The 71,676-nt window shown below is 49.0% G+C and overlaps 1 protein-coding gene across 1 annotated transcript; it reads right to left on the bottom strand.

The window, feature by feature from the left end:
• Positions 1-7,479: 7,479 nt before the first annotated feature.
• Positions 7,480-58,268, bottom strand: C20H14orf132 (chromosome 20 C14orf132 homolog). Its single transcript, XM_045163756.1, has 3 exons — positions 58,185-58,268; positions 54,677-55,204; positions 7,480-8,074 (listed from the first exon to the last, which is right to left on the bottom strand). The coding sequence occupies exons 1-3, from the start codon at positions 58,266-58,268 to the stop codon at positions 7,850-7,852; spliced, it is 837 nt and encodes a 278-aa protein (XP_045019691.1). The 3' UTR covers positions 7,480-7,849.
• Positions 58,269-71,676: the final 13,408 nt, after the last annotated feature.

Here is a 71,676-nt window from a genome sequence, read left to right on the forward strand (position 1 = left end):
TCGGCATGAAGAATTGGCATCTGGACGGTGGCTAGTTCCAAGAATAAGGTTTAAAACTTTAAATAGTAGAAACTTTAAACAGTAGAAAGAGTGTTAGTATGGTTTCAACTGGGGGACACAGGGTGAGAAAAGATCAGAAACAAGCGAGGATGTAGATTTGTCTGAGTCTGTTAGCCAGCTCCCCCATCTCCACCCCCTCTAAGATTTTCCCCGAGAAGCATCTCTCAGATAGACTGACGAGGGGTCGGGTGCCTCAGGGTCCGGAGACTCACAGTTACTGGCTGAGGGGGGACACGGGACAAGTTCAGCCACACTGTCACATCCACTTTGTAGAGTGCCCCAGCCAGGGTGACTCCCCATGAAAGCCCAAGACAATGGAAAGCAAGAGGACGTGGATTTTCGAACAACTTGCTAGATTCCAGTTCACTGTCTTCCAACTGGAATTTTTTTTTTTTAACTTGAGGCAGCAACTCTGATCACTTCTGTAGCTCAGAAGACCTTTGATTTATTCAATGACTCACAGTCGGGGAAAGAGGTGCTTTGGAAGATTCCCGTAGCTGGGAACTAGAGAAGGCGTGGTGCAGTGCTGGCCTTCCCAACCTCAGCATGATCAGCACTTGGGGGGATGGACACTTCCTTGTCCCGGGGCTGGTCAGCGGCACCCCTGGCTTCCACCCACTAGGTGCTATCAGAGCACACCCCCCCCCCCCATGTCATGAAAATCAAAACTGTCTCCAGACATTGCCAACGGTCCTTTGGGAGATGAAACTGCTCCCAGATGAGAACCACAGTCCTAGTGGTTGAGAAACTTCATAGATAGAAGCCTTGGGCTCCAGACCCCACTCTCCTGGTCACCAGGGTGGCCTGGCAATGTTCCCAAGCCTCTGGGAGACTCTATTTCCTTTAGAAAGTGTGAAAGTGTAGAAGCTCCCTTTCTGCCAGCTTACAGAGCCCGGCTCAGAACCATCTGGATTGCTGGGACAATACTTTAAGCTACACTGATGTTGTTCAGTTGCTCAGTCGTGTCTTGACTCTTGGTGACACCACCAACGGTGGCCTGCCAGGCTCCCCTGCCCTTCAGTCTCCCGGAGTTTACTCAACTTCCTTCCATTGAGTCAGTGATGCTATCTAACCACCCCATCCTCTGCCGCTCTTTAACCTATACACGTGGTGATTCTGTGGTTCATAATGACATTGGGGGAAAGAGAGCTGATGAAACTGACACTGAGGCCCCTGGTGGCCGCTCACCACATGGAGGGGGCTCGGTGGCAGGGAGGGCTCTGGATCCCCCCAGTAGTCACAGATTCCCTGTGGATGTGCCTCATACGTCTGTCAGGACTTCTTCCCAAGGCGGCAGGGGTCTCAAACCTCCTCCTGGGAAGGCGGGGGGCCCAGGAGTAGATGAAAGGCTTCATCAGACAGCTGGCTGGAGAGGTCTGGGCAGGCATGAGTGTGCACAGTGGTCAAAAAGCAGGTGCCCGCACATCCTGGGAACTGGGCAGCCCGACCAACCTCTCCAAGGGCTTTCTTTGCCTTTATTCTCTATCTTGACAAAAAATATACGACTTTTACCACGACTCAGAACAAGCCATGCGGACTTATATTCCAAAATTTACATAGTCACTTTTAGGTACTCTTAACCATTCATTCTGGAGAAGGCAATGGCACCCCACTCCAGTACTCTTGCCTGGAAAATCCCATGAATGGAGGAGCCTGGTAGGCTGCAGTCCATGGGGTGGCTAAGAGTCGGACACGACTGAGCGACTGACTTCACTTTCACTTTTCACTTTCATGCATTGGAGAAGGAAATGGCAACCCACTCCAGTGTTCTTGCCTGGAGAATCCCAGGGATTGCGGAGCCTGGTAGGCTGCCGTCTGTGGGGTCACACAGAGTTGGACATGACTGAAGCGACTTAGCAGCAGCAGCAGCAACCATTCATTCCATTGCAGTCCCAAGAGCTGCTGTCTTCTCACCCTGGGAGGAACGTTCCTCCCTCTAGTCACTATGGTCTGCATTGTTTTGCCCCTGCCCACCTCCATCCTCCCATTCAAAAAAAGGGCAAGAAAATGCTCAAGGTCTGATCTCCAGAAGCAACTTGCTGGGGACACCCAGCCACCGCTGAATAATTCTGATTTCCTGGGTTTCTTGGAGGGGCTTCTTTTTCCACTTGGAGATTTTTGACTCCAGCCCCATGCACTCCCAGTGCTCTGTCCCCTGGCTCTCCTCCACCCTCTCACTGCTGACCAAGACCAGGGCCCCGTGGAGCAGGCGGGGCAGGATGGGCGCACACGGGACAGCCAGGCTCCCGCTGCTCCCTCAGGCCAGGGGTGCAGCTCCCAGGGCGTCTCCATCAGGACAGCCCAGCACATCCAGGACTTGCTCTGTGTGTGGGGTGTGTGTGTGTGTGTGTGTGTGTGTTAGCTGCTGTCATGTCCGACTCTTTTCAACCCCATGGACCATGGCACACCAAGCTCCTCCGTCTATGGGATCTTCCATATTTATTTTTTTGGGCAGACCCAGATACAGAATCTCCCAGTCAACGGGTATGGCTGTTTCAGAGCTTCTAGTGCTCAGGGACAGAATTCTCAGAAGGGTGACTAATTCCCCAGCCCTGCTTTACTGCCCAGAAAGATGCCACATGTTTGCACTCCAGGGATCAGAGCTTTTCCTTCCATTTGTAAAGGCTTTTGCTCCTGAGACTCTGGGAGGGGATTGGGGGGAAGTGAGGAGATGTTAGGGAGGTGGGTTGCTCCAAGGCAGGGCTTGGCCCTGGATATGGTCCAGAAGATCGATGTCCAGGCCATCCAGACCCTTCCAGACACGTTTACAGGCTGATATGCTTTAAGTGCCAGAGCTGGCTTTGGCAGCTATTGCTATTGTTTAGACTGTAGCCCACCAGGCTCCTCTGTCCATGGGATTTCTCAGGCAAGAACACTGGAGTGGGGTGCCATTTCCTTCTCCAGGGGATCTTCCTGACCCAGGGATCAAACCCGGGTCTCCTGCATTGCAGGCAGACTCTTTACCATCTGAGCCATGATGGAAGCCCCAGAGGACAGTTAAAGGGGCAAAGGGGCCAGATGACAGCTGGCTGAGAACACGATGGATGCCCATCCCAAGGCTGGGGGCAGGCAATCTGGGTTCCCTCAGTGATCCCGGGCGAATGCACGAGACCCGCAGCCTGGCATCCATCCAGGGGCCTGTGAGCTCTCCATTAACTTACAGCCTGGCCCCAGCTGACCTCCCGAAAGTCCTGATTAAACACTCTCTAAGGCCTCCAGCTGCTGCGAGGTTCTGAGACTGACAAATACCTGTGCACGGCTGTCTGCCCCTTTCTAGGACTTCTACTGAAATCCATGCTCTAGGACCAGCAGAGCCCAGCCTCAGAGGCCTATCGAGGTTGCTCCATCCCAGAGGGCTCATCACAGAGGGTGTGGATGCAGGGAGACGTGAGGTAACCAGCAAGCCTACAGTCTGATCACAGCTCCTCAGCCACACAGCCTGGCCTCAGCTTCCTCTACAAAAAAAAATGACAATGATCCCCGTGCACCTCTCTGCACCCTCACCCCTGCCGAGGGATGATTGGAGAAGTAAATGAGATATGGCTCACAGCACAAGGAAGGTGTGTAGGCTGACAGCAGGAAAAATAATCACGGTTAATGGTATCACTATTAATAAGGAGAGAAGGTCAGTTTCCTGCAGGAGGAGAGGACCGTTTGTCTGGAAGGAGTCGGGCTGCAGTGCAGACAGCGGCCAAGTCTCTCCAGTCTCCAGGGACAGCTTCCAAGGGATGCTAGTGGGCCGGCAGGCAGCCAGGCCTTCCATTTAGAACAAGCTGGAAAGTGGCCTGTGTCTCTCGAGCCCAGCGGTACTTACTAGCCAGTTCTCCCCTTGGATCCCGGGGGACTCCCTAAAGGAGAAACGAGCTTCTTTCTCTGGGAGATAGATGGGTAGATGGGGCCAAGGGAGCCTCATTTGCCTCTTGACCTTGGACCCAGGGAAAGGGCAGCGATGACAGAGCGGGAGCCTGCAGAGCGATCGTCTCCCCCAGGGCCTACGAATCCCCTGGGGACACGCCCGGCTCCAGTGTCCTCTGGCTTGGCTGCTCCTCAAAAGCTCCACGGACCGCAACTCCTGCCCTCCTAAATCAAGTGTTGCTGTGTGCGGTGAGATGCAAGCACACGCAGGTGTGGGATGTGGGATGCTCACAGCTTGCCGAGGGGAAGTGGAGGGGCACGGGGAGAAGCGAGTACAGAGAACATTACAGAAAAGGTAGGACGCTTCCTCCGAGGAGCAGCCACTGAAGAGGCAAGTCCCTCCTTCCTCACCATGGGCCTGTCAAGCCAGGGTGGGCTCAGGAGCCAGCCTCACCCGAGAGAAGCCAGAACGGGAGCCCCAGAACAGAGTCCAAGGGAGAAGCATCCATCCCCCTTGCTCAGGAGAGTCTTGGCGCTCAGCAGAAGGCCTGAGCCCGGGGTTGGGGCCCAACCTGCAGCGCCGACCGTCCCAGGATTGTCCTTATCAATTCTGGCTGTGTGAGCCCCTCCTCATGTGGGCCCCCCTGTGGGGCTCTGAGTCAGGGCCCTTCTGTGTGTGTCCTGAGAACGCTGGTCTCTGGGCGCTTCTCTGGCCAAGGAAAGAGACTTGGGTTCAACTTAAAGAGGCGGGCAGACAATAGGGACCCCCTTCCCAAGGAGGCTGAGCATGTCCCAGCCCAGGATGGTCAGACACTTCCACCTGCAGAGGTCAGAGCCGGCGAGGCCATACCACAGCGAGGGGGGGAAATGGCCTCTAGAGACTCAGGGCCTGGTTTAAAGGTGCCTGGAGATGCCACACAGCTACTAAAGGCTGCACAGCGTTCCAGAAAGAGCCTGGCTTTGGGACCAGATAGTACCGGTTCATCTTGACCGTCACTTTGCTGCTGTGGCCTCAGGCAAGTTATTCCACTCCTCTGAGCTTCTGGCCCCTTATCTGTATATCGGAACAATGATGTAGAGTAATGCCTACATGCTCAGTCACTTCAGTCATGTCTGACTCTTTGCAACCCCAGGGACTGTAGCCCGCCAGGCTCCTCTGTCCATGGGATTCTCCAGGCAAGAATACTGGAGTGGGTTGCCATGCCGTCTTGCAGGATGTCTTCCTGACCCAGGAATCGAATCCTCATCTCTTAGGTGTCCTGCATTGGCAGGTGGGTTCTTTACCACTAGCGCCACCAAAGGTAATGGTGAAGATTACATCTGTGCCTGTTAACAGGGCACAAGGCTTGGACAGACTCAAGCAATACGGCCTTTACTTAACATCAAAGACAGGACCCCTTCTGTGGCCAGAGGGAGAAGACAGCGCACTCTGGCTGGAAATTAACAGGCATGTCAATCCCCGATGTTATCTGAGTAAAGTTGGAAAAAAATAAACAAAATCATAGGAGATGGAGTGGGCTGACCCTGGGTAAGACACTGTGATCTGTATGGATGTCAAGTTTGCACAAGAAGGTCCCCGAAACTCCTGATCATCTCTGGCCCTGACATTAAGAAGAGAGAGAGACTTGAAAGTTGAATTTAACTAACATTCTCGTCAGGGGAAAGAAAACCTTCATAGGGGAGACTCCCATGCCCAGAAACACCCAGTGAATGTGGGGCCCCCCAGGGCTGCCCTGGAAGGTTGGAGGCCTCTTTAGAGCTAAAAGTCAACCTTTCCGCTCTTCCCCTCTCCTCCCCGAGTTACCAACATAGAACCTTCTCTCCCAGGGCCATCCCCACAGGCCATTTGAGTACAGGGAGCTGCTACCTACCTCGGACAGGGCTGCAGGCTTCCAGGGAACGTGGGTTCAGAAGGCAAAGAATGGGGGTGTTTGGACGGGAGTGAGCCCCATGAAGACAGCTTGTCTCCCCAACCCTGGCTCTGGACTTCACTCCTTGGGTTTGCTCATGAAGACACGTGTCTATTTTATGAAGACCTTGCTCACGGGGCAGGCAGGGCCCAGGCCTTGACAAAGAGAAGGTTACTGGAGAAGCATCTGAGATGCTGTGCTCGAAATGGCCACCACCGAGCCCTGCCTCTAAGCTGGTCCTACCTGCAGACGGCGAGGACCGCTCCGCTCAGCGGTTCCACAGAGTCCAGGGAGGCGGTACAACATCCCTTCTCCCAATCCCCAAAGGCCACGCTAATGCTCAGCGCTCATGACCGCCACTTGAGCTGAAGGTCAAGTGAAGGTCAAAGCCATCTGGAGGTCAGGCTGGTAACCTCATTAATGCAGCAGCTCGGGGCCAACCTCCCAGAGACAAGTGGCTGCCTCCGGACATTTAAGATGTCCCTTCGCCTGTCATCAAGAACATTCCTTTTCTCCTGACACCACAGCGACGAATTCAGCCTTCTTTTTTTTTTAATAATTGTCCCCAAATACGCATGAGGGCTTCTTTACCAGTCTTTGAAGTTTCTCAGCCACCTAGAGGGAGTTTATGCCATCTATTTCCTTTTGTACAACTGCAGGCAGGAAGCAAGGAAAAAGCCACTCTGGGCTTGTGGGCAAGCCAGCCTGTGTCCTAGCTCCCCCTACTCTTGGGGGGACAGGGAGGGCTGTCTTGGGGAAGGGGGGCGCTTTTCCATGAACTTTCCTAAGGATGGAAGAAAAGCGAGTCCTTTGCTGTGTGAATCTCCTCTAGCACATAGGTGCACTCAAAAGGCCAACAGGCCTGTGGTCTTAATAAGAGGGCTCCCAGGCTAGCCAGAATTCCCCAGCCACTGATTTTTAAGCATATCAGGAAACTGACTCAGGCAGATCACAAGAGTCCATGGTAGCCTAGTGGAGTTTAAAGTGTGGGTGCCTTAACGCCCTGCCCACCCTGCACACAGCTTCAGAACCATCTGAATAGTCTCTCCCCACCCAGGGCAGCTGAGAAGGCAGGAATGTACTCAAGAAAGGGCTGAGGTGGGGCAGAGACAGCCTTGAATCACAGTCAGGAAATGTCTCTCCTGCTCTGACCCCTGCCGTTCCATACTCTGGGACCACAGGCAAGTCACGCCCCTCTCTCTCCCACCCACCAATTCACGAGATGCACAGACCTCATCTCTAGAGTTCCGTAACTTCTGAGAGAAGAAAGAGCCTCTTGAGTGGGTAGCCAGCATCCACCTGGCAAGTCTAATTTTTAAAGGCGCCTTTTCTTCTCTTTACAAAGGTAAGAAAGTCCATCCAGCAGATAAAAATCACCATCACTACCACCCCTGAGATCCACGTCACCAGGAATTCCCCCATTCTTGGGTTTCATAAGGGGTCAGGTGACTGGCATCAAAGAGGCCATTTCCAAGTTAAAGGAGGAATGTTCTATGACATTTCCAGGGACCACCACGGATATTCCAAGGGGCCGAGTGAGAAACCAGATTGGGGTGGAAACACTCGGGTCCTGAAGGCCTCCCTTGCCCCAGCACCCCACAACCCGGGTGTGATATTAATAGGTTTGCTTAAAAACGAGACACGTGAGTGATGATTTAGTGCCAGCAAGGGATCATCCAATCATGTCTGTATTTTAAACCAAACTTGACTGCTCCCTCCGGTCTCATGTTGGGGGAATGCAGTTTCAAGAATTTTCCAACCTGTTCCCCGAAGGTTTTGCCTTGTCGTGCCTCCAGGGGCCGGATGCCCAGGCTTCCACATTTTCTGGATCAGCAGAACCACAGCAGGGGGTTTTTGAAATCGGGGCTGCTTGGGGTAAATTCCGGATGCATGGTCGCTCCGCTTGAGAGGCTGTGCTCCCGGTCAGAACTCATGGTTCTAGAACATGGGTGCGGTCACAGGCCAGTGGGGACCGCGCCCGCGGTGCGCCCAGCGCAGGCGGGCCGGCCCGGAGCTCCCGTGGCTCAGAAGGTGAAGGCGTACACCACCCCCACCACCACGATGTTCCCCAGTGTCGCTATGATGGCGATCCAGAGCAGCACAGCGTCGTTGGAGGACCTGGGCGGCTCCTCCGGCTGCCCTTGGCCGTTGGAAGCCGCGTGCACGTTGGTGGAGGAGTTAAAGAGGGAGTACTCGGTGCTGAAGTCCTCATTGGGCGAGTCCATGAAGGCTCCTCCCATCATGGGTAGCTGGGAAGAAGGAGAGAGAGAGAATTAACCAGGGCCTGGGGCTGGAGGGCCGCCCGCAGAGGGGAGGGTGGCTGGTCCGGCAGCCCCGCGTGAAGATACAGCCCTAAACCGGGATTTGCGTCTGGCCTTTAAATAAACGACAGCGCGTCTTTTCAGCTAGAAAAAGGAGCGCTCACAGCAACCTTTTGAGGCAGACGTTCATGACAACCTTGCAGGTGACAATCCTGCAAGCTGGCAATTCACTAGGACGTACAGACCCTCCCTCTCTAAACACCAGCCCCCAGCCCCCCGACAGCACACATCCGCACATGTCTTTATTCTTCTCCTAACTGTAAAAATAATATGGGCTCAGCACAGAACATTAAGAAAATACAAAAGGAGAGGAAAAAAGAGAATCGCAATTTTACCACTTTGGGATAAACAATATTGTGAAATTTTCCTTTCCAATTTGTGTGTGTGTGTGTGTGTGTGTGTGTGTGTGTATGAGAGAGAAAACATTTAAACATGTTGTTTTATACTCCTGTATTAAAAAGCCTATCAAAATGCGATTTTACAGTTGTATAATATTCTATCCTAAATACAAGCCATAATTTAATCATTTCCCCAGAACTGGAGATTTAGGAATTTGGATGTTTTCCTATTATATATGGCAAACCTAGACAGTGTGTTAAAAAGAAAAGATATCGCTTTGCTGACAAAGGTCGGGATAGTCAAGGCTATGATCTTTCCAGTAATCATGTAAGGACGTGAGAGTTGGACAATAAGGAAGGCAGAGCGCCAAAGAATTGATGCTTTTGAACTGTGGTGTTGGAGAAGACTCTTGAGTCCCTTGGATAGCAAGGAGATCTAACCAGTCAATCTTAAAGGAAATAAACCCTGAATACTCTTTGGAAGGACTGATGTTGAAGCTAAAGCTCTAATACTTGGGCCATCTGATCCAAACAGCTGATCATTGGAAAAGACCCTGATGCTGGGAAAGACTGAAGGCAGGAGGAGACGGGGGTGACAGAGGGTGAGATGGTTGGACGGCATCACTGATTCAATGGACATGAACTTGGGCAAACTCCGGGAAATGGTAAAGGACAGGGAGGCCTGGCGTGCTGCAGTCCATGGGGTCACGAAGAGTTGGACACGACTTGGTGACTGAACAGCAACAACAACATCCTTGTTCATACACTTGGGCATCCACACAGGCTTGCATGTGCATATTTATTTTTTGGAGCAGACCCAGATACAGACATTTCCCAGTCAATGACTGTTTCAGAGCTTCTAGTACTCAGGGACAGAATTCTCAGAAGGGTGACTAATTCCCCTCAGAAGGATGACTAAAGTAAAGGATGCTTTACTGCCCAGAAAGATGCCACATGTTTGCACTCTAGGGATCAGAGCTTCTCCTTCCATTTGTAAAGGCTTTTGCTCCTGAGACTCGGTGACAGGGTGGCAGGGGAGGGGGGGTGTTGTGGAGGTGGGTTGCTCAAGGGGAAGGCTTGGCCCTGGATATGGTCCAGAAGATCAATGTCCAGGCCATCCACACCCTTCCAGACACATTTACAGGCTGATACGCCTTAAGTCCCAGAGTTGGCTTTGGCAACTACTGTCATTGTTTAGACTTCAGTCTACCAGACTCCTCTGTCCATAGGATTTCTCAGGCAAGAATACTGGAGTGGGATGCCATTTCCTTCTCCAGGGGATATTCCCGACCCAGGGATCGAACCTGAGCCAGCCACATTGGCAGGTGGGTTCTATATCACTGAGCCACCAGGGAAACCCCTTGGCAACTTTTAGGCCCATAATAAACTTTTTTTAATGGCACATGAATGAATGAGCACTAGACAGTTAAGCCTTCCTTGGATAACATTTACCGAGCAACTACTACTGCCCATACAGAGACCCAGCTATTGTCAGGGAATGTGCTGGAGATCTTAAAACACTCTCATTTAATCATTTAGTTCTCCAACTGCAGGGTACCATGGTATCCCTATTTCACAGATGGGTAAGTAAAGGTCAAGACCACTGCACTCATCTGTGCTGGGGTCAAGTCTGAGACCAGTCAGACACACTGGTCTGGGGCCAGGGTGCTTCCTGTTATATCCACAGCCTTCCCTATTCCTGGATCAGACTCAGTACTGGGTCCCGGCACAGTCACTGCCCCCTGGGACCACGCTCCAGCGGGGATGTGTGTACTGCCCGGGGGGATGATGGGAGCAGAGCAGGGACTGCCTCATTCAGCCATTCGTCTGACTTGTACTGCTGCTGCCGCTGCTGCTAAGTCGCTTCAGTCGTGTCTGACTCTGTGTGACCCCATAGACGGCAGCCCACCAGGCTCCGCTGTCCCTGGGATTCTCCAGGCAAGAACACTGGAATGGGTTGCCATTTCCTAGGGACTATTAATTAGGGGCCACAGTTCTAGACTCTACAGCAGTAAGCCAGATCAGGGAGGCCCCTGCTTCTGGGGGTCCACGTTCCGGGCTGGGGATGAGAGCACGAAAGGAGAAGGAGCAAAAAAGAGGGGCAGGAGGGAGGGATGGAATAAAAAAGAAAGAATATCTGAGAGGAACCCGAACCATTAGCGAATTCACACAGAGAGGCTACTTGCAGGCAGTTCCGTGTGCGGCCTGCTCCAAATCTCAGTGGCCTCTTTTTAAAGGATGCCCCATGACTGGGGCAACGGGTGCTTTTGAGCATCTGCGTGGGCTGCAAAGAGCAGCCTTTGACTGGCTCACGCTCAGAGGAGCTCGGCATTTCATCCACAGCACAGCTTGGTCCTTTATTTAGGTGGGGACCAGACAGGTGTCAATCTGGGCCTGGAAAATCCCATGGACAGAGGAGCCTGGTAGGCTGTAGTTCATTGGGTCGCTAAGAGTCGGACACGACTGAGCGACTTCACTTTCACTTTTCACTTTGATGCATTGGAGAAGGAAATGGCAACCCACTCCAGTGTTCTTGCCTGGAGAATCCTGGGGACGGGGGAGCCTGGTGGGCTGCTGTCTATGGGGTCGCACAGAGTCGGACACGACTGAAGCGACTTAGCAGCAGCAGCAGCAGCAGACAGGTGTCAATCTGGGAGCTGTAGTGATGAACACAGGCCACCAGGGGGCGACCAGGAGAGGCCTCCTGCTGATCCTTTAAAGGGGCGGGCGGCAGGGTGGCGCTGCAGGTCACAGGGGTGAGTTCACTTTGTGAGAATTTATCTGGGGCTGCATTTACACTCAGGTCCTCCTTTCTTAGACCTTGCAGTTCTATTTCTAGAACTTTATCCTAGGGAAACAATTATACCAGAGATACACAAAGATGTTGTCTAAATATTACACAAAATGTTCAGTGGAGGGAATTAAATAAATTCTGGTGTATCTATCCAGCAGATTACACAGTCTTAATGATACAGACCTATATGCAGGTCAAGTAAAATACAGATAACACAATAACATTATACATGGTATTAACAGTATGATATTTTTGTAAAAATATTTATACATGTATGTGTGTGTGTGTGCATTAGTTGCTCAGTCATGTCCAACTTTTTGCAACACCATAGACTGTAGCCCACCAGGGTCCTCTGTCCATGGGGATTCTCTAGGCAAGAATACTGGAATGGGCTGCCATTCCCTTCTCCAGGGGATGTTCCCAACCCAGGGATCGAACCCAGGTCTCCCACATTGCAGGCAGATTCTCTACCGTATGAGACACCAGGGAAGCCCTATACGTGTACATGTGCATCAGAAAAATCTGGGAAGACACTAGATGTGAACTGGTTAACTGAACAGTGGGATTAACTGACATGATCTTTTTACTTATGTATATTTCTTTCTGGGCTTCCCTGGTGACTCAGTGGTGTAGAATCTGCCTGCCAATGCAGGAGATGTGGGTTCAATCCCTGGGTCAGGAAGATCCCCTGGAGAAGTAAACGGCAATCAACTCCAGCATTCTTGTCTGGGAAATTTCATGGACAGAGGAGCCTGGTGGGCTACAGTCCATGGGGTTGCAAAGAGCCAGACACGACATAGCGATTAAACAGTAACCTCCTTACATGTGTCTATTATAACAGTGTATTAAATTATTAAATTAGTGTATGTTATACTTAGTATATTTTAATAGATAGGATGACAAACACAAATGAGAACAATAATTAACGTATCTTCTATTAAAAATACAATCAAAAGTTTAAATAGAAGAGCTGTGACCTTGTTTTGCCCCTCAGCTGGTGATATAGATGAGACGGGTTACAGATGAATCACGCACATCCATTCTAGGGGGTCAGCAGAGGCAGTGATCGACTGTCCTGCAGGGAGGAGCCCAGACTTTCCCGTGAAACCTCCTCGCCCTTTGGATCTTAGCTAATGGTCCTGTCCACTATAGCCTTCCATCCTGTGTACCCCCAAGACCACAACCTCTCCTTGGGGGCTCTTGTCTCAAGAGGCAGTTCTTATCTCGGCCCCCCAGAGGTCTGGAAGCTCTTAGCAAGGAGCAGACAAGTTACTTCTCATCGTGGAATTTCTAAAGCCTCGCCCAGATCATCAGCACAGTGCTGCCTGATAAATCCTGCTGATTGAGAGATGAGTGACAACCACCCTCAACCTAGACCGACAACACTGTTGGCCGATTCTACCCCTCCAGCATATCCCCACTGATCCCACCCCTACCTGGGGGAGTACCGTCTCCTCCAGCAGCCCTGACATGGCACCACCCTTCTCTAGGGTCTTCATCTGACCCGCCCACCCTTACTTCAGGTGAAGATGAAGACACTGTTAGCTGGTGGCCTCTTAGAAGGTGGGGCTCTGGCCAGGCCGGAAGCTGAATTTCTCCCTCCCGAGCAAGCCTGGACTTCGAGGTTGGTTTAGCCCTTCCCTGACACCTCTGCTGCACGCCCCTCCCCGGAATTAATCACACACCCGTTGTCCTCTGCCCAGCGACCATCTCAGCTTCTCCTTCTCCCAACCCCCAGGGCCCTAGGTTCTTAGACAGACCACTCCCTGCCCCCTGACTCCACTTCTGTTGAGATCTCTGGACTTTAGCCTGATCCCTCCTCTCCTCTCTTCAGGGGATATGGAGGCACAGTGGGTATTTTCATCCAAATCGTTGGGGGAAAAGGCGGGGCACTGGCCAGAGCCTTTGGTTGGTGGGGGGAGGAGAGAGCAGCTTCCCAGGCTGACACAGCCCTGCCACTTACTTGCAAAGGGGCTGCTAACTTCTCCTCCCAGAGGCCTCACCTGTGCCCCTCCCTATCCAGTTCTGTGGGTAGTTAATGTCGTTTAAGTTTCCTATTGCCACAAACTCAGTGGCTTAAAACAACACACATTTGACTTCCCTGGTGCTCTAATGGTTAAGACTCCACGCTCCCCCTGCAGAGGCCATGGGTTCAATCCCTGCCCTCCCTCTCCCCCCCACCCCCAGTCAGGGAAGTTCCATGGGGCACTCGGTATGGCAAAAATAAAAAATTAAAATGACACGCATTTATTATCTTACAGTTCTGGAGGTCTGAAGTCTGACTGCACTCATTATACTGGGCTCCCTCGGGCCATCTCCCATCTCAAGACCCTTAATCTTCCTCACGCCTGCAAGGTCTCTGGCCACGTAAGGTGCCCACCACAGGCCTGGCTGACTGGAGGTGGATCTCCCACCACACGGGGAACTCTTGCAGGCAAGGCCACGGCCCTCTCATCTCAGTCCCCCTCACCTCCATTCGTAACACAGAGAAAGTGACAAGGACGACCGTGTGGAATTACTGAACTTGAAATCAGCCGATGGCCGATTTCCTACCCCTGATCCCAGAGCTCCCGGGCGATGGGACAGCTCGTTCTCCACGGTGAGCCCCTCTCTGCTCTAAACCTCAGGGTCACAGCCCGTGTCTGATTCTGCCACCTCAGGGTGTGGGGGAGGGGTGGGCTCTGGTGTCAGAAAGACTCGGGGGTGAACCCTGCTTTGTTACAGAGAGTATAGCCGAGCGAATAGTTTACCCAACTCGCCCCCATCTCCTTCCCTGTAAGTGACGGCGATAATACGGTAGAACCGCTGGATTCTCCCAAGGAGGGAATCAGGTCATCTAGGATAAATAAAATGTGGCACCGGTCACTCAGTCATTCCGAATATTCTTTTCTTCTCCTGTTTGTGTAGTAATTCAAAACCGAGAGTATTCTCGGTTATTCAGCTGCTTCAGCTAAAGTGAGGGAGTTGAGAACCTGGCCTTTCCGGGTGTGAGTTTTTGTGCGATCAGTTAATCAGATGCTCCTTTGTGAGTGTACAGACCACCCTCCACATCCCCACAGGTTTTGTTGAGACCACCTGCCAAGAGATGCTCTGCGTCCAATCAGCACTGTTGCTCAATCCACCGCCTCGGGTTTGTTGGTTTTGACGGTTTTTTCCCTTTGTGAAACAGAGTCTACTTCAAAGTGCCAGGTAAGACATGAAAATAACTATAGACAGCAAAATCCCATGAATAGAAAACCAAAAAAGGTTGGCCTCAATTCCACCATCTGGGAATTGGGAAGATCTGACCAGAAACTGACTCCTGGTAAGAACGAGGGAATAACGGCTAAAGTCATTTCAGTCAGGTGACCCCAGAAGCCTCTGGAAGGTCTTTCTGAAAGCCCCATCCAGCCGGCCAGGTCTAATTTTAAGCTGCTTTCGGAACTGACCTCTGGATGTCACAGTCTTATGGAGATGAGTAACTGGGCCTTCTCATACCCATGGGCAGGTGTCGTCACTGGACCCCTGAGGAGGGGATGAGTGGCCTGGATGAGTTCACGGCTCAGATCTGGGGGTGATGATTCCTAACTTCAAACACCAGTAGGTCCATCATGCAGAAAAGAGCATGGCTTGAGGAGAAAGAACAAGAAAAGAAGTCTTCTCTTGCTCAGTCATTTAATTGCTAAGTTATATTCAGCCCTCTTGCGACCCCATGGACTGGAGCCCGCCAAACTCCTCCATCCATGGGACTTCCCAGGCAAGAATACTGAAGCAGCTTGCCATTTCCTTCTCCAGGGGCTCTTCCCAACCCAGGGATCGAACCTCCGTCTCCTGCTTGGCAGGTGGGTTCTTTACCACTGAGCCACCCAGGAAGCCCCTTGCTCAGTTAGATGCTAGCAATCAGAAGGACACTGCATGGGGTGAGGATGGGGCTGGGAGCAAGGAACTCATTTCCTCATCAGGGACGATCTTGTCAAGATCAGAAAAAGTCTTGTTGGCTTATTGAAGCGGGGACAGCAGAACAGAGTGCTGAAGGTCTATGTTACCTGCACAGATTTCCTGACCATAACTGCCAGGACAGTGGGGACCTTCCCTCCTTCCCACAGCATCTTGGAGCCTAGAACAGGGCAGACACTCCAAACTATAACACTTGGTGAGTGAATGAATTCCAGGGCCATCGGCCAAGAATCCCACAGGCATGCTGAGATTTGGGCCTGGAGCCAACGTTTCCCTTTTTGTGGGCTCAAGACCCATTTCTTAACCTGAGGTTCAGATTTTTCATTTAAAACTGGGGAGGGGCTTCTCTGGTGGCCCCATGGTTAAGAATCTGCCTACACTGCAGGGAACATGGGTTTGATCCCTGGTCCGAGAAGATTCCACATGCTTCAGAGCAACTAAGCCCATGCACCCAACTCCTAAGCCTGTGCTCTAGAGCCGGAGAGTCACAGCTACTGAAGCCCGTGTGCCCTGGAGCCTGTGCTCCTCAACAAGAGAAGCCACCACAATAAGAAGCCACAATTAGAGGAAGCCCGCACACAGCAACGAAGAACCGGCACGGGCAAAAAGAAATCAATTCATTAAAAAAAAATTAAGACGGGGGGAAAAAAGTGTAGACAGCCTCAAAGAAGAAGGGAGATGCCGGGAGGGCCTTAAACTATGTGAAAAACACTTTTGGGGAGGAAAAAGCGAGTCTCGAGATAAACTTAGCTATCATCCCTGAAATTAAAAACATGCCTTAAAAATAATCCTATATATTATGCATGGATCCACATATATGTAAATGTACAGACAAGGACGGTAAACATATCAGCCAGATTTACAACAGCAGCAGCAGCTGTAATTTATCTGAGAAAGGAGGATATGGGGGGAAGGAGACTGATTCTGTTTGTAATATGTTATTCTAAGAAAAGAAAGATGAGGAAGCATGATTAAATATTGAAGGGGTCTGTTCTGGTTGGTGGGCATATGGATGGTGTTTTAAACTTCATCACATCAGTTCAATGCTTTCAACACTGGAGAGCACCACACACGAGATGCTTAGGACCAGACCCCTCGGAAGCCAGGGTGGTGCCTCCGCCTTGGGGTGCCTGTCCTTCCATGTTGGGGTCACTGTGTGGCATGTGTGGCCCATTATGGCTTGGAAGGGCTCCAGGATGGCGTGGCTGTCATGGACACTTGGGCCCCGTCCTCCAGGGTCCACGCAGTGCCCACCCCACCCCCTACAGCAGCGCTGCTCCGTGGAGGCAAGGCCTTCAGGTCCCATCTGTTTGTGCCAAGGAGTCAGAAGTGACATAAATCTCCCCTAAGCTGGGCCCCTCCAGGGGAAGGAGCAGAAGATGCTTTCAAAAGAAAATCTTCAAAGAGCGGTCACCATAGCCCAGCCAGACACTTTCCTGAATAACGAGCACCTTGCACAGAAGGGGACGTTTGTTGGTGGTGGCTGATGAAGGGAGCTTACTGGCTATATACCCTGGGCTCCACCAGACTCTGCCCCCTCGAAGGCCCTCCTCAGGGCCCTGGCAGTGCAGGGTTCTGGCCCAGGCACACGTAGATTCAACTAGACTCTGGAGGATGGGGCCCCAGTGCCCACGGCAGCCACGCCCCCCTGGAGCCAGTCCACACCACGCTTGGCCAAGTGTGCCGCACAGTGACCCCAACAGTGTGGATGAAAAAGTTAAATTTGTACTAGAGTAAAAACATTCCTGGTAGCTCAGAGGGTAAAGAATCTGCCTGCAATGCAGGAGACCAGGGTTCGATCCCTGGGTCAGGAAGATCCCGTGGAGAAGGAAATGGCAACCCACTCCAGTACGCTTGCCGGGAGAATCCCATGGACAGAGGAGCCTGGCGGGCTACAGTCTATGGGGTTGCAAAGAGTCGGATACGATTGAGCAACTAACACACAAAAACATTCCTATTGTTCTACATCCCTTTGGGGCCAGGAGACTTGGGGTCTGGCCGCTGCAGCCCTGCCCCTCTTTCCAAACCTCATTCACCAGGGAGGAAGCTCAGATAAGCCATCCCTAAGGTTCAAGCCCAGTGCTCAGAAGCCTGCCAGACACTAAGAAGCCAAGAGTCAGTTATAAATGGCTGTAAAGTGAGACCTGAGTGGTGAGATCATCAGATAATCACTCAGATAAAGTCCTCAGAACTAATAAGGACCTCCTGCACAGCACAGGAACTTGACAATATACTCTGTAATAGCCTACATGGAAGAAGAATCTTAAAAAAAAAGAGCAGATATACATATATATATATATAACTGATTCATTTTGCTGTCCTCCTAAAATGAACACAACATTGTAAATCAACTAGACTCCAATAAAATTTTTAAAATATTCCTCAGACAAAATACAGGGCACCCAGTTAAATGTGAATTTCAGATAAACAACAAAATAATTTTTTTTTGTATAATAGTAGTAAAATACTCTGGGAGCTGATGATGGACAAGGAGGCCTGGTATGCTGCAGTCCATGGGGTCGCAAAGAATCGGACACGACTGAGTGACTGAACTGAACTGAGTAAAATAATTTTGTGTATGTGTCTGTGTGTGTGTGTGTGTGTGTGTGTGAAGTCACTTCAATAGAGTCTGACTTTGTGACCCTGTGGACTGTAGCCCACCAGGCTCCTCTGTCCATGGGATTCTGCAGGCAAGAACACTGGAGTGGGCTGTCATGCCCTCCTCCAGGGGATCTTCTGGACCTAGGGATCAAACCCGTATCTCTTCTGTCTCCAGCACTGGCAGGCGGATTTTTTTTTACCACTAGCGCCACCTGCTGCTGCTGCTGCTGCTAAGTCGCTTCAGTCGTGTTCTACTCCGTGCGACCCCATAGACGGCAGCCCACCAGGCTCCGCCATCCCTGGGATTCTCCGGGCAAGAACACTGGAGTGGGTTGCCGTTTCCTTCTCCAATGCATGAAAGTGAAACGTGAAAGTGAAGTTGCTCAGTCGTGTCCGACTCTTAGCGACCCCATGGACTGCAGCCTACCAGGCTCCTCCGTCCATGGGATTTTCCAGGCAAGAGTACTGGAGTGGGTTGCCATTGCCTTCTCCGCAGAAGGCCCCTAGGAAGCCCTAAATAATTTTCGTATATCTCAAATGTCGTATTAGACATATTTTGAGCAAAAAAAATTATATGTGTAGTAAAAAATTATCTGACATTCAAATTTAACTGGGCTAACAACCACGGCTGTGTTCTGCCCACCTTCTCTACCAGCCGTGCCAACCAGCAGATGCCCCACGTGACCCCAGACACGTGCTTGCTCTGATGCAGGCAGAAACTAAGAGCTCCAAACAGACCTGCTTTGGGCTTCCTGGAAAAGTGGGAAATCCTTTTCGCCTCAGCGGGAGGGCTCTGCCTCCTTCCCCAGAAGCTCAGGGTCAGGATCAGCACCAGGGCTAGTCTGCAGTGACCGCCCCCAGCCCCAGGCTTTAGGCGTCTTGTCTAAGACCACTAATGAGCATCACACACCTGGGACTGGCATCCAGGCCTCCGGACCACCAAGCCCGAGGGCTGTCTCATGAAGTCACGTGACACCTGGCGATGCTACCCCGGCAGAGAACTGGCCTCCACACTTAGCTCTTTTGTTCAAAGAGCACAAGTCAAAAGAGCAGTCCTGCCCTTCCATCAAACTTGAGAGCGCACAGGCAGCCACCCACCTCCCTATGTGTTTCTTCTGTGGAGGCTGAAGTTAATGGCAATATTTGCCACTCCTGTTGGCTAGTGTTTACACACTGAAGACTTTTTAATTAAAGACAAAGTGGAGGAAATAAAAACAGTAGCTACCATTTATCGAGAGCCTGCTCTATGCCAGGAGAGCCTGCTCTATGCCAGGTATGCCCTGGGCATCTTATGGGCATGGCTGCATTTTATCATGAACAATGAACCCCTTGGGTTGGGTACCATCATCGTGTATGTGAGGGGTGAAGCATCACCCCACAGCCAATGTATGTGGATGCTGACGCTGTGCAGGACCAAGAGGAGAGGTGCTTTATTCCCTCAAAGAGAGAGGGGAGCCATGCGGCACCCCCAAATGTGACCAGGCAGAATGCCATTCAGGCCAGTGCTGAGTGCACACAGAGAACATTTTTTTTTAAGATTTTTTTTTTTTTATGTCAGCGATTTTTAAAGTCTTCATTGAATTTGCTACACTACTTCTTCTGCTTTATGTTTTGGCTTTTTGGTTTCGAGGCGCGGGGGATCTTAGCTCCCTAACCAGGGATCGAACCTGCGCCTCCTGCACTGGACGGTGAAAACTTAACCACTGGGCCACCAGGGAAGTTCCGACACGCTGAGAACTTTTAGAGCAACCTCTGTGTTTATTTGGTGCCTTCCTCGCAGCATGGGACCACTGTGACATTAGTCTTGTGCAACGGTGACTCTCAAAAAGTTTCCTGACCAGGGATGGTGATGGGTCAGATCCCATCAACTGCAGGGGCCACACTGTCCTTCTTACTTACCCCTGAGCTCTATGTTCCATGCATTTTCACGAAGCTACCTCATGGCTCAGGCTGCTCACCTGCCTACCTGTCCTCCACCTGGGCTCATGTCCTCTCCTGAGGCTCTCCTGAGCATCCAGGGGCCCAGCAGGGATGAGCAGGAAGTCCCAACGAAGAGCTATTTCACCCTCACACCAGCCCAGCACCAGGGGGCTGGCTCGGGGCTCAGAGAGGGGCAGTCGTTTCCCTGAGCTTGCACAGCTATAAGTAACTGATCAGAAACCAGCAACATCTGCCAACTCCTAACCCCTACTGTCACTCTAGGCTGTATGGCTTTCTCCCACACTAATTCATTCCTACAACTGATGAAATATTTATTATGTTACATTACATTTATTACACTATATTTTATTTATTGTATCATGTTGCATTACATTATATTATAGTTAGCAATGTACTAACATTACATGAGGGCTTCCCAGGTGGCGCTAGCGGTAAAGAACCTGCGGGCCAATGCAGGAGACGTAAGAGACGTGGGTTTGATCCCTGGGTCTTGAAGATCCCCTGGAGGAGGGCATGGCAACCCACTCCAGTATTCTTGCCTGGAGAATTCCCATGGACAGAAGAGCCTGGCAGGCTACAGCTCACGGGGTCAAAAGAGTTAGACACGACTCAAGCGACTTAGCACACAAGACTTAGCACATTACATCATGTTATGTTACATTACATTATAGTTAGCTCTGTACTTGGGTTACATTATAGTATATAATGTCAAGTTCACTATACTATCAGCACACTGTATTAGGGCTAGCTGTGTGCTTGTATATCTTTCTTAAGGGCTGAGCTTTTTAAGGACACAAGCTGAGTTTAATTTCTCTTTGAATCCCTGGTGCCAAGCACATCAATTCACACAGACTAGATGCTAAAACTTTTTTTATCAAAAAATATTTTCTCAATTACTTGCTGCACCTTGCACTCTTTGATACAATAGCTGCCTGGTGGGCGCGGTGGTTCTCCTTGTTGTGGCTGAATATTTCTAGACCCACAGAATGCCTAGGAAAATAAGGATATTTTTGGAAAGCCTGGGAGCATTACAGAATTAAGAGGAAAAATCAAATTCACCATCTTTGAAACTGTTGCCATAGAAACTCAGCACAACGCAGCAGGAGAAAACACTGTCTTGTCAGAACCCATCATCTTTGATTACGAGGAATAAAGAGAACACTTGTCTTGGAGACAGAAAAGCCAGACAGCAGTGCGGGGGTCCAGACTTCCAGGACCCTGTCCACAGTGAAAACGCAGAGGTCATCACTTGTTTTTAGAGGAAGCTGGCTAAGAACCTTAAGGAGAAACAGCCAAGACCAGTTCAAATTGATGCTACCTTACCAACTATTTGCTGAGCAAACACAAAAACAATGGGGAGTTTTGAAATTCTCCCTGAGGGAACAGCAGGCAAAGGTTGTCATAAATTAGTACCTATTCTGTCCCAGTGAATTCAATAGCATCTTCTGAGTAATTCCATAGCATCTCAACAACCAACTGAGCATCCCCTGTGGCAGCCCACATCCTTTCCTGAGGGGGCCTTTATTGTATCAAATTCTCTTTATCCAGTAGAATAAAATCTCAGGGCCTGAGGGTGATGGCAAGAAACTTATGCCCCTGTTCATTCATTCATTCACTGGCTAAACAAGCATCGACTATTCGCCAGGGGGCAGGGGTGAAAGCCTGAGGTGCAAAGAGAAAAAACATGTGATCCCCATTTTGGAGGAAGAGAGAAGGAGATAGGGAGAGAGAAGCCGGGAGAAAGAGAGGGAGGGAGAGAGGCGGGGACAGAATTAACTAATGAAATAAAATTTGAATAGAGCGTGTTCTGCATCGATGGGCGTGTGCATACCAGAGAGCAGGTAAGACGGGGCGACAGTACACCAGCGTCTTTACCCCCCCAGGTGGGTCCTCTTGGGTGATTTTTAAAACCTCCCCTCCTCTATGTGACAAAATGACAAAATCATTTTCAGAGTCACAACAAGAAACAAATAACAACATCCTTGGCAGGAGACACTGGCATCTCCATGGAATGTTTCTAATGTTTTAAGACACCAGAGTCTCCTTCAACCTATAAAGGTCCCGGTGCATCGCCGCACCCCTCCTCCCCAGGGACACCTGTGTGTGCAGGAAAAAGGGGCAGACACAGCACAAGACAAGGCATGACCAATGTCCTGGGAAGCTTCCAGAAGGTTTTCATGAGGAGCTGTCCCTTGATACGGGTCCTGATAGATGGACAGGGAGGAGTCTGTCAGGCAGAGAGAAGGGGTTGATCTGTCCAAATTCTTCTGATACTATGAGATAGGACCTAGTTCATAGCAATCTCACCCCATCCTTCATTGGCTGTGTCAGGTACCATCTTGGAAAGAAGCCGCGATGACAGGTGTTCCTGTATGAAGACAAAGACTCTTCTGGTCCATTGAGAAGCCACGTCGAAGCCCCCTGCCTGGGCACAGGAGAGAAGGAGAGCCCAGTGTGTTGTCAAGAAAACAGGGCAGAGAAGATATAAGAAAGTGAATGTGAAGTTGCTCAGTCATATCTGACTCTTTGCGACCCCATGGACTGTAGCCCACCAGGCTCCTCCATCCATGGAACTTTCCAGGCAAGAATACTGGAGTGGGTTGCTATTTCCTTCTCTAGGAGATATTCCCGACCCAGGGATTGAACCCGGGTCTCCTGCACTGCAAGCAGACTCTTTAACCTCTGAGCCACCTGGGAAGTCAAAAATATAAGAGGCTGAGGCCAAATGCCTAATTCCTTCCAGCAAACACGGCAGTTCCAGAGATGGCCTGAACAGAGTCCCAGAGTGCCAGGAAAGCAGGTCAAGACCCAGGTGTGACTTCTATTATTCCCCCAAAGTCCCCACCTTCCTGTTTTTGGATCAAGAGGACTTTTTAAGAAGTAATTGCTCACAAGGACGCTTAATCCCTGATCAACTGGCATGGCCAAGAGGGCTACTCCATCGTGATTCTCTGTCCCCGAGGGTAACATCCACCATCTGCAGGCTTGCAGGGACCAGCAGGGCTGTGACCTTGTCCACAGCTGCAAATCAACAGGTGCTTAAGAACCTCTCTGGCCTCAACTTAACAAACAAGCATCTCTCACCTCCTGACCACCGCTTCATAAACTCCCAGACGTTTTTTGTTTTTTTTTTTTCCAAACAGTAGATTAAGTTTTTTTCTTTCTATGCGCTAACAGTCATGGTTTTACTGTGTATTGACACCCTCTTGTTTTGAGATTCAGAAGCACTTGTGCTATCTTTAATCCTGAGTGCTTTGCACATAGTAGGTACTCAATAAATACTCACTGACTTGTTTGGGCAAAATCAAGTCTGTATTACGTGCCACAGGAAATCTCTCTGTTGGAGAGAAGTCATCTTAGAAATGAGGTTGTATTCTTCCCAAGAGTACTTAAGGACACTCCAAGGCTAACAAGGACTGGGGTGGCCCAAGAAAGCATTTCAGTCCTCCGTGGAAAAACCCTGGTTCAGTTTCAGCTGAAAAGCTTGGGAAAGGGATCTGGGCTTATTTCCTGCAGAATCTGACAAAGATGCCATTCTGAAGATTGGGGTTAAGAGAATCTGATTGTCACCAGCAGCTGGAGGCAAGGGAGGAGGGAGGGAGGAGGAATTTGCTCTAAGAAGAGGCAGAAAATGCCTCCTTTTCAATCAGAAAAGACAGTCCTCTTGTTTCAAATGAGTAAAGTACAAACACACACAGGTTCATGTGCTCAGTCGTGTCCGACTCTTTATAACCCTGTAGACTGTAGCCCGGCTCCTCTGTCCATGGGATTTTCCAAGCAAGAATACTGGAGTGGGTTGCCATTTCCTTCTCCAGGGGATCTTCCCGACCCAAGGATCAAACCTGTGTCTCCTGCAGCCCCTGCATTGGCAGGTGGATTCTTTACCACTGAGCCACTTGAGAAACCTAAAGATACCCATGGGTGACTGTAATCTCCATGTCAGCTTTTGCAACATGCAGGCAAGAAAGAAGGGCAGATAAATGAAAGGGTGAGTAAGACAAAGAACCACTGGTCCTTTTGGCTTTCTGTCCTGATGAATTGGGAGCAAAGACCGTGACACTAATCACATAAGTGAAGTGGGAAGAAGAAGTGGGGTTCCGGCCAGGGTGCAGATTCAGGCTGTGTCTCCCATGGAGGGTGTGGCCATAGGCATACCACCTCTCCCCAAGCCCATTTTCTTCACCTGACATGTGTGTGGGGCAACCCCTGGACTGCCAGCGCATGGGGAAGTTCAGAGGTGATGTGCACACAGCAGGCACTTAGTAAGGGAAGCGACTTGTTGGAGAGAAGCAGTAAGCAGATAAGAAAGCTGCCTGAAAGGGCTTTTGACTTCAAAAGGTGCCAGAGGTCCAAGACAGATGGAGAGAGGATTTATCATCAGGAATTTTCCCTGATAGCTCAGTTGGTAAAAGAAATCGCCTGCAATGCAGGAGATCCTGATTCAATTCCTGGGTCGGGAAGACCCGCTGGAGAAGGGGCAGGCTGCTGCTGCTGCTGCTGCTAAGTCGCTTCAGTCGTGTCCGACTCTATGCAACCCCATAGACGGCAGCCCACCAGGCTTCCCTATCCCTGGGATTCTCCAGGCAAGAACACTGGAGTGGGTTGCCATTTCCTTCTCCAATGCATGAAAGTGAAAAGTGAAAGTGAAGTCGCTCAGTTGTGTCCAACTCTTAGCGACCCCATGGACTGCAGCCCACCAGGCTCCTCTGCCCATGGGATTTTTCCAGGCAAGAGTACTGGAGTGGGGTGCCATTGCTACCCACTCCAGTATTCTTGGGCTTCCCTTGCAGCTCAGCTGGTAAAGAATCCACCTGCAATGTGGGAGACCTGGGTTCCATCCCTGGGTTGGGAACATCCCCTGGAGAATGGAAAGGCTACCCACTCCAGTATTCTAGCCTTGAGAATTCCATGGACTGTATAGTTTATGGGGTCCCAAAGAGTCAGACACAACTGAGCGACTTTCATTTTCACTTTTCTCATTAAGGAGATGTGTTGTTACCGAGATAGACGACTCAGTGGCGGAGGAATTACCTCTTTGAGAATGAGTGAGAAAGCTGGGGAATTGTGCGAGGCGTTTATTTCCTTAAATCTTGCTCACCCGCAGGCATCATCTGTTATACACTGGTTATACTGTGGCTAACACAGTATACTTAAAAGAAAACACAGTAAATTAAACACACACCCACAAGCATCACATTTGCCACTGCAGCTTGGATAGTCCTCACACCAGCCTGAGCGGCTGCTCTCGGCGGTCCTGGTGGCCCCGTTTGCTGTCTGTCGCTTAACCAAGAGCAGGCAGCTCTTTGAGTGAACTCACCGACTTAAGCCTGGGGCGACAACACACATGCCCAATGGCAACAGATTATACCAAACCCCAGCTACCCCAACAGAGAGAAAGGGCAGGACAAGGGGTTGGGCCGTCCAGATTTCAACACCTGACTTGGCTACTGCAGAGCTGTGTGACCAGAGAAGAGTCCCTCACCCTCTCTGAGCTCTATTTTTCTCCGCTGCAAGATGGGACCAATGAGAACACTTCCCTCCTTGGGATGCTGTGAGGACTTCATGAGCTTTCAGATGTAAAGACCTGAGCTCAATGCTTGGCCCAGGGTGTTAAGCACAGGGCCTGGCACCGCATGGTTAATAATATAATAAGCAACCGACTTTCTAGCAATGATTGTTATCACTACTATTATCAGCAGTAGTAGTTGATGGTTCTCTCCACTTTAGTTTTAGTACTTTAAGATGGTGCATCTCTGAAAAGAACTTTTTCAAACTCTGGAATTAGGAGCTCAGTATTTTCCCTCCAACTCTAGAATCTGTAGCAAACAAGCAATGAGCTGGGGAAATGGGCTGAAGGGGTGTGCTGGGGCATCCGGGAACCCTTGGCTCACTCCCTCCCCCAGAGAGCATCTTGGACCCTCTGATGTTTGGGGGATGGACGGGATGGAGGGCTTATTCCTCTTTGGACAGATGTGTGTTGATGGGCTGGTGGTGGGCAGATTCCCTGGGGCTGGCGGTGAGGGGGAGGGAAGAGATGCCTGGCCGGGGAGGAAAGTAAGTGTGTGGGTGAGGCAGGAGGAGGGGAAGAAAGAGGGTGAGCCGAGCCCCGAATTCCCAGCTCACAGCAAGAGGGAATGCGGGGGATGCAAACCAGCTGCTGGAATAAACTCAACCTACGAGAAACATCAATAACCTCAGATATGCAGATGACACCACCCTTATGGCAGAAAGTGAAGAGGAACTAAAGAGCCTCTTGATGAAAGTGAACGAGGAGAGTGAAAAAGTTGGCTTAAAACTCAACATTCAGAAAACTAAGATCATGGCATCCAGTCCCATCATTTCACGGCAAATAGATGGGGAAACAGTGGCAACAGTGAGAGACTTTATTTTCTTGGGCTCCAAAATCACTGCAGATGGTGACTGCAGACATGAAATTAAAATACGCTTGCTTCTTGGAAGAAAAGCTATGGCCAACCTAGACAGCATATTCAAAAGCAGAGACATTACTTTGCCAACAAAGGTCCATCTAGTCAAAGCTGTGGTTTTTCCAGTGGTCATGTATGGATGTGAGAGTTGGACTATAAAGAAAGCTGAGCGCCTAAGAATTGATGCTTTTGAACTGTGGTATTGGAGAACACTCTTGAGAGTCCCTTGGACTGCTAGGAGATCCAGCCAGTCCATCCTAAAGGAAATCAGTCCTGAATATTCATTGTAAGGCCTGATGCTGAAGCTAAAACTCCAATACTTTGGCCACCTGATGCGAAGAACCGACTCATTGGAAAAGACCCTGATGCTGGGGAAGATTGAAGGCAGGAGGAGAAGGGGACGACAGAGGATGAGATGGTTGGATGGCATCACCAACACGATGGATGTGAGTTTGAGTAGGGTCCGGGAGTTGGTGAAGTACAGGGAAGCCTGGCGTGCTACAGTCCATGGGGTCGCGAAGAGTCGGACATGACTGAGCGACTGAACTTACTTACTGTTTATCCACGAGACCAACAAACATGTACAGCACTGGAAGCTTCTACACCTTGCAAGGCGCGTCTCCACTGGCTCTGCTCATTCAGGGCTCGCGGTGTAACACGGCCACTCTCCGTCGGTACTGGCCAAAAGACTGCGGCTCTGGGGTGCAAGGACTTGCCTGAGGGCCCCAGTGAGTGCCGTGGTGGGGGGGCGTGCAGCTCAGAACCAGATCCGCTACTTTTGCCTTCACGCCATCCCCATGCCCCGCCCTCGGGACAGGCTGGGAAGAATGACACAGTCTGGGCCACGGGGGGCTGCCCCCAACGTCTGCCTGCACCGATGCCAGCCCAGCGATGGGAAGGAGAAGTGCCGAGAGGCTGGAACAGGAGAGCACTGCCTTGGCCCCCGGGGTTCAGGGCACCTGGCTTCCCGGAGACGGGGCTTGAACCTGGCCTTGAAGCAGGGGGCATTCTGGGGAAAGCACAAAGGGTTTGGGCAGCATCTGGTTGAAGCAGGGACCAGGAAGATGCGTGTGAGGGCCCAAGTGAGAGAGGCCGCCTGGGTCTGCTCTTAGGGACGGAGGGTCAGCCCAAGTATTGGGATGTTATCTCACGGGCCAGCATTTCCAGCATCACATGGAAATCTCTGCAGCGTGCTTGAGTGCTGCTCTCTGTGGGAAAAACTAAAAGTTAACTTTGATTAAAACCTGTTCTGATAAATCCTGCTTTGCTTTTAAAGTGTTCTCGGAGCAAGTAAAGTATTAGAGCTTTTTAAGAAGTCTCATGGAGAAGGCAATGGCAACCCACTCCAGTATTCTTGCCTGGAAAATCCCATGGACGGAGGGGCCTGGTGGGCTGCAGTCCATGGGGTCGCCAGGAGTCGGACACGACTGAGAGACTTCACTTTATTTTTTCACTTTCATGCATTGGAGAAGGAAATGGCAACCCACTCCAGTGTTCTTGCCTGGAGAATCCCAGGGACAGGGGAGCCTGGTGGGCTGCCGTCTATGGGGTCGCACAGAGTCGGACACGACTGAAGCGACTTAGCAGCAGCAGCAAGAAGTCTCAAGCAAGGAGACGAACATTTAAAACCCCGGCAGCATTTTAATAAGTTTCATAGTTTTCAATAAACCAATATTCAAGAGGCTTTTAAAAGTCAGAAGGGAGAATTAAGGGTTGGGGGTCAGGGGAGAGGCAGGCAGCGACGATGTCATTACGGAACCCTCTTCCAGTGGATAAAGCATTACTGGAACAGGGCACAGCGATTTCCAGGAGACAAAAGATGTGAGCAAGCTGTGTGCAAACAAAGGGGGCTAACTCTTCTGTGTGAATCAGAGATACAGAGGAGTGGTCGCGTGAGAAGGATGTACACCAAGAACTACTGGCAGAGACTGGGGGACAGTGAGAGTAGTGGGGGCACTAACTGGGAGAGGACATAAGGAAAAGTCCCACTTCTTGATCTGGAGGACAGTTACAGGGGTGTCTACATATGTATGTTGCAACCCCCAAGAGCACCCCACTGTTGTATGTTGGGGTCCCAAAGAGCAACCCACATTCAGTGATTCTCTGGGAGGAGGCATGGTCCCCACTTACTGCAGCACAGGACACAACGCCAAACCAGCGAAGGGAAAGGGCACGTGGAGTGAAGGGGTCACGGGAACCAGGCACAAGCTGTGAAGCCTCCCTCTCAGTGGAGTCACACAGGACGATCCTAGTTCCCCAGCAACAGGTTGTGATGAAGCATCTAAGATGTAGCCAACTCAAGGTAGTGCCCAGGGTTTTTACCGTCTGCCAGTAGGTACCCAATCCCGGACTCTCAGGAGGAAGGCGGGTACTCCACACAAACCGTATTATTTGCACGAACAGCGCAGGCACAGAGAACCATTCTTTTCAGTCAGAATCTTGGGAATCCCGGCCAAGGGCCAACCTGGTAAGCAAAGCTTTTCCAGGATGGCAATCAGGCTTGCTATGTAAATTATCTGCACGATATGTAGATACATCGGCCTGGACACTTGAGTCGTGTTCTGTATTGCCTGTAAGCTATCCTTCAATTAAAAAATAATAAAATAGAATCTGCAGCTAAGTCTACATGCAATTTGAGAGATACTGGGTTTCTAATCGTGGTTTACACAGATAAAAGATTATCTAATATTTATGTAAGTTACGATAACATTTAAGTTAAAACTGTAGCGATCTTGTATCTTGTCCTCAAAAGGTCAAGCTTCTATTTACCAAGAAAAGCTACCAGCTTTGCTGTTATAATGACCCTTTTGCTTTCACAGTTCTAAGGACTGCTGACTTATAACCTTGAGTCCATGGATATTTGTTATCATTTTGTTAGAATATTTGCTGTAGAAAACTCTGGGCACCTAAGGTTATGAACTGTTTGCTTCAGAAGGATTTTTTTGCACCAACCCGGCTATATGGTTGCTGATGGCTAATTCCCTAAACTGGTAAGAATGAGCTCCATGGGGATGGTGCTGCTTGAATTAAAATCAGGACCACAGCTAACAGCTTTTGCTGCCTGGCACACAATTATTTTGCAAGTAAAACAGTGTGGCTGACGGATGAGCTTTCAAATGCAATGTTGATTCTCGCCCTTCCACCCAGCACCACCCGTGATCTCCAGAAGGAGCTGAAAAATGGAAACTGATCATGGTATTTAAGATGATGTTCTGGGAGGAGGGGCTGGCCTGAGTAGGGGACAGCTGGGGTCAGGCTGGTCAGAGGGAGCAGAGGGCAGTCAGCAGGTCCAAGCGTGGGTGCCGGGTGAGCCCGATGCTATGGGTTTGTATCCTTGGAATAGTGATGGAACACCGCCCCTCCCATCCCTGGGCTTCCCTTCCTTTGTTTTTCTGTTGTTCAAGTCGTGTCTGACTCTTTGTGACCCCATGGACTGTAGCTCGCCGGGTTTCCCTGTCCTTCACTCTCTCCTGGAGTTTGCTCAAACTCATGTCCATCGATTGAGTCAATGATGCCATCTCATCCTCTGTCGCCCCCTTCTAGATAACGCTCACCCCCAGGTCTATGCCAGGAGCTGGACCCTTGATCTTCCTCATCCGCACTCAACCCTTCCAGACCAAAGTCATTTGCTCAGCTGTGCAGGCAAGGAAACAGGTGTGGAGCCTGAGGCGGCTCAAGGCACGCACCAGCCTGGATGGTGGAACCAGAGTTTGAAGGCCGGCGTGTCTTCCTCCAAAGGCAGAAGCCTAGCTGGGACAGGGAACGCAGGGGAGCAACATGTTCCCCCAAACCGGAGGCTTTTCAGGGTTCTATGAGCATGGGACCATTGTTAAGGTTGACGACAGAAGATAGAGGAGGGGCAGGGGGCCTAAGGCGGCACCTCTTCTAGAGGCCAGTTCCCACCCAGGGTGCACACCCTGCCCTGGGCTCGTCCCTGCAACCCCAAAGCTGTCGCCTGCAGGACTCGTGTTGGCTCTGCGGACGCAGCCCCCAGGCCAAGCCACTCCTGGGGCAGCAGGATGCACGCAAGTGTGTGATGCACGACCCGAGCCCCGGTCTCACTCTCCCTCTTCGCATCTCCTGCCTGACTGGAGAACCAACGCTCCCAGGTGGCAAATGCCCCAGAGCAGACACCCAGAGTCTCAGGCAGGAGCTCAGGCCGAGTCCAGAGTGAATCTGGCGGGCACGGGGGCCCCCGAGCTCAGAGCTGGCCTCTGACAGTGGGCCTGGTGCATTACAGAGGGGGACAGCGAGGGGGACAAAGGAAGCGGTTCTGAGCCTCGCCGGGTGGGAGGAGAAGATGGGAGGGACAACCCAGACCTCACCTCTGTCCCGGCCTCCCCTCCCTCCTTCCTTCCCTGCTGAGGAGCTCTCACTGCCCCAGTGTCAAATTTTGGGTGCTCCAAACCACACTGAACCTGAACGAGCTGGAATCCAGAAATGACAGAACTCAGGGACCTGCCAGCCTGTTCCCTCCAGAGCCTGTGACCATGTCAGGGCTGTCGCCACCTATGAGGAGGGCTCCGGTGAGCAGCAGCAGAGCCGCAGGAGAGGAAGCCCTGTAATGGCAGGCTTGAGATGCTACCTCCTCCAGGAAGCCCTCCTGGAGGCTGTTTGTGGTGCCCCTGCTCTGTGGTCCAGCCCACCCTTCTCTCCGAGTACTGTCAGCTCGCTTGGCTCCTCCGCTATCCCTCCAAATGGCTGGCCTTGGTAGCAAAGACTGTCCTCATCACCTCTTCTCTCAATTCCCAGCAGGGAGCCAGCCAAGCCCGGGGGATGACCGATGAATGAGTTAAGTGGATTAAGGAACAAAAACAAGGCTTGGCAGGAAGCCCTGAGTGGCATCTTCTGCTTATTCTGTGGTCTGAGTGCCTTTGCTCTGCAGGCCTGGGGACTCATCTGAAGGACCCATACGTGTCCTGCCTTGGTCTTCGGTGCCGCTTTCGTCTGCCAGCCCCCTTCCTTCTCTGCACGCAGAGAGCACCCTTCAGATGCGGCTCAGGAACCTTCCTGGGCACTCGCCAGACGTTTCCTCAGCTCCCACGGAGCGGCTCCCTGCATGTCCCACCGGCTTCCATTATTATTCCTGTCTACACCCTTCAGAATGGCCGGGATCCAGCCTGGCCTGGAGATTGCGTCCTGTGTGTCTAGCGGGGGCCCAATTCTCCCCAGCAGCACCTTGGTTTCTGCTTTGAAAACAAAGGTGGTAACCCCTGTTCACATCTCTCTGTACCCCAAACTCTATGTTGCAAATCACGGTGGAAATGTGCTGCTGCTGCCACTACTGCTAAGTCACTTCAGTCGTGTCCGACTCTGTGTGACCCCATAGACGGCAGCCCACCAGGCTCCCCCGTCCCTGGGATTCTCCAGGCAAGAACACTGGAGTGGGTTGTCATTTCCTCCTCCAATGCATGAAAGTGAAAAGTGAAAGGGAAGTCGCTCAGTCATGTCCGACTCTTAGCGACCCCATGGACTGCAGCCTACCAAGCTCCTCCGTCCATGGGATTCTCCAGGCAAGAGTACTTGGAGTGGGGTGCCATGGTGGAAATGTGAGGTCACCTATTGCTACCACACTCTAATTCTCTGCAGACGCTGAGCTCAGATCAAAAAACCAAGCAGGCCAACTGCAGAGCTGCTGAGCCCAGGGAGGAAGCCAAGAGAAAGAGTCCATGGCTGCCTGGTGGCCAGTTCAAATCCCAGTCTGCTACTTACTTCACCTCCCTGAGCCTCAGTTGCTTCATCTGAAAAATGGGCAGAATTGGAATTCCCACTTGAGACTTTGATGGTGAGGCTTGGCTGTTTTGATCCAGGTAAGGCTCTCAGCAAGAACCTGGCACCTGACAAACAGCAGGTGTTATCATGGTCAGGACAGTCACAGTGACCCAAGGGACTACCAGATCCTTGATGGTCCATTCCTCCAGCCCAGGTCACATGACTCAAGAGACAGAAAGAGCCTCCTCTGGAATGGATCCAGGATACGGAGGCCACATGCTCCCCCACTCCCCAGAATATCCACTTAATTTCCCCGACCGGAAGTATGAAAAATGGACTTCACTCCCTACAGACCCAGTAAACATCATTTGTCAGGAGTTGAGCAGATTTTGCTTTTGCAGAAATGCTGCTCCTCCCCATCTGCCCATGGGAGGGTCCACCTTGCTTGCCACTGGGGTGCCATGAGCTACAGGGTCCAGCAGCCTGAGCTACTCTAGCAGCTCCGAGAACATCCCAAGGACTAATCCCTGGGTCAGGGACAGAACAGGCAGTTCCATTCATCAGGACTTGCCTGTAGCCCACTTTAACAACCCTGTGTGCTCCTCTGGCCACCATCCAATATCCCGTGTGTGTTACGCCTATATTTGCTACACCTTGCATGCATGGGGTGATCTCTGAAGCCAGCAGCCTTGCTGACTGACAAGCTGGGAGCTGGGAGGGCCCTTGAACACCGACCAGGGTCCTGGGCCAGGCATGGTGTTGAGTGTTTTCCCCGAACATGGCAGAGAGAGGTGTGATGGGTTGGTATCACTCGTGGTGCAGTGCAGAGAAGTAATGCGACTTGTCCAGGTCACACACAGCCAGGAAGGCTAAAGAGAATTTGGACCAGGATCCCTTGACCATGATTCCAGAGTCTTCCATCCCTCCACCTAGTAAGAGATTTTGTGGTCCTACCCTCCCACCCCATTTTTCTAGACCAAGAAACAGAAAATAATGCAATGTCATAAAAGGCACCATTTCCTGGCCAGGCTCCACATGGCCTTGTCTGATCCTCCCAAGGATCAGACTCCTCAAAGCAGGAAAGGCCACCATCATCCCACTTTAGAGATGAGGAAACTGAGGCTCAGGAAACCATATGACATGCTGGAATCTTCCAGCTGGTTTCAGGCTCAGGATTCAAACCCGGGTCTGCCTGACTCTGCATCTCAAACCCTTCACCATCAAGCTACACTGAGTTCCTCAATGGAGCCCAGAGAGGGGGTGTTAATCACCCCGCCCCAGGGTCACACAGTAGGTTAACAGCCATTGCCAAGGCCAGAGAGCAGGTCTCTGCAGTTCCAAGCTCCTCAACTCTGGACCCACAGAAGGATGCCTTGGGGAGTTAGTTCTGTACTCCCTGCGGGAGGCAGAGCACAGAGGTTCCTGCCCCCATGAATATGGCTACTGAGTGCTGCAGGCATGCTGAGCGATCTGCAAGGAGCCTGCAAAATAAGCTCACACTCCCCAGCCTTCTTTGTTTTGCTTTTCCTAATCAGCTCCCTCCAAGGAGCAGCTGCAGGGGCTGCTTTGCTCCCCAGGCAGCAAGCTCCTGTCTTCAGCCCCGCACTGTGCTTGGCAGTCTCAGGCTACTGAAACAAAAAGGCATCCTAATGGCTCCGCTGAGCGCTTGACACATGTGTTCCATACACTCCGTTTATCATCTCCTTTCATTCTTCCTTCAGTCCCGTGAGGTGGGTTCTGTGCTACAGACGAGGAAGCTGAGGCTAGGACACTAACCCATTCGGGTCCCGGAGCCCTGATGTGATCCAGGCTCTGCTCTCTCTGTCCCAGACCCCCGCTCCCCAGCTTCCCAAGTCCTCACCACTGGCTGATGGCCTCAGGGCCAGGACAGCTTACTCTATCCCATCTGACTGGAGCCCTGAGGACTAGGTCGGCAGTGGGGGATGGCAAAGATGGAGGGGGAAGGAAGACCTCCAGATAATGGTGACTGCGGATTCAGTGACTTCTCTCCGTGGTCTGCTCGATACCAGGCACAGCAAGGGTGCTCCAAGGATATTACTACAAAGAATTCCTTAGAGCACTCTGGGAAAGTAGGAATTATGCCTTTTTCTGGCTATAGAAACTGAAGATCAGAGAGGCTAGGAATTCGCCCGAGGTGGCACAGCAGCTCTGGAATGGCCAAGGGAGATGCAAGCCCAGATCTGTGCAGTTTCTAGGGATAAGTGTAAACACATTGCTGGGAGACAGTTCTTGAGTCTTCAAGTTCTGCCTACTTTCTCAGTAAAGGCATGCCAGCTCTTGTTCTGGACTATCTTTTCAATGTCTGTACAGCAATGATGTTTGGACAGCAAGCTTGATCTCCTAAGAAAGAGATAACAACAGCATCCCCCTGGGGGCAGACAGAACATTTGTTACCGGACCAGGATGATTATCCCCCGAGACAATAACATCTCCCTCTGAGACGAAGGACAAAGGTTAAGCAGGTTCGCTAACGGCTCCCTTTGAAAAAGCAGGGTTTCCTAAGCATGGAGTTGCTCACTGTTACACAAACCCACGGCACAGAATCCACCAGGGCTCTGCCCAGCCCCTGTGGGCCTCGCGGGGTACTGATGTGAACGTGAAGGTCATGCTGTTGACTGTGCTGTGAGCAATTAAGCCCCCTGTCTGCAAGGCTCACATCTTGGGTCAGCATCTTTTACATGGTGGCAGGCTAGCTTGCAAACAAGGTAAAATTTCAGACCCTTCACAGCTCTTGACATATCTGTGCTGAAGTCCAAAAAAATCAGTTGCACAAATTCTGGGGGAACTGCTGAAGAGTAGCACTCAGGAAATATGGACCTGTCATTCAGTGTCCAGTGGCCATATTAATGGGTATATCAGAGCTAGATCCAAGGAGGTCATAGATTCTTCTAGAGCATCATGTCTTGTTCTGAGAAGAAGACAGACTAGACTCTGACCTTGTGAAGATTCCAGAGAGATAAGTCATTTGGAAAAACAGTTGAAGGAAATGGCCACATTTAATTAAAAAAAAAAAGGATGATGCAGGAGGAGGATTACAGGATGATGGTTCAAACATAATAATTATTATCAGGACTTAAGTAATTCTGTACAGTTTTACATTAATCGTCTCATTTCATTCTCCTGCCTATGCTGTGAGATAGGCGATACTATTCCCATTTAACAGACAGAAAAATCGAGGCTCTAAGAAGTTAAGTATCTCGATGCAAGTCATGAGGGGTGGAGTCAGGCCTGGAATTCGGGCATTCGGCCTCCCCATCTCAGATGCTCTCTGTGGCCATAGACAGTCACAGAACACGCTACCAAGTGCAGATAGGATTAGACTCTCTTTCGAGGACCAATGGGCAGAATTAAAGGGAAGATGATTTTTGACTCGAGAGGAGGTTCATAATGAGGAACGCCCATTTACTGACCCCTTACCCGGTGCCACATTACCATACTGAAGTCTCAAATCATAACTTAACACAATGACCGTCATCCTGCTGCACAGCTGAGAATGCTGGGGTTTCGGAGAAATGGAGTGATTTCCCCAGATGCACAGTGGCAGGGCCATGTTTGAGCCCAAGGCTACCTGCCTCCCATGGAAGTCACTGCCTTGTGAGGTGGTGTGAGCTCCCCGTGATGAAGATACACAGAGGGTGACTCAACCTTCCCAGGAATGCTGGGGAGGGAAGCTGGCATTTCATGGCAGATCTGCCCAGGTTACCTGGCCAGGGTTCTAGAGTGATGCCAACACACGAGTGAGAACTCATACACACTCGGCTGAGGCAGGAGGCGCCCTGGGGTGGAGGAAGAAGGTGGCAGATGTAATTGAAGATAAATTTGAGCACGTGCTGAGGGTGCTTGATGCTGCAAAAGCCCTCTGTGAGGGCCCATCACACACGCATTTCAGAGAGGGTAGCGAGGCTCAGAGAGCCCGAGGGTCTGGCCCAAAGTCACCCAGGCAGGAAGGGCTAAGACAGTTTATCTTGAGCTGAATGAAAAACCCTAGTCCTGGGCCCCACAGGTGGCAGACACTCTGCAGGGGCCAAGGGAGGGTGCTGGGGCCTGGGAGTTTGAAGGACGAGGTGCAGGGTGCAGCGGCAAGATTGGGTGTTGTCAGTAACTGGCACCTTCGGGGAAGGCGCGATGCAGCCAAGAAGCAAGGGCCCAGAGGCTGATGCAGCACATGGTTTTCTACCCAGCTCAGGCTTGTATTGATTCCTTGCTCTCTTTTGATTCATTTATTATTTATTAACCAGCTCTGGCCCTGGGACTAGGCAGCAGCAACCCTGGCATAAATGAAACACAAACGTTTGTCTTCAGGGAACCTCAGACACAGGGATGCTCTGATGGAGACCAGGATGGAGTCTCAGGGGCTCAGAAGAGGAAAGAGGGCTGATCCCTTCCAGAGGGAGCAAGCCTCCCCTCCCCAGCCCTTCGCAGGCTCTTTCAGCCTCCTGTGGGTTCTGCCTTCGCCTCTGGTGCCAGCCTGTTTGAGCTCTGGAAGAGCTTGCTTCAGCCACAATCCACTCTGCCCACACAGGCCCCAGGGAAGGAAGACCCAGGCTAATAGCAGGCTGGGCTGCAGAGGTTTGTGACACAGACTCACACCTGCTAGGGGCTCGGGTCCCTCTCCACTTTCCGCTTCAACACTCTGCAATCCATCAGCTGCCACTCAGCATTGGCACCCAGGCCCTGGGCTCAGATCCAGTCTGTTTTAGTCCTTCCTGCCTAGTGACTTTGGGCCAGACCCTCAGGCTCTCTGAAATGGGCGCGTGATAGCCCTGCTCTCATAGGGGCATCACACCGCACAGATCCTGGCCCTCAGCAGATGCTCAAGTTCACCAACACCACCTGCCCCTTCTTCTTCCACCCGAGGGTGGATCCTGCCTCACCTGTGAGCCTGAGACTGAATGTGAAAGACTTGTGAAAGCAAAAGTATTAGTCGCTCAGTCATGTCCATCTCTTTGCCACCCCATGGACTGTAGCCTGCCAGGCTCCTCTGTCCATGGGATTCTCCAGGCAAGAATACTGGAGTGGTTGCCATGCCCTCCTCCAGGGGATCTTCCCTATCCAGGGATCAAACCCGGGTTCTCCTGCATTGCAGGCAGATTCTTTACCATCTGAGCCACCAGGGAAGCCCATGTATTTAATTCATGCTCACATGATGTTGGTGAGGGTGACAGAGATGACAGAGGCTGGTGACAGCTTCTTTTTGGCTCCTTGACATCCCCCAACACAAGATGGGAGATGTTCCAGGCATGCTGCCTGCATCCCACCCACCCCCTCTACCTGATTGATGTGGTTGCTGGGATACGCAGCGGGGCCCAGGTGGAATCTCTGGTGGGAGTGAAGAAGGGCTGGCAGGATGTCAGGGAGCAGGCAGGAGATGCAGGCGGCAGAGCCTCAGCTCAGGGCAGAGAGGCGGGGGTGCAGGGGGCTGGGGAATGCATTAGTCACCTCCCTGAGGTCCCCCTCAAAGCTGCTGGAAGCCAAGCCTTAATACATTTCTAATCACCTCCCAGAGCTCCGTGTTGAGGAGATGGATAAGGAGCTGTAATGGGGTCTGGAGAGGACTAACAGTTCCGGCTGCTGGCTGCTACCCTGGGTGGGCCTGGGGCTGGAGCAACCTGCTCCCCACCCCCTCACTTTCATCCTCCCAGGGAAGGAGGCTCCTCCAAGTCTAGGTCCCTGGGATGGAGGCGAGAGGGAACTGGCCCTGCTCATTAGGCTGCCCAACTCCCGGCTGCGAGACTCAAGCCCTGGATGACAACCTGGCTCTCTCAACATCCCGTGGAGTATTCTGTCACAGGACTTGCTGAAGGAACGTAAGCGGCAGTGCGGTGCAGAAAGGAACTAACTGGGGCAGTCCAGGCACGTTCTGGCGAAGTCTGGTATCAGAGACTCACCTGTGAGGTTACATTTTACAGCATTCACAAGAGAGATGTGCAGATCAAGGTTCCACAGCGGGGACCAGATTCAGACTTAGCACTATATTACTCTTCCCCCAATGGGAGGAAAGGAGTAGGGGTGAAACATACTTGTCAAAAACACAGGGATAAGAAAATTCTGCTTCCATCCAAGATGGAGTAACAGGGACTAGACTTACCCTCCCAAGGGAAACAATAAAAAAGAACAAAACGCAGGGAAATGTTTTTCAAGACACTGGATATCAGGCAGTGAGGGACAGTGACCTTGAGAGACGGGAAACAAGGCAAGAAAGCCCTGCCTTTGACTGTGTTTACTGCCTGGGAAGTTTCCAGGCAGCAGAGCAGGAAAGGGGAATCCAGGTGGAGCCTGGTGGACTCCGGCATTGAAGAGATGGGACTGAGCGTCTGGGGAGCCTGGGGGCAGCTGGAGGACCAGGAGGCAGAGGGTGGAGAGGAGAGAGCTGGACAGAGATCTGTAAAAAGACCACTCAAATATTTAGCAGAGGACTGGTGAGCACAGGTGTGTGACGAAAACACCCAAGGCAGCAAAAAGAATCACCAGAAAAGATGACAGGGAATAATGCCTGGCATTCATACAGGCCAGAAATAGTATCTGTTTCCACCAGCCATTTTGAAAATTCTCATAATTCACAGGGTATTGAGAAGAACACTCAGAGCAGCCTCACCTCGGGAATGGGAAAATATTACTCTTGGACTAAAAATGGCTCTGGTCCTGCCTAACGCATCTTAAAAGCAAGACCCAAAAGGATCAAACTGTTTCCAAGTAATGTAAGTGCATCTCAGAACAAAGCTTGAGAATATTTACAGGAATACGAAAACATCTAGCATCCAACAAGGGGAAATTCACAATGTTTGGCATCCAATCGAAAATTATCAGGCATGAAAAGCAGCAGGAAGATGTGATTCATGAGAAGGAAAAGCTATCAATCAAAACCAGCCCAGAGCTGAAGCAGATTTAGAACCAGTATATGAGGACATTTGAACATTGTTAAAATGGTATCCCATATGTTCAAAGGGCTGAGGGAAAAACTGAACATGTTCAGAAGAGGATGAAAATATTAAAAAAAAGACCCAAGTTAAACCTCTAGACACGAAAACTACAATGTCGGAGGTAAAAAATACACTGAATGAGATTAGCAAAGATTAGATATTAAAAAAAAAATGTTGGTGAACTTTAAAGATACATCAGTAACAATTATCCAAAATGAAACACAAACAGAAAAAAAGATTTAAAAAAAGTGAACAATCATCAGGGAGTTGTGAGACTATATTAGTTAGCATAATAAATGGTATGGACCTAACAGAAGCAGAAGATATTAAGAAGAGGTGGCAAGAATACACAGAAGAACTCTATAAAAAAGATCTTCATGACCCAGATAATCACAGTGGTATGATCACTCGCCTAGAGCCAGACATCCTGGAATGTGAAGTCAAGTGGGCCTTAGGAAGCATCACTATGAACAAAGCTAGTGGAGGTGATGGAATTCCAGTGGAGCTATTTCAAATCCTAAAAGATGATGCTGTGAAAGTGCTGCACTCAATATGCCAGCAAATTTGGAAAACTCAGCAGTGGCCACAGGACTGGAAAAGGTCAGTTTTCATTCCAATCTCAAAGAAAGGCAATGCCAAAAATGCTCAAACTACTGCACAATTGCACTCATCTCACATGCTAGTAAAGTAATGCTCAAAATTCTCCAAGCCAGGCTTCAGCAATATGTGAACCGTGAACTTCCTGATGTTCAAGCTGGTTTTAGAAAAGGCAGAGGAACCAGAGATCAAATTGCCATCATTTGCTGGATCATGGAAAAAGCAAGAGAGTTCCAGAAAAACATTTATTTCTGCTTTATTGACTATACCAAAGCCTTTGGCTGTGTGGATCACTTCAAACTGTGGAAAATTCTTTAAGAGATGGGAATACCAAACCACCTGACCTGCCTCTTGAGAAATCCGTATGCAGGTCTGGAAGCAACAGTTAGAACTGGACATGGAACAACAGACTGGTTCCAAATAGGAAAAGGAGTACGTCAAGGCTGTATATTGTCACCCTGCTTATTTAACTTATATGCAGAGTACATCATGAGAAATGCTGGGCTGGATGAAGCACAAGCTGGAATCAAGATTGTCGGGAGAAATATAAATAACCCATAGGCAGATGACACCACCCTTACTGCAGAAAGTGAAGAGGAACTAAAGAGCCTCTTGATGAAAGTGAAAGAGGAAAGTGGATAAGTTGGCTTAAAGCTCAACATTCAGAAAACGAAGATCATGGCATCTGGTCCCATCACTTCATGGGAAATAGATGGGGAAACAGTGGAAACAGTGGCAGACTTTATTTTTGGGGGCTCCAAAATCACTGCAGATGGTGACTGCAGCCATGAAATTAAAAGATGCTTGCTCCTTGGAAGAAAAGCTATGACCAACCTAGACAGCATATCAAAAAGCAGAGATATTACTTTGCCAACAAAGGTCCATCTAGTCAAGGCTATGGTTTTTTCAGTAGTCATGTATGGATGTGCGAGTTGGACTATAAAGAAAGCTGAGTGCTGAAGAATTGACACTTTTGAACTGTGATGTTGGAGGAGACTTTTCAGAGTCTGATGGACTGCAAGGAGATCCAACTGGTCCACCCTAAAGGAGATCAGTCCTGGGTGTTCATTGGAAGGATTGATGTTGAAGCTGAAACTCGAATACTTTGGCCACCTGATGCCAAGAGCTGACTCATTTAAAAAGACCCTGATGCTGGGAAAGATTGAAGGCAGGAGGAGAAGGGAACAAAAGAGGATGAGATGGGTGGATGGCATCACTGACTCAGTGGAGATGAGTTTGGGTAACTCTAGGAGTTGGTGATGGACAAGGAAGCCTAGCGTGCTGCGATTCACAGGGTTGCACAGAGTCGGACACGACCAAGTGACTGAATTGAACTGAATATACATATAAATAGAACCACCAAAGGAAAAAAGAGAGAGGGAGGAACAGAAAAATGTGTAAAAAATAATAGAAAACTCAGAACACAGTAATAAAAGAATAATAATCTAATTAAAAATGAGCAGATGACCCGAATAGGCATTTTTCCAAAGAAGATATTCAAATGGCTAACAGGAACATGAAAAGGTGTTTAACATCACAGAGCATGAGGGAAATGAAAATCATTTCATTTCACCACAGTGAGACATCACCTTGTGCCTATTAGAATGACTAGTATCAAAAACAGAAATAACAAGTGTTGGTGAGGATGTAGAGAAAATAGGTTACTTGTGCACCTCTAACGGGAATATAAATTGGTTCAGCCACTATGGAAAACAGCATAGGGATTCAAAAATTAAATTAAAAATTTAATTAAACTAATTAATTTAATTAATAAAATTAAGTTGTATATTACTACTACTAAGTCGCTTCAATCGTGTCCAACTCTGTGACCCCATAGACGGCAGCCCACCAGGCTCCCCCATCCCTGGGATTCTCCAGGCAAGAACACTGGAGTGGGTTGCCATTTCCTTCTCCAATGCATGAAAGTGAAATGTGAAAGTGAAGTCGCTCAGTTGTGTCCGACCCTCAGCGACCCCATGGACTGCAGGCTTCCAGGCTCCTCCGTCCATGGGATTTTCCAGGCAAGAGTACTGGAGTGGGTTGCCACTTCCTACTCCAGGGGATTTTCCCAACCCATGGATCAAACCCACATATCCTGCATCTCCTGCATTGGCAAGTCAATTCTTTGCCACTAGCACCACGTCCGAAGCCCCATGTGTGTACATATATTATTAGTAATATAATTATATATATATATATATATAATTCAGACATTGAAAAAGAAGGAAATCTTGTCATTTGAGACACATTGGAAGGACTTGAGGGCATCATGCTAAGTGAAACAAACCAGATAGAGAAAGACAAATACTGTATTCTCTCTCTTATACATAGAATCTTGAAAAAAAAAGAAAACACTTCATATAAACAGAGCAGACTGGTGCTTTCCAAAGGCAGGTGGTTGGGGAATTGGATGAAGTTAGTTAAAAAGTACAGACTTTCAGTTATAAGATAAATAAGCTCTGGAGATGTAATGTAAAGGACAGTGACTATAGTTAGCAATACGGCATTGTATATACAAAAGTTGCTAAGACAGTAGATCTTAGAAGTTCTCATCCCAAGAAAAAAAGAACTGTAAATATGTGAATTGACAGATGTTAACTAAACTTCCTGTGGTAATCTTTTTTGCAATATATACGTGTATGAAATCATTGTGTTGTACACCCTAAAATTATGCAATGTCATATGCCAACTATACCTCAATAAAACTGGGAGAAGGGGAGAGAAAGAATGGCAGAGAACTTTCTAAACCGTGATGAAAAGTATAAACTCACAGATACAAGAAGCTCCCAAACCCTAAAGATGGGCAGCATGAAGAAAACTACACTAAGGTACATTATAATGAAAGCACCCAAAATCAATAAGGAGAAACCATGAATGACCAAAGGGGCGAAAAAAGGCACATTATGCTGGAAGAAATAGGATAAGGATGGCAGTAGATTTCTCAGTGGAATGAGTGGAAGCAGGAAGATGGTGGAACAATATTTTTAAAACACTGAAAAACTGTCAACTTAGAATTCTATACTCAGTAAAAAATAAGTATTCAAATATGAAAGCCAGGGGATGTCCCTGGTGGTCCAGCAGCTAAGACACTGCACTTTCAGCGCAGGGAGCCCTGGTTCAGTCCCCGGTCAGGGAATGAGATCCCGTGTGCTGCAACTAACGAGTTCACAAACTGCAGCTACAGATCCTCAGATCCTGCGTGAGGCAGCAAGCATCAAGGATCCCACACGCTGCAGCCAACACGGGCTCAGCCAAATACACAAATGCATTCAAACAAATATGAAAGCCAGAAAAAGACATTTTTCCCCAGACATACAAAAGCTGAAAGCATCCATCACCAGCGTTTTGCACTACTAGAAATGCAAAAGTCTTTTAGGCAGAAAGAAAATTGATAACGTATAAAAATATGGATCTACACAAAGCAATAAAGAGCACTGGAAATAGTACCCATATGGGAAAATATTTAAGTTTTTTCCTTACTATTTAAATCTCTTTAAAAGGTAACTGACTTAAAAAAATAATTACAATGTAACATGAGGTTTAAAACACATGTAGAAATGAAATGTGCAACAGTTAATTTAATACCACAAAAGCTGAGAGGGGAGAAATAGAAGTGTATTGTTATACAGTTCTTACACTGCATGTTAAGTGGCATAATACCACTTGTAGATGGACTGTGATAAGCTAAAGATAAATCTTATAAAAGCAACCACCAAAATAACAAAATGCTAAGTCGCTTCAGTCGTGTCTGACTCTGTGCGACCCCATAGACGGCAGCCCACCAGGCTCCCCCGTCCCTGGGATTCTCCAGGCAAGAACACTGGAGTGGGTTGCCATTTCCTTCTCCAATGCATGAAAGTGAAAAGTGAAAGTGAAGTCGCGCAGTCATGTCTGACTCTTCGCGACCCCACGGACTGCAGCCTACCAGGCTCCTCTGCCCATGAGATTTTCCAGGCAAGAGAACTGGAGTGGGTTGCCATTGCCTTCTCCAAAACAACAAAATACTTACAGCTAATAAGCCAAGAGAGGAGATGATATGGGGAGAATTAAATTTTCATTGAATCCAAAAGAAGGAAGAAAGAGAGGGAAAGGGAAACAAAGAACAGATGGTACCAATAGGAAACAGTGAGATAGACAGGAAATTTAAACCCGACTATGAAGACAATCGGGCTTCCCTGGTGGCTCAGATGGTAAAGAACATGCCTGCAGTGCAGGAGACCTGGGTTCAATCCCTGGGTCCAGAAGATCCCCTAGAGAAGGGAATGGCTACCCGCTACAGTATCCTTGCCCAGAGAATTTCATGGACAGAGGAGCCTGGTGGGCTACAGTCCATGGGGTCACAAAGAGTCAGACACGACTGAGTGACTAACACTTCCACTTTTCATATAGACGATTACATTAAATATAAGTGGTTTGCACCCACTCCAGTCAGAAGGCAGAGATTATGAGACTGGATTTAAAAAAATAAGCTGAAGAGGCACAGAGCTCTGAGTTTGAATTCTTCCAGTGGCCCTGGGCATGTGACTTTGCCTCACTAAGCCTCAGTTTTTTCACCTATAAAATGGATCTTAAAATGGCCTATTCCTTGGGGCTGTCATAGGATTAGGAAGTGAGATTCTACGTCTTATTCAACCCAGGGTCTGCCTGGTACTTCCTGACCATTTGATAAAGGGCAGCAATGTAAAGCAACTGAGTACAAGTTGAGAAGGTACGGTGACATCTTGAGAGAAGAGAATGAGGGTGGAGTAAACAGAGATGGGTTTCCATCATCTCAGAGTAGAAAGAGCTGGGTTCAGACCCCCCAAAGCTGGGCGGAACAGACAGCAGGTGCTCCACAAACACTCAAGTGTTCAGTTGGAAATGTGCAATCCATCTCCAAATGTCCTGGCTCTCTTAGCTCTGGGAGGTGCAATTGTTTCAAGTCAGATGGACTATCCTGACTCTTAACACTCTATCTAGAAATTTGGTCTACAAAACTTATTACAGATTTTTACATCTTCCTTAACTTCTCATTACACTGCTGCAAAACTGTAGCTCTATATGCTCTCCTGAGGCAAGTCTAATTAAAATGATAAAATATTTAAATCTTTTAAATGACAATTCAAAGCACATGAAGACAAGCCCTTTGGTTAAAAACATCTGAGATAATAGACAATTTGTATTTTAATGATAATTCTTGCTTAAAGAAAAAAGAGCAGTCACTGGCTGGGGAAAACATTTTCTAAGCAGCAGACTGCCAGACTCCCTAGAATTCTCTGGGCAGCGCGCTGCCTCCTCTGGGGAGGGGAAACTTCTGCTGGCTTCCTGCAGATCTTTCAGAATGCTCCCTCAGGCCTTTGAGTACAGCTACGACCATTTCAAGAGATAACAGATTCATCTCTTCAGCTTGACCAAAAGCCTTTTGTGGGTTTGTTTTTTTTTTCCCCTTCTGTGAAAAATGATTAAACTACAAACTAACTGTGAGCATCTCCAGGTCCCAGGGGAGGCAGGGTGTGAGAAGAGGGGATGTCAGTGGATGTATCAGCATCTCAGCTATGATTAGATCATGCGTCTGTCTTCTAGAAAGACCCACCCAAGGGAAGATCCATCCAGATGTGACTGTGTCTTCCCACCAGCAAGGACAAGCTTCTAAGAACTGGGCTACGGAGGGAGACAGCGGTGGGGAGGCCCGTGCTCCTCAAACCCAGGAAGCCCCCTCAAGTCTCCCCAGCAGGCAGTGACCCTCCTTTCCTAGGTTTCACAGCCCTTTGCCCTCCATAAAGCAAAAACTGACTGTCACTTGCAGCAACGTGGATGGACCTAGAGGCTGTCACACTGAATGAAATAAGTCAGACAGAGAAGGAAAAACAGTGGACAAGGTCTCTTATACGTGGAAGCAAAAAAAAAAAAAAGTGATCACGAACTTACAAAACAGAAAGAGACTCACAGACTTAGAGAACAAACTTATGGTTGACTGGGGGAAGGATGGGGGTAAGGTACTGTAAGGGAGTTTGGGAAGGTCATGTACACACTGCTATGTTTAAAATGCATAACAACAAGGACCTACTGTAGAACACACAGAACTCTGCCCAGTGTTATGTGGCAGCCGGGATGGGAGGGGGTTTAGGGGAGAACGGATACCTGTACATGTAGGGCTGAGTTCTTTCACTGCGTACCTGAAACTGGCACAGCATTGTCAGTCGCTATACCCCAGTGCAAAATAAAAAGTTAAACCATTAATTTTAAAAATTAAAATAAATATATAAAATAAACTTAGCATGTAATTAATATCAAAACAAACCAAAATAACTTACTGTCTTTCTAGTTAGTACCTAATAGGCTGAACGATAAGAAATTGTCACTTTGTAGGTCAAAATGGTCAAATATCAGCAACTTCATACGGTTCAGCCTGATAAAGTTTTGGTCTAGCTCCTTAGCAATAATCTACTTCTCTCCTGGGCTTGGAAATGTACAAGGTGTTGCCAAGCTCTACACACATCTTTCTAGTCCAGAGATCCTTACTGCACTGGCGGTCCCAGGATGAATCCAGTCCACAGACCTATTCTGTTTGGTCCGGGTGTAGCCTGCCTCCAAAGATGTCTGCCATCCATCCTTCCCTCCCTGGGTGTGTGTGCTGCTTTCTGCATGAGAGGTGGACTTGATGCTCCTGTCCTTCAATCTGGGTTGCACTCAGGATTTTCTTGACCAAATGAATGTGCAGTTTGTGACATTCTGGGACTTCCAAATCTGGAACATAAGAAACTTCATAGGGTCCCCCTGGGAATGCTCATTGGAGAGGGAAGGCAGTACCAGGCAATGACCCCGAGACCACCATGTGGGGAGGGGTGGGGGGAGCCCCACCTGCCTAAAGAAACATTTGCAGGATGAAAGTCCAAGTGGAGAGAAGGGTCAGGCTGCATAACGGTGTTAGACACACAAGGAAAGCTGTGATGCACGTCTAGACTTCAGCCCCGCGGCCCCAGCTGACACCATCGGAGCACAAACTGCCCAGCCCACTTCTTCCCAAATTCTGGTCCCACAAACGAAATGATTGCTTTAAGCCACTAACTAGCTGAAATTATATTGAAGTGAAAGTCGCTCAGTCATGTCTGACTCTTTGCAACCCCATGGACTATACAGTCTATAGAATTCTCTAGGTCAGAATACTGGAGTGGGTGGCCTTTCCCTTCACCAGGGGATCTTCCCAACCCAGGGATCGAACCCAGGTCTTCTGTATTGCAGGCGGATTCTTTACCAGCTGAGTCACCAGGGAAAGCAATAAGTAATTAAAACAGATCACTTCGTGGTTGGTCAGTTGAATTGGGGGATTAGGCCTGACATAAGCAAGAGTATTGGAGTGGGTTGCCATTTCCTTCTCCAGGGGATCTTCCTGACCCAGGGATCGAACTCAGGTCTCCCGCATTGCAGGCAGATACTGTACCCTCTGAGCCACCAGGGAAGCCCAATAAATACACTACCATGTATAAAATAGACAGAGAGTGGGAACCTGCTGCCTAGCAAGTAGTACCAGTCCACAGCCCGTTAGGAATTGGGCTGTATAGCAGGAGGTGAGGTGAGCGAGCGAACCTTCACACCTTCATCCGCTGCTCCCCACCGCCGGCAGCCTCCCCGTCTCCCACCCCATCCATGGAAACACGGTCTTCCACGAAGCCAGTCCCTGGCGCTGTTGTGTGCAGCACAGGGAGTTCAGCTCGGTGCTCCGTGATGATCTAGAGGGGCGGGGCGGGGAGGGGAAGGAGGGGATATATGTACATATGTAGCTGATTCACTTCAGTGTACAGCAGAAACTAACACAACGTTGTAAAGCAATTATATTCCAATTAAGAAAAAGATTTTAAGTAGCTGTCAACATTGGAAAATCCAGACTGCTTGGAAGCATCGGAGTTTTCCGTTTTCTTAAAACACCCACAAGCACCTGCAGCCCCCAGCCTGCGTGTCTGCATGGCACAAGCACGCTCCTGGAGCTCAGGGCTGCTACCTGGGTGCCCTCCAGGCCAGGCCCCTGCTCCCCGGGTCACCGCAGTCCCCCACTCCATCTTGCTCCACTCCATGAGTCCACCCACCTGGCCCCAGTGCCCCCCTCCCTGCCCGCTGGCTTTATCGCCACTACCCCACGACCTGCTGCTCGGCCCAAAGGAATAACTGCTTGTACCCCTCATTCCCAACAAGAGACACCGTTCAAGTCCCATCCATGTCATGTCACTGCCCCAGCCTGGAGGGTCCTCACTCCTTTGTCTACATAACCCACTATGCATCCTTCAAATTCAGCTCTATTCGGACCTCCGGAAGCCTCCCTGGACCCCTAAGCTGGGGGAGATGCCTCTTCTGGGGTACAGGGCAACTGCATTTACTCCAGCCTGTCACATTATCACACGGCAGGGCCTGTGACCCTCTGCCCCTCAGCACTCCAGAGGGAGGGCCTGCCACGCGGGAGATGTTTGCTGAATGACTAGATGAACAGTTCCACGAGGAAGGCCATTTTGTCCCCATTTCACAGGGGAGAAAACTGAGGTTTAGAGAAGTGATCTGTCCACTGCCTCTCAAAGACCAGCGGTCACTAACACAGGAACCAAGATCGCACTCTTTAGGGATCTTAAGACCCTATTTTAGGGCTTCCCTAGTGGCACAGAGGATACAAATCCTCCTGCCAATGCAGGGGACATGGACTCAATCCCTGGTCCAGGAAGATTCCCACATGCGGGGAGCAACTCAGACCATGGGCCACAACTACTGAGCCTGCTCTCCAGAGCCTGCAGGCCACAGCCACTGAAGCCCATGTGCCTAGAGCCTTCTCAACAAGAGGAGCCACCACAATGAGAAGCCCAAGCACCACAAGGAAGAGTAGCCCTACTTGTCGCAACTAGAGAAAGCCCATGCAGGAACGAAGACCCAGTGCAACCAAAACATAATAAAATAAATAAAAAATTTAAAAATATGCTATTATAGGTTAAATTATGCCTCCCCTAAAGATATAGTGAAGTCCTAACTCCCAGGACCTGTGAATCTGAACTTACTTGAAACCTAGACAGCATATTCAAAAGCAGAGACATTGCTCTGCCAACAAAGGTCCATCTAGTCAAGGCTATGGTTTTTCCAATAGTCATGTATGGATGTGAGACTTGGACTATAAAGAAAGCTGAGCTCAGAAGAATTGATGCTTTTGAACTGTGGTGTTGGAGAAGACTCTTGAGAGTTCCTTGGACTGCAAGGAGATCCAACCAGTCCATCCTAAAGGAGATCAGTCCTGGGTGTTCATTGGAAGGACTGATGTTAAAACTGAAAATCCAATACTTTGGCCACCTGATGCGAAGAGCTGACTCATTTGAAAAGACCCTGATGCTGGGAAAAATTGAAGGCTGGAGGAGAAGGAGGTGACAGAGGATGAGATGGTTGGATGGCATCACCAACTCAATGGACATGAGTTTAGGTAAACTCCGGGAGTTGGTGATGGACGGGAGGCCTGACGTGTTGCAGTCCATGGGGTCACAGTCAGACACGAATGAGCGATTGAACTGAACTGAACTGAACATAAGATCTATGCAGATGCTCTCAAGTGAAGGTGACATTAGTAGGGTGGGCCCTAGTCCAATATGACTAGTGTGCTGAGAAGAGGAAGAGAAGAGACGCAGAGACATGGGGAGAGGGCCAGGTAACCACGGAGGTAGAGACCAGAGTGTGGCTGCCAGCCATGGACACAGTGATTGCAGACCACATCATGAAGCTAAGAGACAGGCTTGGGATTGTCCTCCTGGGAGCCTTTGAAGAGACCATAGCCCTGTCAACACCTTGACTTTGGACTTGGAGCCTCCAGAACTGGGAGAGATTACATTTCTGTTGTTTTAAGTTACCCGGATCGTGGTCATTTGTTACGGCAGCCCTAGGAAACAAATACAGATTTAAGAACTTGTTTCAAAATGTATCTGATCATGATACTTCATGTTCCTTGGAGGCTTGATGATTCTCTGAAGCTAATCCATGGAGGGTCTTGGGTCCCCCCTGTCCCCCAGGATCTGGACTGCTCTGGGAGGGGAAGGACAGGCCTGTGGTCAGCAGACGAGGCTCCCCTCCTGGCTCCCCTGCCTGTCAGCCGAACCACTCTTTCTCTCCATCTCCTCCCTGCCTGTACCTTGAGAATAATAAAGGCACCCACTCTGGCTCCAAATGTCCCACCTGCGGCAGGGGTGGTCTGGAAGAAGGGAGAACCTCGATTTTAATTTTTCTTCTTTTAAATTTTATTTACAATACTGTGTTAGTTTCTGCTGTACAGCAAAACGATTGAGATATACATACACAGATAGATAGATAGACAGATATCCTTTTTCTTATTCTTTTCCATTAAGGTTTATAACAGCGTATTGAATATACTTCCCTGTGCTATAACAGTAGGACCTCATTGTTAACCCATTCTCTGCATAATAGTTTGTATCTGCTAATCGCAAACAAGGATCTCTATTTTGGAGCAAGTTCCCATTATTCTGGGCCTCAACATTTGAATTTGCTGAATTGATACTGGAGTGACTTCCAGGGACAACACGGCTTTTTATGACCTAACAGGGACCAGAGAGCCAAAGATTTGCTCCATCCAGAGAGGTGGGAGGGGAACAGCCCTACAGTGTGGGTTTCAGGTCCAGGTCTCAACCTTGACTGCACACTGGGAGCAACTAGGGGATGAAAATAAAATACTGATGCTGGCTCCCAGCTCCAGACTCGGATGGGAGTGTCTAGGGAAGGACCTGGGCAGCAGGACTCTTAAAAGTTTCCAGGTGATTCTAATGGTCGCAACATTTGGGAATTCTGGGGTTTAGAATCGTCACCATAGGGACAACAGAAGACAAAAATAAAAGTGAGTTCTTATGCCCTAGGCCAGTTTTTTTCTATAGGGGGTCACAACCTAGAAACATGTGAACAGGGCTCCTTGTACCTCTAGTTCATTCCATATGTTGGCCCAGCACACAGTAGGTCCCTTAAATGTACCTTCCCTTTCCTCAGTCTGGCTGTCTCAGTATCTCCACATTTCATGCATGACGGAAGCTCACGGACTTACTCCAGAGCAAGCACTCCAAGAGTCCCAGGTAGAAGCTGCAGGCTTCTTACAAGCCCATTTCAGAATGTCACTCACACTACTTGTCTTGGTCAGAAAAGTCACTAAGCTGGGCTCAGATCAAGGGGCGGGGAATCAGATCTCCCACCCCCTAATGGGGAGCCAGCAGGCGCCTCCAGGAGGTAGGGAAGGAGTGGTTGGGGCCATTTTTGGAGACAGGCTATCCCACTGCCAACGCAGGGCTTTGAGGATTGGTCCTCAAGATCTGTGCTTCTCCCCTCCTCCCGGGTCCCAGGGGTCTGGGTAGCCTTGCTCTTCTGGCCATCTCTGGCCATAGAAAAACATACACCCCTGTTCACCATTCAACTTTCTAGAATCTCCAGGGACCCAGGGACTGTGTAGAGAGGGGTGGGGTGTTTTCAGGGTTGGGGAAAAGGACAGCAGAGTGCCTCCAAGGTTCAGGAGCGAGCTGAGTCTTTATATCTTCAGAACCCACAGCATCTTCTAAACCCAGACCCACAGCCCCGTGTACATGCACTAGGGAGGGTGCATGTGCATAAGAGGATCTGCTGGATAACTGATGTCCACTCTTGTACATCCAAGAACAGTGTCTTCTTGATGCTTAACTTCTGAGACGGGTGTTTATCTAAAATGGTGTGTATCCTCCAGATATTTTTTAAGCCACAAAGAGAAATCGTATTTCACAACTTGGTGAAGGGAGAGAGACTTGGGGTTTGGAGTCACAAGGACGTGGTTTCTTCTACTCCATCAGTGAATCAAACAGGTGTGCGCTTTCTTCTCCATCCATCCCTCCAGCTCTGGGCTCTGCTGAGGCTGAGGTCTTCCCAGGGCGCTGTTCAGTTAGAGACCGTTCGCACTCAGTCACCTGCCATGGCTCCCACTGTCTCCTGCTTCAGTGTGAACTTCTCATCCCAGGCAGTCAGTACCTTCTGCCACTAGGTCCTGGCCTCTCTCTCCCAATTCTACAATGCCCCCTACCCTCCAGCTTCCTGGAGGATTCTGTGAATACATTCTGGGCTTTCCTATCTCCATGCCTCTCTGCTTTTTTTTTTTTTGGTCGCACTGCATGGCTTTCAGGATCTTAGCTCCCTGACCAGGGATTGAACCTCAGCCCATGGCAGTGAAAGCGCCAGCTCCTAACCACTGGACCACCAGGGAAGTTCCGTGCCTCTCTGTTTAGAATACCTTTATTCCCAGGCCCACCAGGGGGAATCTGCCTCTAGTTCTCATCCATCAGAACCCCCAGGCTCAAGAACTGATGAGCAGGTGTTCAGGGGCGGGGGCATGTGGCACCTCCAATTCACTGTCTTTTCCTGTGATCGTCTTTTCAAGTACATACATCTTGTCTTACCCTCTTCCAATCATCTCACAGATGCTTATGGAGGGTCTACTATATGACAGGCATTTTGGTCGCCCTAACTGGGAATGGCCTGGTCTGGCATTCTCCACTGCTCTCCAAGGGTACAGAAAGAAAATGTACATCCTATTCAACTGCCCCCCCCCCCCAGAATCCCTGTCCCAGTGCCTGACACGGAGCTTGGCATCCATCAGGCCAGCACTCAGCATTAGCCGAACAAGTGGATGGAGGCATTCACGTGTCTCTGTCCAACTGCCCCTGCTGATGTGTGGGGACAGCAGCTTGGTCACACACACACCCACCTGGTGGTCACTGCACACCCACAGCTTGTGCTGAGCATGCACTGTGGCCAAGCATAAGTGCTGCGGCTGTTGTTGTTTAGTCGCTAAGCTATGTCCAACTCTTTTGAGACCCCGTGGACTATAGCTTCCCAGGCTTCCTCTGTCCATGGGATTTTCCAGGCAAGAATACTGGAGCAGGTGGTCATGCCCTCCTCGAGGGGATCTTCCCGACCCAGGGATCGAACCCATGTCTCTTATGCTTCCTGCATTGGGAGGTGAGTTCTTTACCACTGAGCTACCTGGGAAGCTTGGAGAAGAGAAGAGCCATCTGTAAATATGTCTGCCTAGTCCCTTATTTTGTGTCTTTCTCAGGGGGAGGGAAGCAATAAGGTGGAAAATCTAGCAGCTTTGCAAATCCTCAGAGCCAGGTTTGAAACCCATGTTCCTCCTTGCTAATGATGTGTCCTGGGTTACTGCTAACCCAATGAAATTGTTTTTTAAATGAAGTTGCTTCATTTCACTTAAGTGTGGTATCCCGATCTATAAAATGCAGATAACAATACCAACGTCATAGACTTGTCAGACGTGTTAGAATTTACTATAATCAAGTATGCAAGTGTCCATGTCTGGCACAGAGCAGGTGCTCAGTAAATGTCTTTCCACATTTGATGGCACTTCATGTTTCTGTCCTTGCAGCTAGCTCAGGACTGAGCATGTAACAATGCCCAAACATCTGTCCTCAGAAATAAACTGACCACATTAAACATGAATTGTAAACAAAAAAGAAAAAAACAGAGCTCAACCTCTGAGCAGGCTCTGCCTGTAGGTGTTGAAAAGCCCAGTTTATTTTGTCAAGTTACCATAGCAACTCCTAAAGCTTCAGCCAGTCCTAGGGTTAGCAGTAATCAATTTATCCTGTAACCACGGCAATGTCAGCTGTTTGGTGGGCTCTAGAGGGGATCAGTCGGTAAAGAATCGGCCTGCAGTGCCCGAGACTGGGGTTCAATCCCAGGGTTTGATCCCGGGATCCGGAAGATCCCCTAGAGGAAGAAATGGCAACCCACTCCAGTATTCTTGCCTGGAAAATCCCATGGACAGAGGAGCCTGGGGGGCTATAGTCCATGAGGTTGCAAGAGTCGAACACGACTTAGCAAGTAAACCACCAGAGGGGGAGGCAGAGGTACATTGTGTGAGCCCCTTTCCCCTGCAGAAATAAACGTGGTGAAGTCTCATCAGTCACCACAAAGCTACCATCACCACTGCCTAAAATGATGTCCATGAGACAATATTTCTAAACATGCATTTAGAAATAAGAGATAGAAAATTAGGCAAAAAAAGACCAGCATGGCTCATGAAAGCAACTGGCATTATGGAAAACCTGTAAAGAGGCTGCCAAGAGTTGGAATCTGGGTTCCCTTTAGCCAACCTGGGGAATTCTGCACCCATTATCACCTGCATTGGGGACTCACTGTCCCCATAGCCTAGGTTGTGCTGTTACTTTTTAAAGAGGCCTCGACCAGGGTGAAGTTTGGGGGGAAAGGGAGATATCCTCTGAAACGCCATTCCCTGGAAAAGTAAGCAGCAGCCAGCGGGGCTCCTGCCACATACCCAGGGGACACAGAGAACCTGGGGGTCCTTCTTGCCACTGGACTCTCAACATAACCAACCTGGCAGAAGGTGTAACGTCTGAACTCGGTACATGGGGACTTACTCCCCAACCCAAACGCGGTGAACCTTCCCGAGAACCAGACTGCAACTCCGAAAGGCCACAGACAGCTCTGGAAAGCAGGCGTTTGCCTTTGTTCTGGCTTCACAGTTAAGGCACCAAACGACACTCCACGATCAAGGCTCCGGGGGATTCTCCTGGAGCAAAACCAAGCGATGAGAGGTCATCTGTTTTGTCTGCCACTGGGAACCTGTTTTGTGCCGAGGAAAGAACAATCGCGCCCGGCACTCAAGGCTACAGACTCAGCACGAAGCAAAACAAGGATAGAGCCGCTGCGGTACTCTAAGCTCTGGCTCTTGGCGGGTCACATAGCGGGTCTCGCCGCCTTCCTCGGGCTACAGTCTGTGGTCTCCATCAAAGGCGAGAAAAGTGAGGTGGTAGGCGCCGGAGGTCAGAGCAAGTGGCAGGTTACCCGGCGCCTCGGAAAGAAACAGAATGGGGAAGAGCCAGGTTGCCTGCCCAACCCGGGCTCGCACGGATCTGGGGCTGCCTCGCCTTGAAGGGCTCTGGGGCAACGGAAGGAGGACCCCGCAGGTGGGGGATGGGCCGGGAGAGGACCGCTGCCCAGGCCCCGAGCTCAGGTCGACGCGGGGAGCTCAGGCCGGCCCCACCCCTGGGAGCCGCGCTCGCAGCCCCAGACGCGCGCACCAGGTGGCGATGCCAGCTCCGGACAAAGGACCGGGACTCGGATCGCCGGCGGGCGCCACCTCCTGGCCTGACCCCTCCCGGCGCGCCCAGCCCGGAGGGGAGGGCGAGACCGTGGCCCCGAACCTGCTCAAACTTGGCGGCCCGAGGCGCGCGTGGAAGGCGCCCCCTTACCTGTGCGGCCATAAAGGACAGATCCATGGTGTCGCTGCTGCCGCCCGCGCTCGAGTCCTCGCTGTCGCTGCCGCTGCTGTCCAGCCGCCCGCACAGCTGGCCAGAGAAGGCCACGCAGCGAGCAGGGGTTCTTGAAACCGCGCGGCACCCTCGGCAGCTGGGTGGTGGCGGCCGGTCCCGAGCCCGCGCGGTGCCCTGCTCTGGCTCTGAGCTCTCGGCTGGTGGAGGGCGGGTGGGGGGCTTGGAGCCTGGGGGCGGGGCGGGGCTCGGGCTGGGCGGGGGAACTGGACGCCCCTCCACGTGACCGCTCCAACCCCGCCCCCGAGGGCGGGACTCGGCGGAACCCCTGGAGCGCTCCCACTCGCTTCCCTGCGGGGAGGGGTGCGGAGTAGTGGGCACAGGGGCCTGCTGAGGCCCAAGGTCCCGTGTCTGGTCCTTGCAAGAGCCAGCGCTGAATCCGAGTCCAGCGCCCTGGGCACCCTGCCCCGTGCTGTGGCGCCCAAGCCCCAGGGGCGGCCAGCAGGGCTTTTATGGGGATGGCTCGCCAGGGTCAGGGTTAACAGACTTTTGTGCCAACCCTGTGCCCAGAGTCCAGTGTCCTGGGGACTCTGAAGCTGGTCAGAAGGAGGTTTAAATCATAGCTCTGCTTTTGCCGTTTGGGCAAGGGAGTGGCTCTCTGAGCCTGGGTTTCGTCGTCTGTAAAAGGAAGAAAACAAGCAGAGAATTTAATGAGATCATGTATCTAGGACATAGTGTCTTCAATAAATGAGCTTCAACGTGGCTAATAGCAGAACGGAGATTCAGCTGTGAATGATGCCTTCTAGAATTGCACAGTGTGCACCTTGCATAACTGATACCTTACGGCTCTGTTTCTATCTTTCCTTACCTTCAACAATATCCCAAACTGAGCCGATGCCATAGTTCAGATGAGGATGGTAGCAGAGATGCCAGAAGGGGCTTATCCCTTGTGTGTGCATGTCTGTGTGATACCCTGACCTGGTGGCTGGAACACAGACGAGAAGGTAGGAGTTTTGTCCTTCTCAAAGTGCTCCCTGGTAGGGAATAGGCTGTGTGTTACCTGTGCTGCCACCTGTGTCGAGTCCTTGCTGCTGCTGGTTCTGGTCCAGCTGCCTGCACAGCTGTCCTGGAGAAGGTCATGCAAGGAACAAGCCTCCTCCCCCCAACACACACACACCCTGCCACCCCCGACCCCCAACCCCATGGCGGTAGCACAGACCACAGTTTAGCAAGGGAATGGGACCAGCGCCTTACTGACAATGTTCTGTGCCACCAAAATTCACCCTAATCCCCAATCAGATAGTATTTGGAAGTGAGGGAGAAGCAATTAGGTCACTTGGACATGAGCATGGAGCTCTCATTATGGGATTAGTGCCCTTATAAGAAGAGACATAAACACAGTTCTTCATTTTAATTGAGTTTATTAATACTTAACTTTAGAGTTGACCCTTGTGGAAGAAATGCCTTCCCAACTTGAAATCATAGAGATACTCTAGTTTTTAACTTTAATTTTGTGTTTTCATATTTCAGCCCTTTTCTTACTGATTATTTTTTGGTCTGGGTTAAGGCAGCAATTTCACCTTTCCCATGTTAATAACCTATTATCCCATCCCTTTTATGAACAAGTCCAGTCTTTTTTGATTGGTGATGATCGGTGACACCAAGTTTGTCAAGTTTTCAGTCCAGGTGTGGGCTTGTTTATGGCTTGTCTGTCCTAGTTCTTTTACTGCTGTTCAGTCTGACTCTTTGCAACCCCATGGACTGTAGCATGCCGGGCTTCCCTGTCTATCCCTCAGATCAGATCAGATCAGTCGCTCAGTCGTGTCCAACTCTTTGCGACCCCATGAATCGCAGCACGCCAGGCCTCCCTGTCCATCACCAACTCCCAGAGTTCACCCAGACTCACGTCCGTTGAGTCAGTGATGCTATCCAGCCATCTCATCCTCCGTCGTCCCCTTCTCCTCTGGCCCCCAATCCCTCCCAGCATCAGAGTCTTTTCCAATGAGTCAACTCTTCGCATGAGGTGGCCAAAGTACTGGAGTTTCAGCTTTAGCATCATTCCTTCCAAAGAAATCCCAGGGCTGATCTCCTTCAGAATGGACTGGTTGGATCTCCTTGCAGTCCAAGGGACTCTCAAGGGTCTTCTCCAACACCACAGTTCAAAAGCATCAATTCTTCAGCGCTTAGCCTTCTTCACAGTCCAACTCTCACATCCATACATGACCACAGGAAAAACCATAGCCTTGACTAGACAAACCTTTGTTGGCAAAGTAATGTCTCTGCTTTTCAATATGCTATCTAGGTTGGTCATAACTTTTCTTCCAAGGAGTAAGCGTCTTTTAATTTCATGGCTGCAGTCACCATCTGCAGTGATTTTGGAGCCCAGAAAAATAAAGTCTGACACTGTTTCCACTGTTTCCCCATCTATTTCCCTTGAAGTGGTGGGACCGGATGCCATGATCTTCGTTTTCTGAATGTTGAGCTTTAAGCCAACTTTTTCACTCTCCTCTTTCACTTTCATCAAGAGGCTCTTTAGTTCTTCTTTGCTTTCTGCCATAATGGTGGTGTCATCTGCATATCTGAGGTTATTGATATTCCTCCCGGCAATCTTGATTCCAGCTTGTGTTTCTTCCAGTCCAGCGTTTCTCATGATGTACTCTGCATATAAGTTAAATAAACAGGGTGACAATATACAGCCTTGACGTACTCCTTTTCCTATTTGGAACCAGTCTGTTGTCCCATGTCCAGTTCTAACTGTTGCTTCCTGACCTGCATACAAATTTCTCAAGAGGCAGATCAGGTGGTCTGGTATTCCCATCTGTATCGCTATTCTGACCACAGCCGTCAACTTCACTGGGCCATAGGATGCTCAGATAGCTGATTAAACATTATTCTGTATCAGATTTTGGGGAAATTACACCTTTAGTATGTTAGGTTTCCAGTCCATGAAGACAGTATGTGTCTCCATTTATTTAGACCTTCTTTGATTTTTTTCATCAGTGTTGTAGAGTTTACAGTATACAAAGCCTGGATATGTTTGCTAAATGCACACCTAAACATTTCTTCCTTTTCTTTCCTTTTTTTAGTGATTGTAAATTTTTATGTATTGTACTTTTCATTTTATTGTTCATGTGTTCATTGCTAATATATAAAGATATCATTGATTTTTTTGTGTGTGTCTGTCTGGTATCCTAGAACCTAGAACGTATTAGTTCTCGGAATTTTTTTGTGTATAAATTTCTTGGGATTTTCTGTGTAGACAATTATGTCATCTGCAAATAGGAACCATTTTACTTATTCCTTTCTGATGTGTTTGTTATTTCCTTGCTTTGTGCTTTATAGCCCTGACCAGACATCTAGGTTCAGTAAGACTGCTGGGAGCAGACATCCACATTTCCATGTTCTCATGAGGACCCCAGGAGGCGAGCAAAGCAATGATGAAGGTGGGGAGATCAGCACGAGGTGGTGCCAGCTGGAAAGCGGGGCTCACACTCCTGTACCGTCGCTGCTCCGTGATGACGGTGTACTCGTGAAGCAGAACAGGGCCCTTGTGGTCCTTGGCCCTCCATACCATATTCTCTGCCTGCCTTTTGTCTGTGGAAAACTTTGGTCAAAGAATAAATTTGATCAAGAGAAGCGAGAAACAGGAAAACAAAGGAAAATGTTCAAAGGAGACTAAATAATAATAACATAGTCATTAAGCATAGTCAAGGAACTTTAGTTCTTTCCAAGGGTTATAGATAATATTCTGAGCCATATCCTGTGAGCTGTCTTATAGATACTAAAACTCCAGGTGGAGAAGTTAAGTACATGATGACCAAACTGTACTCAGGACATGAACTGCCGCAGTTCTCAGAATTGGCCTCAGAGAAATGGGGAAAAAATAGACCCTGGAACTGATGATTAACTGCACCTAGAAAAACCAAGATGACGCTGGTCACACCACCGGTGACCAATTTGAAGATGACTGTCAGAGATGACTGTGCTATTTCTGCATATAGCCCGCCCCCCACACTCTGTCTATAAGAGCTCTTACCCCGCTGGTTGCCAGGTGGAGGGGAGTCAGCCTTTGGACAGATGTCTGCCACCCTCCCCCTCCCCCAGCTGCCGGCATTTGAAATAAACTTTCCTTTCCACCAGCCTGGCCTGTTTATTGGCTTTTGAGCAGTGAGCAGCCAGATCCACACACTCTTTAGGTAACACTTGGACCGGCGGCTCATCTAGAAGATGCTCTACAGACAAAAGGTTTGTGCAGTTACCTGTAGGCGTGGCCTTGCTCAGGGGAACACAGACCTCTCCCAGGATTCGGCTCTGAAGAAAGAGATGGGACACCCTGTAGTCCATACCTACGTCAAGTGTGTCTTCTCGGATGAGTCTTTCCTGCTCTCTGGGCCCTAGTCCCTTCATTTCTAATCAAAAGAACAGGTACGGGCCCACCAATCTTAAGTCCGTTTTTTGATTGTATTTGTTAATTATGATTTGTGGCTGTGCCTGGTCTTCGTTGCTGCGTGTGGTCTTTCTCTAGTTGCGGTGTGCAGGCTTCCCACTGTGGTGGCTTCTCCTGTTGGGGAGCACGGGCTCTAGAGCACGGGGCTTCAGTGGTTGTGGGGGGCAGACTCAGTAGTTGTGGTTTTTAGGCTCTAGAGCACAGGCACAGTAGGTGTGGCACACGGGCTCAGCTGCCTCAAGGCATGTGGGATCCTCCCAGACCAGGGATCAAATCCATGTCCCCTGCATCGGCAGGTGGATTCTTAACCAGTGGACCACCAAAGAAGCCCCTCTTGCGTCCATTTTTAACACCCACCAGGCCCTGGAGGTGAACAGAGCTATTTAATCACCCTGTGCTTTAACAAAAGAAAACATTCTTCTGTTACCACACTCATAGTGACAAGGACGACCAGAGGATGGGTAGTCAGCAAAAGCCCGAACTTTTAAGTCAGGCTTTTTAAAGTGTTTTTAAGACACTCTATTGATGTGTAACTTACATAAATGTACCCGATTTATATACACAGGTTGATGACTCTTGATACACACCCGTGGAACCAGAACTATGATCAAGATATAGAACATTCCACTCTCCCCCCAAAATTCCCTCTTGTTTTTTTGCAGTCAACCTCTAGCTCCCAGCTCCAGCCTCAGGCAAACACTGATCATGTTTCCATAATTGCAGGTCAGATTTGTCTTTTCTAGATTTTTCTACAGATGGTATCTTACAGATTGTACTCTTTTCTTTGTTGGACTTCCTTCGTTAAGTGTAATGTTTCTGAGACTGATTCATAGTGTTGCATGTATGGGTAGTTCCATTTTTTTTCTGAAAAGCATCTTATGTATGGATGTATCCCAACTTGTTTATTCATTCCTCTTGGCTGAGCTGTGAGCTGTTATGAATAAAGCACCTGTGAACTTCTGTGCACAAGTCGCTGTATAAGCATTTTGTTTTCATTTTCTTGGGTAAAAACCAGAGAATGGAACTGCTCAGCTGTATGTTTATAATTAGCTGCCAAACTGTTTTCCAAGTGTTTCACACATTTTGTGTTCCTACCAATAGTGTATGAGAATCCCAGTTGCTTCATGTTGTCACCATCGCTCGATATTTTCTTTTCTAAAGAGATATTTATTTTTATTTCTTTATGTATTTGGCAGCACTGGGTCTTAGTTGAGACACACAGGGTCTTCGATCTTTGTTGTGGCACGCAGGATCTTTAGCTGTGGCCTGGGAACGCTTAGGTGTGGCATGTGGGATCTAGTTCCCTGGCCAGGGATTGAACCTTGGGCCCCCTGCATTGGGAGTCTTAGCCACTGGACCACCAGGGAAGTCACGATACTTGATATTTTCATCATTTTTAACTTAAACTGTTCTGTCAGTTATAAGGTGGTACTTTATTACAGTCTAAATTTGAATTTCCTCAATAATGTTGAACCTCTCTTTTACTTACTAGTTATTGGCCATTTGTATATTTTCTTTTATGAAGGGTCTATGCTAATCTCTGTTTTAAAAAATTGAATCAGTTGTCTTTTTACTGTTGTCGTTGTTCAGTCGCTGAGTCGTGTCTGACTCTTTGCGACCCCATGGACTGCATTGCGCCAGGCTTCCCTGTCCTTCACCGTCTCTGGGAGTTTGCTCACACTCATGTCCACTGAGTCTTTTTACTACTGAATTGTAAGAGTGTGTTTCGGGTACAAGTCCTATGTCAGATATATGTACTAAACATGGTTTCTCCCAGCCTGTGATTTGTTAAATTTTCTTAATGATGTTTTTCAAAGAAACATTCTGAGTTTTGATAAAATCCACCTGGTCTTTTTTTTTTTTTTTTTCTCAATTATGGTTCATGCTTTTTGTGTTCTATTTAAGAAATCTTTGCCTATCTCAAGGTCATGAAGATTTTCCCCATTTCCGCCCCACCCCTCCCCGCAAAGATTTTATAGTTAAAGCTTTTGTGTTTAGGTCTATGATCTAGTTTTTTGTTTTTACGTATGGTGTGAAATAAAGATTGAGGTTCCTTTTTATTTCGTTCCCAAATGAATTTTCATTTGTGCCAGCACCACCAACTATCCTTTCTCTATTGAATTACCCCAGACCAGGATTAGATGAAAGAAGACACAGAATTTAAGGTGGCATGTACTCTCACGTGCCAGCTTTGTACTTGTGGGACCTTGAGTGGATCTCCTTAAATTTTAATTCCTAGGCAGCTTGCTGGCCTCACCCACTGATTAAGCATCTCACAGGTAGGTCTGCACATTAGAAATATCACTCTATAGCTCTCCCTGGGCGACTGCATCCAGGCATGTAATGATCCAGTGAGGACTCCCAGACTTCTGTCCTGAGCTCCAGATGGGCCCATCCAACTGTCTATTCAGCAACCTCTGAAAGTTGAAAGTTAGTCACACAGTCGTGTCCAACTCTGCAATCCCATGAACTGTAGCCTGCCCGGTCCTCTATCCATGGAATTCTCCAAGCCAGAATACTGGAGTGGGTAGCCTCTTCCTTCTCCAGGGGATCTTCCCAACCCAGGGATTGAACCCAGGTCTCCCGCATTGCAGGTGGATTCTTTACCAGCTGAACCACAAGGGAAGCCCAAGAATACTGGACTGGGTAGCCTATCCCTTCTCCAGCAGATCTTCCTGACCCAGGAATTGAACCAGGGTCCCTTGCATTGCAGGAAGATTCTTTACCAACTGAGCCATCAGGGAAGCCCCTGGGTGGCTAATGGCATCTCAGGTTTAACCTGGCCAGCACTGAGCTCTGATTTCCACTGGGCTCCATCACAAGCAGGTAATGGCTCTACCCAGGTCCTCCATGTACTGTTCTGCATGTTGCACACTGCACAAGAGTGCCAAGCAGAGAGGCAGGTGGGGTTAAAATCCAGCCATGTTCCTCTTGTGGAATCCTGTGCTTGGGTCAGAGGCCACATCTGTCCCAAGGAAGGAGTGCCTTTGCTAATTTCCCCGAAGGCCTCCTAGTACATTCAGGAGTTGTCCTTCAGTCCTCTCTTCCTTGTACTTCACTCTCAACCCACCAACCCTCTTTTTCACTGTGCTCTGGCCACACAGGCCTTTTTTTAAATTATTTCTGTCTTAGCAACAAACCAAGCACATTTCCCAGAGGGGCATAGTCTTTGCTATTCCTTCTACTTGGAACTCATTTTCTCCAAATCTTTCTTTTGATGGTTCAGGTTTCATTTCAAAAATCACCTCCTCTGGGAAGTCTTTCCAACCTTAAGTAACCCATCCTTAAAATAAAAACAGCTTTTATTTTTTCTATAGCATCTCTCCCTTTTTGAGTGCATTTATTTGCATCACTTCATGGCAGATAGATGGGGAAAAAGTGGAAACAGTGATAGATTTTATTTTCTTGGGCCCCCAAATCACTGCAGATGGTGACTGCAGTCACAAAATTAAAAGACACTTGCTCCTTGGAAGAAATGCTATCACAAACCTATACAGCATACTGAAAGCTGAGACATCACTTTGCCGACAAAGGTCAGTATAGTCAAAGCTATGGTTTTTCTACTAGTCATGTACAGATGAGAAAGTTGGACCTTAAAGAAGGCTGAGCACGGAAGAATTGATGCTTTCTATCTGTGGTGTTGGAGAAGACTCTTGAGAGTCTTAAGAGTCCTTTCCAATCCTAAAGGAAATCAACCCTAAATATTCATTGGAAGGACTGATGCTGAAGCAGAAACTCCAATACTTTGGCCACCTGATGAGAAGAGTTGACTCATTGGAAAAGACCCTGATGCTGGGAAAGATTGAGAGCAGAAGGAGAAAGGAGTCATCAGAAGATGAGATGGTTGGATGGCATCAGCAACTCAATGGACATGAGTCTGAGCAAGCTCTGGAGATGGTGAAGGACAGGGGAGCCTGGCATGCTGCAGTACATGTTGCAGAGAGCTGGAGATGATTTAGCAGCTGAACAACAACTTGCTGGGAGAGGCAGTCTACCATGGGCTCTGAGAGTCCTGAGCCTCAGGCCACCTGCCTGCTCTTGGTCCTGGCAGCTTGGCATGGGAACAAGGGTAGGGGATGAGTTTTTGCACAGAACTCTTAGAGGATTTGGGTTCCAGGGATAGTCTCCTGGCTGCTGTTCTGCCAAGTACTGAATGCATAATTCATGAGCACAGAGAACTTGGGATCCTGTGGGGGAGGAACATTCCGTTCCTTAGAAGACTCTCGACTTGGAGGCCACACCAGGGAAACTGACCCTGTCATTTTGCTTCATCTGGGACCCAAATGGAGAGGGTAGGGGGCCAGGAGACCCAGATGCCATTTTTCCTGGGAGGCCTTTACAAACGGTTTAAGAATTCATGAGCTTCTTACTAAGCTGCCTGATAAATTATTTACAGCACATCACAGGGGTGAAGATGGCCCGGGACCCACCTCTTTATTTATTTTTGTTATTTAAAAAATGTTTATTAGAGTATCGATGCTCTACAATGCTATGTTAGTTTCTGCTGTACTGCAAAGTGATTCAGCTACATGTTTACATGTATCTCCTCTTTTTTTGGATTTCTTTCCCATTTAATTCAACACAGAGCATTGAGTCGAGCTCCCTGTGCTAAACAGTAGGTTCTCATTAGTTACCTATTTCATGTGCGTGAAGTTACTTCAATCGTGTCCCACTCTTTGTGACCCTATGGAATGTAGCCTGCCAGGCTCCTTTGTCCATGGGATTCTCCAGGCAAGAATGCTGGAGCGGGTTGCCTTGCCCTCCTCCAGGGGATCTTCCCGACCCAGGGGTTGAGACCATGTCTCTTAAGTCTCCTGCATTAGCAGACAGGCTCTTTACCACTGGCACCTCCTGATGGCCATGGCGTAGTCACTAAGTGGGGTCCGACTCTTGCGACCCCATGGACTATAGCCTGCCAGGTTCCTCTGAGCCAGAGTTTTTTCCTCTCTAAAAGTGGAGTACTGACTGAGACCATGGAAGGAGCGCCTAGCACTGAACCTGCAGATAGTAGGTGCTGTCCATGGAAGGAAGGAAGGAAAGTTAATTCAAGTCCACGGGGAGAGGGGAGCGTGTTGGTTTGATACAGAGATTGTGCGTTTGTTTATGTTTATTCTAGTTAAACACATGTTCTGCTAGAACAAGTACTCCAGGGGATTACAGAGAAGGAGAGAGGGGAAGAATGGTTTCTTACTTATCCACGAAATGCACCAGCACCTAGCAATTGCCTGGCTTAAATCAAGTGCTTTGGGAATGTTTCCCAAATGAACAAACTAATGCGCTAATAAGCACTTACGGTTGAATAAATGAATGGATGAAATTTAGGAGGAGGAAGTAGGAAGTAAAATGTCTCCCCATATCCCCTTACCTGCTTTCCTTTGCCCATGCATATATATCAGGGCTGATATATACAATGAGTGATGGCCAGATGCTAGAAGCTCAGCTGCCAGGGGCTTCTGCAGCACGGAAGAAAAACCTGGAGCTAGATTCCTGGGCCGTTGCTGCTTCCGGAGAGCTAGAGACTCACTAGCAGCACTCTCCCAGCATCACTTCTGGTTTTGTTTTTTATTTTTTTATTTTTTATTTTTTTGCCTTGCCCTGTGGCTTGCAGAATTTTTGTTCCCCATCAGAGATTAAACCAGGGGTCACAGCTGTGAAGTGCCAAGTCGTAACCACTGGACAGCCAGGGTATTCCCCTGGTATCACTTCTTAATACAAAGGCAGAGAGACCTTCCTAAATTCATTCACTCACTCCAAAACAATTCCTAAGTTCCTACCAAGGGCCAGGTCTATGCAAGGCTCCCTGGAGGGGTGAACCACAGCCTCACTGGGCCATAGTTCCACGGGAGGAAAGTGTACCAAGTCCGTAAATGGAGACAAGACCATCACCCAGTGGGGCACAGTACAGACTTGCACTATCTAATATGGTATCTACTGACCACATGTGGCTGCTAAACATTTAAAATATGGTCAATATGAATTGAGCTATAAGTATAAAATACAGGATTTGGGGGACTTAGTATTTTAAAAAGTAATGATTTTTATATTGGTTATATGTTGAAATGACAATATTGTGGCTGTTTTATGCTATACCGGGGCTTCCCAGGTAGTGCTAGTGGTGAAGAACTCACCTGGCAATGCAGGAGACATAAGAGACGCGGGCTCGATCCCTGGGTTGGGAAGATCCTGTGGAGGAGAGCATGGCAACCCACTCCAGTATTCTTGCCTGGAGAATCCCCAGAGGAGCCTGGTGGGCCACACAGTCCATAACGTCACAAAGAGTCGGAAATGACTAAAGCGGCTTTGCACACAGATACATTGGGCTATATTATTAAAATCAATTTCACCTGTTTCTTGTGGACTGTGTGTGTGCTACTAGAAATATTTAAGTTGCTTGCATTGTGGCCTTTTAAATGTTAAGTTGTTTGTGGGTTGTATTCTATTTCTTTTAAATGGCACTGGCAGAGAGTTCAGAGCAAAAGCTCACCTGTGATGCTGGGGTGGAGTGTAGGAGGCTGAAGGGATCTGGGCCAGCTTTGTGGCCTTCAGGGATGGGCTGGTTTGAGGAAGGCAGGCAGAAAAGGGGGCTTCCCTAGTGGCTCAGTAAAGAATATGTCTGCAGTACGGGAAACCCAGGTTCCATCCTTGGGTTGGGAAGATCCCCTGGAGGAGGGCATGGCATCCCACTCCAGTATTCTTGCCTGGAGAATCCCATGGACAGAGGAGCCTGGAGGGCTACAGTCCATCGGGTCACAAAGACTTGGATACGACTGAGCGACTAACACACACACAGGCAGAAAAGGAGACAAAGCGTGCCAGCCAGGGGACAGTTTTAAATCATTCTCCTCTTTCCCAAGCAGAAAAGCAGAGAGGCGTTTCATGATCTGGAGAAGATAACAGCCTGCTCCACCCCAGACCAGGGACCTTGACAGGGAGCTGGGGTGTGGATGGCTTAGCCTCAGAAATCCCATATTCCCCCCTGCCCCCAGAAATCCACGCACACCTGCCTGCATCCCCCATACACGGAGAGGAAAGTACGTCCCTCTCCCCAAACACCCAGCTGAATTCTTCCACCACCACCCACACTTGCTTCTCTTCACAGGAAACTTCCAAGGGTCCAGGCACGGTCCCCAGAAGGTAATTGCTGTTTTTGGTTCTTTTGTTGGCTGCTCCTCCAGAGTCTGATGAACTCATTTTAATTAAAGGGCTGACTGCATCAGGAGGAAACCGTTGGGGGTGTTTCCTTGCAGGTCTGCTGGGGAGGGTGGCAGGGCTGTGACGCAGGGAGAGCCTTCCTCCTCCAGCTCTGCCTGCCCAGGTCAGCCATGCCCACTGATCTACCTGTAACAACTGCAGTAATGATGATGCTGATGATAGTCATCCTGTGGCCGCCAGGTGGCTCTGGTTGTCCTGCACGCTGATTTCCCAAGCCCTTTTGTACCCACCTCTTGGCCACTTTCAAAGGCAGCCCTGCCAGGGCCATGCTTCTGCATGTTAGAGTCACTGTTCCTTCAGTCTTAGAGTCACATGCACCTTCCCTCAAGTCACGAGCTAATGAGCAGAAGGACAGGACTTGAACTGAGCATCTGGCCTGGTGATCTGTCCCCTGTCACTGCCTCATATCCCAAGTTCCAGGAGTACAAGGGTCCCTAGGGGACTTCCTAGGGACAAAGGTTCATATAGTCAAAGTTCCGTGATACTGGGTATCACAGAAAAATCAGTATCACAACCAAAATCACAGATGTGAGAACTGGACCATAAAGCAGGCTGAGCACCGAAGAACTGTTGCGTTCAGCATGGTGCTGGAGAAGACTCCTGAGAGTTCCTTGGACTGCAAGGAGATCAAACCAGTCAATCCTAGAGGAAATCAACCCTGAATATTCATTGGAAGGACTGATGCTGAAGCTGAAGCTCCAATACTTTAGCCACCTGATGTGAAGAGCAGACCCACTGGAAAAGACCTTGATGCTGGGAAAGATTGAGGGCAGAGGGAGAAGGGGGAAACTGAGGATGAGATGGTTGGATGACATCACCAACTTGATGGACATGAGTTTGAGCAAACTCCAGGAGATGGTGATGGACAGGGAAGCCTGGTGTGCTGCAGTCCATGGAGTCATAAAGAGTCGGACACGACTAAGTGACTGAACTGAACTGAACTGTTTATCCATGAGACCAACAAACACGAAAAACTCTTGGTTCTTTGTCTTTTTTTATTTAAGATTTTTTTTTTTGATGTGGACTGTTTTTAAAGTCTTTATTGACTTTGTCACAATACTGCTTCTATTTTATGTTTTGGTTTTTTAGCCTAGAGGCACGTGGCATCTTATCTCCCGACCAGGGATAGAACCCGGGTGCCCTGTACTGGAAGGTGAAATCTTACTATCACTGACTTCACAGGACAGTGGAGAATCAATCAATTTCAGCCACTCTATTGGGACCCCACCCTTGTGTTCCCACAGCTCCTGGTGATGCTTGAGACAAGAGTGTGGGCTGCTCACCCTGGCTCCCCCACCCTCCCACTTCTGCCCCAACCAGCTTCTTCAGCTTCCTCTTCCAACTTCCCGCCTTGACACCTCTGCCCTGGCCACGCTGAACTTGTCTGCCAGATGCAAACAAGCCGCATTCCCTCTCTCTCCCTTCTCTACCCAGCATCTCCTTCTGCCTGGAACACACTCCTCCCTTCCTGTCCCTGTGCTCCTGCCTGCATCCTCATGATCCCTCATGGCCCCATGCTCTCATCTGCTCCCCCAGGAACCTGCCCTGGCCAGGGTAGTGCTGACTTTTGGTGATCAACCTCATCAGCACCTTCACTGATCACCACACTGACCATGTATCCCTACACTGCAAAGCCCCTGGGAGGTACACACCAGGCTTCCCCACCGCTGTGACCCCAGGAGCTGAGACTAGAGAGAGCAGGGACTTGGGAGCAAGGCCTGGCTTGGAGGCTCCCTTTCAAAGGTAGGCTGAAGTTTAACCCCAGTACCTGTGATGTGACTTCACTTAAAAGTAGAGTCTTGAAGATGTTTTACATTAAAATAAGGTCATTGGGCCCTAATCCAATGGGACTGGTGTCTTTATAAGAAGAGGAGAAGAGACACAGAGAAACACATGGGAAGAGGATGGTCACGTGATGATGGTGGCAGAGACCGGAGGGGGGCAACTACAAGCCAAGGACAAACAAGGATTGGCAACCACACCACGAGCCAGGAGGAGACAAGGAAGTGCTCTCTCCAGAGTGTCAAGGAAGCAGGGCCCTCCTGATGCCTTGATGTCAGACTTTCAGCTTCTAGAACTCACAGAACAAATTTCTGCTGTTTTAAGCCACCCAGTTTGGGGTTCTTTGTAACAGTACCCTTAGGAAATTAATCCAGATACCCAGCTTTATAACTAACTAAATCATTAGCTCTCTGCTTCAGTTTCATAAAATGGTGATATAATTATAGTACTTACCTTCTAGAATTGTGAGATTTTAATGATTTAAGGGTGAATCCTGGAAAACAACAGATGTTATACAAGAATTAGATGTTAGAGGGGTGGGATGAGGGGGTGGGAGGGAGGCTCAAAAGGGAGGGGATATATGTATACATACAGCTGATTCACTTTGTGGTACAGCAGAAATTAACACAGCCTTGTAAAGCAATTACACTCCAATAAAAAACAATAAATTCAAATAATAAAGATACATAACAAGGATTAGCTATTATTATTTATAATAACAGGTGCTCAAAATCTATGTAGGAAAAATGAGCAGATGAAAGACACACAGTAGGTGTCTCAGAACTGTCCATTCCTTTTTTCTTTGTTTTTTTTTTTTTTTTTTTTTTTTTCTGGAATAGCTGCTTTTAAGTCTGGAAACGTACAGTGCATGTGTCTTCTCTGTCCCTTGCCATCATCCCTTCTCCTTCCTCTGGTGACAGTGTCCAGGTGTCCTTGGACAACCCCTAGTCTCAGCTCTCTATCCATGTGACTCAGCTGGAGCTGTGGCTACTTCCCACTATGAAGGAATTTAATTCAGAGGAGGACATGGAATCCCAAGTTGGCTCAGGGAGCGTTATTCTTGGAATTTTAACTGGAAAGAGAAGCTGTCTTTCGGTGAGGTCACCAAACTGGTAGAATGTGACTCTGTAGCCATCTTCCTACAGAAGCCAACCCATAGGGAAAGCAGAGCTGAGAGACGAAGAGAGAAAGTTCCCAATATCATCATTTGAGCACCTGGATCCAGTGGTGCCTGAAGGCACATCTACCTCCGGACTTTTCAGTCCCTGGAGAAAATAAACTGGAGTTCTATCCCCTGAAACTGAAATATCTGACTCAATATTGAAATAGGCACCAGAAGTGGGATGTTGTGATGGAGCCGAAAACGAGGGATCAACTAAATGGGGAATGGTGTGGAATAAGAGGGAAGCTGGCAGCCCCATGACCGACTGGCTGAGAGCCACTTGCCTGTCTTGGGGATGGGGCCATGTGCCTGCAGGTGCTGGATTTTAGGAGAAAAGGATCCTAGAGCATGTTGGCTGCTTCTTGTGGATTTCAGTAAGTTCTTACAACAAAGAGATGAACTTTGATGAACTTTGATGAACTAGCACATTCAAATGATTAGTGAGAATAAAATCTGATTTCCCTAAAAGAGGTTTGTGGCTTCCCAGGTGGCACTAGTGGTAAAGAACAAGCCTGCCAATGTAAGAGACGTAAGAGATGTGGGCTTGATCCCTGGGTTAGCAAGATCTCCTGGAGGAGGGCATGGCAACCCACTCCAGTATTCTTGCCTGGAGAATCCCTAGGATAGAGGAGCCTGGCAGGCTACAGTCTGTAGGGTCACAAAGAGGCGGACACAACTGAAGTGACTTAGCACACAAAAGAGGTTTATTCTGCCTGTGGTCATTAATCCAAGTTGACTGAGTCAGGTGAGAGCTCCCCTCTCGTTGTTGTTATTTTTCAGTCGCTCATTTGTGTCCAACTTTTTGTGACGCCATGGACTGCAGCAAGTCAGGCTTCCCTGTCCTTCACTATCTCCTGGAGTTTGCTCAAACTCATGTCCATTGAGTCAGTGATGCCATCTCATCCTCTGTTGCCCCCTTCTTCACCTGCCTTCAATCTGTCCCAGCATCAGGGTCTTTTCCAAGGAGTCGGTTCTTCTTATCAGGTGGTCAAAGTATTGGACCTTCCACTTCAGAATCAGTCCTTCTGATGAATATTCAGGGTTGATTTCCTTTAGGATTGACTGGTTTGATCTCCTTGCAGTCCAAGGGACTCTCAAGAGTTTTCTCCAGCACCACAGTTCAAAAGCATGAATTTTTCGGTGCTCAGCCTTCTTTATGGTCCAACTCTCACATCCATACATGGCTACTAGAGAATTAGAAAAGCCAGATCTGCCTCCGGAGGAAGTTCATTTGGGGGAAAGAAATAGAGCAAGCCATGTAGGAATCCTAAAAAAGCACAACACTTCCCCTCCTCTCCTGATCCCTCCCAAGTACCATCTTTGTGTACTGCGCTTGCCACCGACAAGGGTGAGCCCTGTCCTGGGGAAAGAAGATAGCCCTGGGATTCAGCCTTTGTACAGAGCTAGTGAGCACACCTATCTGCCTAGGCTTTGTTGGCAAGGTTACCTGGCTAAAATGGGGTATACTGAGAATGGAGGGAGGCTTGTTTCTAATCTGTAGAATTTCTCCAAGCCTCCATATAAGAGCCTCCCCACCCCTACCCCGCTTCAAGCAGAGTTCTGGCTCTGGATGCTGGTCCAAAAAGTTGTCCTGAAACAAATAGGACATTTTTAAATTATGATATAATTGACTATATAATTTTCAGGTATACAGTATAATGATTTGATATTTATATATATATTGCAAAAGGATTGACACAGTACAACTAGTTAACATCGATCACCATATATTGCTATGGACTTGTTTTTCTTGTGATGAGAACATTTAAGCTCTAGTCTCTTTAACAACTTTCAAGTATAAAATACAGTATTATTAACCATAGTCACATGCTGTACATTACATTATCATGACTTGTTTGTTTTATAAGTTTGTACCTATTGAGTCCCTTCACTCCTAGCAACCACCACTTTGTTCTTCAAATCGAGTTTGGGGGTTTTTTTTGTTTTGTTTTTTAGATTTCACATATAAGTGAGATCATATGGTATTTGTCTTTCTCAGTCTGACTTATGTCACTTAACATAGTGACCTCAAGGTCCATTATGTTATTGAAAAAACACATTTTCCTTCTTTTTTTAATAGATGAAATATACTCATATGTATACCACTCCATCGATGGACGTTTAGGTTGCTTCCGTGCCTCAGCTGTTGTAAATAATGATGCAATAAGCATATGGATGCATATATTTTTTCGAGTAAGTATTCTCATTTTCATCACTGCAGATGGTGACTGCAGCCATGAAATTAAAAGACGCTTACTCCTTGGAAGAAAAGTTATGACCAACCTAGACAGCATATTGAAAAGCAGAGACATTACTTTGCCAACAAAGTTCCGTCTAGTCAGGCTATGGTTTTTCCAGTGGGCATGTATGGATGTGAGA

The sequence above is a fragment of the Bubalus bubalis genome, chromosome 20 (assembly GCF_019923935.1).
Source record: "Bubalus bubalis isolate 160015118507 breed Murrah chromosome 20, NDDB_SH_1, whole genome shotgun sequence".
Lineage (NCBI taxonomy): Eukaryota > Metazoa > Chordata > Mammalia > Artiodactyla > Bovidae > Bubalus > Bubalus bubalis.

Bases quoted from the DNA above. Each gene is read 5' to 3' on its own strand.
- C20H14orf132 (XM_045163756.1), bottom strand. From the start codon at position 58,268: ATGGTATGGAGGGCCAAGGACCACAAGGGCCCTGTTCTGCTTCACGAG. The intron at 55,205-58,184 runs GTGAGCCCCGCT...CCATCCCCATAA, and splicing joins AGCAGCGACGGTACAGGAGT to AAGCCCTGCTGGCCGCCCCT. The intron at 8,075-54,676 runs GTAAGGGGGCGC...CCTTCTTCCCAG, and splicing joins TGTCCTTTATGGCCGCACAG to CTACCCATGATGGGAGGAGC.